Here is a 71,065-nt window from a genome sequence, read left to right on the forward strand (position 1 = left end):
ATTGTAGACGATTCTCATTTTGGAATGAGATATTTGACGAGCAGGTGTCTGCAAGGTAGGGATGGATGTATTTTCTGTTTGCAGAGATTGACATAGTCTATTTATTGTTGTGTTGGAAACACAAACCATGATATTGAAGTGCCCGAAGTCGGTATGCTTTGTTCATTGGTTGTGTGGTTTATTGGCACAGAAACCTGTTGGTGGAAAATTCGTTGCATATATTTTATATAATTATAAATATGGAATCAAAATGTTGAAATTCTGATTTACCCCTAGCTGATCATTGTCTGCAGCCGGCTCTGAATGTAGTGTAATGAAACAGTCAGGGAGAGTGAGCTCGTCTGTGGTGGTCGGCGAATGCTCAACCCTTGGCCCTGTGTGGCATGGTGTGTGCCACAAAAGCATACTGAAGAGGCAAAGCCAATATCCACGTTTATAAACACAGGGTTACTAAAGTTATTGTTATTTGTAGTCATAAATGTTATTTTTTAGCTAATTCTATGTGGGGGGAGGGTGTTCAATCTATTTCCTCCCAGTACATTTTGTTCTGGCCCTAATTGGTGCAATATCAGCTGATGCTAGAAGTTAGTCATAGGACTCACTGACAGTGTATTAAATCTATTTTCTATTTTTAATCTGTCTCGTGTGGACTGTCATGACAATGCCCTTTATGTCTGGAAAATTACATGTGGTGAAAATGAGTAAGATGGAACAGTTATACATTTGAACTAAAATTACATCAATGTTCACTGTTCAATAGCCTGTGAGTCCAGGCTATGCCTATGATACAATTAGTTCTTAATCCAAAATGTAAATATTATTAGGATGGATTCACAAATATAAAATCAAGAGGGTATTGACAATTGTCAAGGTTTTATATTTTTTAAAAGAGAGAAGAGGCCACTGCTGAAGAATGCAACATAAAATATCACATTTGAAAAGCTTTCCGCTTTAACACACAGAATCAATTGAAACCGTCACCCCATACAAAATGCATCACAATCAATTTGTTTTCAATGGGTGCGGTTCTTTTTAAACATCCAGAGGGGAAAGACAGACAGACAGACAGACAGACAGACAGACAGACCGTATGTGGTAGAGTTTAAGTAAGTCTTTCCCTAAGTGGCATTGACTTCCCCTTCTTGGCAAGGCCATGCTGTTCATTCAGGATTCTCACCCTACTAATCGCACATGCACTCCTATTTTTAGCCCCTCCTTTGGGTGTTGGTCGGTGCGGATCCTGAAATTCACGCTTTCCAGCCTCAACCAACCAGTAAGATAGATAAGATGCTTAAGTGTTTAACACTACACTGTGTCTGTCTCCATGGCTGCTGCCCAGCCCCCTCCCCTAGACTAGGAGTGGATGAGGGATTAACATCCAAACCAAGGGGTCTGGCAGATATTTGTTTTGGCTCACAGGGAAAGACAGTGTTACAGGCGTATTTCCGTTTTTCATGGATGCCTTTTGTCAATAATACATTTCATCACTAACCGTGCTTTTGCTGTTTTGTTTTATCAGTAATAGGAATTCTGATAACTGGTATATTTGGTATAACCAGAGTCCTTGATTAGCCCATATGGTGCTGCTAAATAGAAATAAATAGAAAAACAAAGGTAAGGCTACTGTACTATATTTAGACTGTACTCAAATGCACTGTGCAGATACAAATATTCTACTGTCACTCTCAGTTGCGTGAATACAATAAACCACATCCTTAAAGGATTAAATCTAATAGATTTGAACGAAGGGACATTTCGTCTTAAATATCGAATGAATGAAATGTGAGTGATTTTTACTGCCCCCAGTTGGATTATTGGATCGTATGAGGGATATATTTTGGGTTGCATTCTCACACTAACCCAACATTCACAACCGATCAACAAAGCACCGTTTTTTTATTCCACCTTCCCCTGTTTCTGTAAGGATGTGCAACTGTGTGAGGGGAGGACAGAGACTTACCTCATAGGACACAGTTACTGATTACTGATGAGGTGTGGTGGTCTTAGGCTCTTATAGCTGCCAAAGCATCACCCAGGTGGGTGCTACACTTTCGGTGTTGGATGTTCCAGCCTACCTACAGAGGAGGAGTAGCCGTGATCTTCCTAGACAGAGGTTCCCGATGAAAATCCTGTATGACTGATGTTCTCCCTCCTGGCTGTACCATCGACGCCACCACTCAATTGAATGATCAACTGCATTATCATCTAGGTGTGGAAGACCTTCTCCCATGAACTGTCAGCTCCCTGAATTCGCTATTTTTTGTTTTTCAAAGCGCTAAATAATTAATTTATTATTATTTATGGGCCAGATGCTAAACCTGAGAAGCTTAGCTCAGCTACTTCCTTAACATTAGGTTTACAGTCCTGAAATTGCCTCTTGCGTTATAGTATCAAAAATAGAAATATGCACATCCTATAATATGCTAATTAATCTACCCAATCAAAAGGCATTTAAAATGAATTCAAATTGTATTTGTCACATGCACCGAACACAGCAAGTGTAGATTTTAGCGTGAAGTGTTTACTTACGAGCCCTTTTCCAACAATGCAGTTAAAAAGTAAGAATTAACAAATAGATGAAAAGAAAATAGTAAGACAATTAAATAACACAAAAAATAACTTTAACGAGGATATATACAGTACAGGCTATTTACAAGGAGTACCGGTTCCGAGTCAGTGTACTTGGGTACGAGGTAGTTGGGGTGATTGACTGAGGCAATATGTACTTGTAGGTTTGGTTAGGTGATTGATTGATTGATTGATTGATTGATTGATTGATTGATTGAAGTACTATGTACATGTAGGTAGGGGGTGAAAAGCAGAAAGTCCGGCTAGCCATTTAATCAACTGTTCAGCACTCTTATGGCTTTGGGGTAGAGCCTTTTGGTCCCAGACTTGGCACTCTGGTACCACTTGCTGGGCGCATAGCAGAGAGAACAGACTGTGACTTGGGTGGCTGGAGTCTTTGACAATTTTTAGGGCCTTCCTCTTACACCACCTGGTATTGAGGTCCTGGATGGCATGGAGCTCGGCCCCAGTGATGTACTGGGCCGTACGCACTGCCCTCTGTAGCGCCTTGCGGTCGGATGCCGAGCAGTTGCCGTACTAAGTGGTGATGCAGTGAGTCAAGATGCTCTCAATGGTGCAGCTGTATAACCTTTTGAGGATCTGAGGGCCCATGCCAAATCTTTTCAGCCTTCTGAGGGGCAAGAGGCGTTGTCGTGCCCTCTTCAAGACTGTGGTGTTGTGTTTGGACCATGATAAGTCCTGAGTGATGTGGACACAGAGGAACTTGAAATTCTGTCTCCACTACATCCCCATTGATGTGAATAGGGGAGTGCTCCGCCCTCCATTTCCCATAGTCCACAATCAGCTCCTATATCTTGCTGATGTTGAGGGAGAAGTTGTTGTCCTGGCACCATACTTCCAAGTCTCTTACCACCTCCCTGTAGGCTGTCTCATCGTCGTCGGTGACCACGTCGTGTCATCAGCAAACTTAATGATGGTGTTGGAGTCATGTGTGGCCAAGCATTCGTGGGTGAACAGGGAGCACAGGAGGGGGCTAAGCACACACACCTGAGGGGCCCCGTGTTTGGATGTGTTGTTGTTGCCTACTCTCACCACCTGGGGGTGGCCCTCCAGAGTCCAGTATCCAATTGCAGAGGGAGGTGTTTAATCCCAGGATCCTTAGCTTAGTGATGAGATTGGAGGGCACTATGGTGTTGAACGCTGAGCTGTAGTCAATGAACAGCATTCTCAAGTAGGTGGTTGTTTTGTCCAGGTGGGAAAGGGCAGTGTGGAGTGCAATAGAGATTGCGTCATCTGTGGATCTGTTGGGGCAGTATGCAAATTGGAGTGGGTTCAGGGTGTCTGGGATGATGGTGTTGATGTGAGCCATGACCAGCCTTTCAAAGCATTTCATGGCTATAGATGTGAGTGCTACGGGGCGATAGTCATTTAGACAGGTTACTGTGGTGTTCTTGGGCATGGGGACTATGGTGGTCTGCTTTAAACATGTGGGTATTACAGACTGGGTCAGGGAGAGGTTGAAAATGTCAGTGAAGACACTTGCTAGCTGGTCAGCGCATGCTCTGTGTACACATCCTGGTAATCAATCTGGCCCTGCAGCCTTGTGAATATTAACCTGTTTAAAGGTCTTACTCACATCGGTTACGGCGAGCATAATCAGACAGTCGTCCGGAACAGCTGGTGCTCTCATGCATGGTTCAGTGTTGTTTGCCTCGAAGCAAGCATCGAAAGAATTTAGCTCGTCTGGTAGGCTCACATCACTGGGCAGGTTGCGGCTGGGTTTCCATTTGTAATCCGTGATAGTTTGCAAGCACTGCCACATCCGACGAGCATCAGAGTCGGTGTAGTAGGATTCGATCTTAGTCCTGTATTGTTGCTTTGCCTGTTTGATGGTTTGTCTGAGGGCTTAACAGGATTTTTATAAGCGTCCGGATTTGTATCCTGCTCCTTGAAAGTGGCGGCAGCTCAGTGCGGAGGTTACTTGTAATCTATGGCTTCTGGTTGGGATATGTACGTACGGTCACTGTGGGGACTACGTCGTCGATGCACTTATTAATGAAACCGGTGACTGATGTGGTAAACCCCTCAATGCCATCGGATGAATCCCGGAACATATTCCAATCTGTTCTTCCAAAACAGTCCTATAGATTACCGTTCGCTTCATCGGACCACTTTCCTTATTGAGCGCATTTCTGGTACTTCCAGTTCGAGTATTTGCTTGTAAACAGGAATTAAGTGGATGGAGGATGCCAAATCTGACCATAAGAGAGCTTTGTATGTGTCTCTGTGTGTAGAGTAGAGGTGATCTAGAGTTTTTTCGCCTCCAGTTGTACAGGAGACATGCTGGTAGAAATGAGGTAAAACGGATTTCAGTTTCCCTGCATTAAAATCCTTGTCCGCTAGGAGCACCGCGTCTGGGTGAGCATTTTCTTGTTTGCTTACGGCCTTATACAGCTAGTTGAGTGCCAGCATCGGTTTGTGGTGGTAAATAAACAGCTAAGAAAAATATACATGAAAACTCTCTTGGTAAATCGTGTGGTATATAGCTTATTATGAGGTATTCTAACTAAGGCGAGCAGGACCTCGAGACTTCCTTAATATTAGAGATTGCGCACCAACTGTTGTTGATAAAGAGTCACACCGCCCCTCCCCTCAGCTTACCGGGCGCATCTGTTCTGTCCTGCTAGATAGCTAGATTTACAGTTCCCATGTCCTTGTTCATCCACGACTCTGTGAAACATAGGATATTACAGTTCTTCAGATCACGTTGACAGGATCGTCTCGAACGGAGCGCTTCCACTTTATTTTTTAAATGATTGAACATTTGCCAATAGAACGGAAGGTAATGGCGACTTATCCACTCGCCGTCGAGGTCTCGATAGATATCCCGCACGCCGACCTCTGTAGCGTTTCCTCCTCCTCCTCCAGTGACAGGGATTTGGGCCTGGTCTGGGATGAGGATTATGTCCTTCAACTTCGATTTGTTGAAATAGAAGTCCTCACGCCAATCCTGGTTAGTAATCGCTGTTTTGATGTCGAGAAGCTCTTTTCGGTCATATGAAATAGTGGACAAAACATTATGTAGAAAGAAAGTTGGGATCAGCGAAAAAACACAAAATAGCAATTGGTCAGGGGCCCGTAAAACGGCGGCCATCCCCATCGGTGCCATTAGAGTTTTTGCAACAAACCCTATGAGTGTATCATGACATATCGGTCCTGCTCAGAAACAATCCCTAGCCCCTAAACCTAACATAAATGTACAGATCTGAAGAGATCGTATGGATAAACAATATGGTCATAGCTCCTCGCCCTCTGATAGGCTTGCCATACTGCTTGAACCTATCCAATCTTCTCAGATCTACACATATACCTGGGGGGACAGTCACTTTGAATCACGCCCTTGTGAGAATGTTTCACATGGTTCCCTATTTTGTGAGTTCCCCCTATCCATGAAGCAGATGCACAGTGGAAGTCACTGTCTTTTCTCTGATTAATCTCTACTGTCAGAGACCATGTCTTGATCGATGAACGTGGATCCACCTATCCTGACATTCACCAACACACACACATGCGAGCGTGAGTTCCTATGACAAAATGTTCAGGCAGGGAGTTGCTGAGTATGCATCACAGATATGCTATCGTGATAAACCTGCCTTAATGGAGGAGGTTACCTTTAGCTGCCTCCTCAAACATCACAGTAATGAGATTCCTGGATCAATAGCTGTTCAGTCACCCGTGAGAAAGAAAACCAGGGCACAAATTATATCCATTCAACTATGACCTTTATGTTTTTGATGCATCCTCTTCATGTGCATCTGTAGCACAAAATAATGTATTTCTCTGCAAGATAATGATAATTGTGAACCTCAAATATGTCAGGTAGCATATGGGCCTATAGTATGAAAAAGTAAACTAGAGAGAGGCCTGTGATGCTGGTGTAGAAATTACATCAAGGGTGAAGGGGCTTGGTGGGGGGAGGGGTTGCTCTGATGGCCTGCCTGCCTATGAGGAGAATGGGGATGTAGGGATGGAGGAAGGAGGTGGGACTCTGCACAATCTCTCTCTGACTCACACACTCAGCGTCACTCCCTTGCTGTCCTCTTGCTGTCCCTGGCTCTCTGAGCCTGCAGTTGCTGGGAGCGATATAGTGGGATTCTCAGCTCCCTCCCCCACCACACAATCTCTGACACTCACGCTCCACATGACTGCTGCATATCACAGCTTACTGTAAACGACCCTCTCCTGCATGTTATCCAGGTGCAAAATGAATAAATGAATTCACAACGGAATTGTACGTCTTGAATTTGTGTTATTGTATCATGTGCAAATCACTATCATGTGCAAATCACTAAGAAATGCATGATTTCAAATGCATTATGTCTGTTTTGGAATTTAGTCACTCAATATCTAGGCTATTCTTAATTAATCCAAAATGCATTGAGCCTCACTTCCAACAATGCAAGTAAGAAGCATATTGTTGTCGAGCAATAGTGAGATGTATTTCACTTAATTTTCAAGGAGAAAGGCATAACCCCTGAGCATCCACACCCTTTTTCCACTAATTTCATTCCTCATTCTGAAGGAGGGTGAATGCCTAGATAGCAAAGGGAAAGGGCGCGTTCCTCTGCCCAGGCGTTGCTGACGTATGCCAGATTTGACAACGCCTGGATAGGTATTTTACGCTTCAGCTAACCACATCATAGGCTATAGCAGTCTGTCAGTCGATGACACCAGTGATGACGTGCATGCAACCATTGGTTGATGCATGCAACTTCTGAGCATGGGAACGCGACGGTTGTCACTAGTTACCACAGCCACAAAGTCAACATTTCTATCACACTTTTGGTCGTCATTTAATGTTAAAGTTAGGCATAAGTTTAGCAGTGTTGCTAATGTAAGGTTATGTTGAAAATCAGATTTTCAGAAGGTAAATTGTAGAAATATGCGGGGTTTAGACATTTGTGGCTGTGGTAACTAGTGACGACCGAACGCCACCAAAGCCTGCAGCGGAGCACACCAAAAGAGACTAAAATAGGGGATGACCTTCAAAAAATTAAATACAGAATCTGGAGATAAACCATTTACTTTGCATGAGTTTAGTCGTAAATGTATACAATTGTTTTTTGTCATTTTAATTATGTTTGATTTTTTGTTGTTGTAATTGTAATTATGTTTGATTTGCTGCAGTAAATTATTATTAGAGTTACTTGTGAGCGCCTCCCCTACACACAGTTGATGATGGGTTTTATCCATATGACCAGTCAGGTGACATTTTTCGCTTCGCCATTTTGTGCTGCTGCTACGCCGGGTATTTATCTGAAGATTCGTGACTAGTCCATTTACATCGCTAGTTAGCTAGGTGTTCTTGTACCTTTCCCAGTTTACATCTAAAGACCGTTGCCTTCGATAGGTTTAGTACCTAAACCATTGGGAAACATAGCAATAGCCGTTTTGTATTATTTAGTTTACTGTGTGAGAAAGAATGTCGTCCGAAAGCCCCGAATACTCTCCGTTCTTCGCAGTGATGGGTGCCTCTGCGGCTATGGTTTTCAGCGGTAATTATCACACAATTCAAATACTATCTTTATTAGCTAGCTGCATTTAAATTATACATTGTATGTGTAATTTGTCAATTTTAACAGCATATTTGTCGTTATTGCTTTAAACCAGCTAACGTTAGAGGAGCCCAGGCAGAAACTGTCATTGACGTAACGTTATTTGACATTCATTTTAACGAACTTTAGTTAGGTAATATACTTGTCCTGTCATTACCAGTAACCACACCTTCAAATCAACGCATTTGAAGTGAGTTCATTCTTTCTCAATTTTAGGCGCTTTTAGTTTTAAGCTTTGCGACATGCGCCACACTACGACACCACCAGATTTGAGCGTAACGTTACTGGTATCTTCGGCGAGTTGGTCATTATGAAAGCAGGAGACCTATTGATGGTGAATATTGACCATCGGTGTCAGATGTTGAGTATATACAACTGATACTATGAAGAATACCAGCTCAAATTGGTTATAGATTTGTGAAATGTAACGTTAGGCATAACCAGCAGGGGAGCACGCTCATGGGATGACAACCAATTGAATGGAATGCCATCGTTTGTTCCACGTCATACGAACAATTCCATGTAAATTCGGGTGATTTAAAAGGCTACTGCATAGGGATTGGGCGCTTGTGGACCAATTCATGTGTATAGGCCTCAGATAATTGAAATGGAAATAAACTGCACGAGACACCTTAGATTCAAGGAAAATGGCATTTGCATCAATATCACATGACAATCACATGATTGGACTTGTGATTTGGAATATTAAAGTAGCAAAGGATTTAGGAAGTGCACTTGTGGTGTAGACCTATAAACAATCTACCACTAAAACACGATTAATATATAACATTTAATCAGATTTATGATACATTTGCATGTCTAAGAAGATAAATTGGCAACTAAGTGCAATAATTTGATCTCTGGCTCATGTTCTACATGGCCTCAGGTCCAAGTGAAGGTGTAGAAACGACTGTCTAGTGATCATTCTCATGACAAATGAGAACAGGGAGGACGTGATGTATTGTCTTTGGATTTTTTTTATTGTCCTGTTATGTCTGGTGCATTCACTCAAGCATTTCGCACAATATACTTCCTAACGGCATACAATTACCAACCAACTGTGCCATTGACTGCAAGATACATGGTTTGGACTATCACTAGGCCAAAATTAGGAATCTATGTTTAAACATGCACTCCAGCCATCTTTTTTACATTTTTTTCAGTGGAAAAACAATATGCCACTTAATACAGTAATGTACACACATTTAGACATGCTCCGGAACTTTATCTACTTCTGGTATGATCTGTATGTGTTAATGTGTAGCTCATACATGCAGAATTACTGTCTCACCTCAATTAGCCACAATCTCTAGTTTGAAAACAACAGTTTTTCTGGAAGCTGTGTCATGTCATTTTTTCCCCCCCAACGTGGGCCCAGCCCCCAAGCAATTCGAGTTCAACCAATGAGCTTCAACCTCTCGCCATATGAGTGACAGCTAGCAAGATGCACGTTGCACCCACAGCAGAGCGAGACAGATCAATGATGTAGTACAAAATATCAATTATGTAGTACAAAAGTATGTGGACACCCCTTCAAATTAGTGGCTTCGGCTAGTTCAGCCACACCCGTTGCTGAAGGGTGTATAAAATCGAGCACACGGCCATGCAATCTCCATAGACAAACATTGGCAATGGCCTTACTGAAGAGCTCAGTGACTTTCAATGAGGGACCGTCATAGGATGCCACCTTTCCAACAAGTCAGTTTGTCAATTTTTTGCCCTGCTAGAGCTGCCCCGGTCAAGTGCAGTTAATGTGAAGTGGAAACGTCTAGGAGCAACAACCTTACAGAACGGGACCGTTGAAGCGCGTAGCAAGTAAAGATTGTCTGTCCTCAGTTGCAACACTCAGTACCGAGTTCCAAACTGCCTCTGGAAGCAACGTCAGGACAAGAACTGTTCGTCGGGAGCTTCATGAAATGGGTTTCCATGGCCGAGCAGCCGCACACAAGCCTAAGATCACCATGCACAATGCAAAGCCTCGGCTGGAGTGGTGTAAAGCTCGCAACCATTGGACTCTGGAGCAATGGAAACACGTTCTCTTGAGTGATGAATCACGCCTCACTATCTGGCAGGCCGACGGACGAATCTTGGTTTGGCGGATGCCAGGAGAACGCTACCTGCCCCAATGCATAGTGCCAACTGTAAAGTTTGGTGGAATAGTGGTCTGGGGCTGTTTTTCGTGGTTCGGGCTAGGCCCTAGTTACAATGATATTCTAGACGATTCTGTGCTTCCAACTTTGTGGCATCAGTTTGGGAAAGCCCTTTCCTGTTTCAGCATGACAATGCCCCCGTGCCCAAAGCGAGGTCCATACTGACATGGTTTGTCAAGACTGGCCTGCACAGAGCTCTAACCCAACCCCATCGATCACCTTTGGGATGAATTGGAACCCAGTCTTTGAGCCAGGCCTAATAGCCCAAGATCAGTGCCCGACCTCTCAAATGAGCTTGTGGCTGAATGGAAGCAAGTCCCCGCAGCAATGTTCCAACATTTAGTGGAAAGCATTTGCGGGACAGTGGAGGCGGTTAAAGCAGCGAAGGGGGGACCAACTCCATATTAATGCCCATGATTTTTTGGAATGAGATGTTTGACAAGCAGGTGTCCACATACTTTTGGTCATGTAGTGTAGGTGATGTAGTACTCCATTTTCGGGGACCACTTAAGGCTCGTGAGCTTTTTCAGAACTACTGACGAAAGTATACAAAAGTACCAGAGAAATTTAAGGATAAAAACATGTTCTGAGCACTTGTATTTTTATTTAATTTCAAAGAGTAGGCCATTCAACTAGTTGGTCTGATGGTGCCTTCTGTTATCGGCCTTCCTCTTGTTTGCGGGAACAACAGAGAACCCCCCCCACACACACTTGTGCCATATCATGAGGATACCTGGACCACCTATTGAGATGTGCCTTTAGTAAATCCGGGGATGAATTAGGTGAAAAGGAGACACTAATTAGACTATTTCACAAAGTACTGTTTCTCCTTTTTATAATTAAGTTTCTGTGCCCTTTATCAAACGACAATGTGTTCTTTTAGCACGGCTTAGGCTGCATGTGGCAAAGCTGATTTTGGACTTATGCAGCATTTTCTAGAAAAAATTGACTTTCTGCTAAATTGTCATGTTATATAGGGCATGACCTAGTGGCGATTTTAAATCATGCAGTTTCTGCTAGTAGGGCTGGCACATGGTTATGGATGAAGACCGTTGTGAAAGTAATAAGTCTTAACCGTTAAAATAATATAGATAAGAGATATCTGAGTTTTTTTAATTTATTAACAGCTGACTGAAGACAGGACAGCCGGGCATTAGTGCGGTTGAGTCCATTTCTGCTGTATCATGGATTCTTCACAACGTGATAACTTTGTTGTGCCCTGCTGAAACAAGCAACAAATGAGTCTTCGGTTGCCTAAACAACCCCCCCCCCCCCAACACACACACACACAATGCATCTCACAGAAATGTAATGAATAGAACATGCTCGGGGCTCCCGAGTGGCGCAGCGGTCTAAGGCACTGCATCTCAGACCCTGGTTCGATTCCAGGCTGTATCACAACCGGCCGTGATTGGTAGTCCCATAGGGCGGCGCACAATTGGCCCAGCATCGTTAGGGTTTGGCCATCATTTTAAATAAGAATTTGTTCTTAACTGACTTTCCTAGTTAAATAAAACAAAATGGAATGTATTTTTTGTAAAGTTAGTTGAGTTGAATGAACAGCTGATGAAGTCACTGCACTGGCGATCGATGTTCTTGCAAGTCAGATAGCACAGTGACGCCATCTGACGTAAGACAATGACAAGTCACAGCACTTATTGACGTGTCCACTTCCTGCTTTTACTTCCTGCTTTAACTTCATTCTTTACGCCTTCTGGGTACACTCGCAATGGCAGCCTTCATTGACTTGAATGGGAATGCCCATTTATATTTCAATGGCAGCACATGTAGTGAAGAGAGGAGAAAATGGTTTGCTATTCAAATGGTTATTCCATAGACCATTTGGCTGGCCAATTACCTTCATCCAAAATTCAATTTCTGTCAAAGCCCTAACTGCTAGTGGCTGGAGGGTATTGCCTTCATCCAAAATTCAATTTCTGTCACCTTCCAGCTACTAGCAGTTAGGGCTGTATGTGGTACTATTGGCTCCTTTACTGTGTGGTGGGGTGGCATCATGCCACCTGTCTGTCAACCTGGGCAGTTGTATTGAGTAATAACCAGCATCTTAACCATTTAGGCCTAACTGCACAATTGAGAGCAGGCGTATGACAGCTCATATTTGGGGAAATGTTGTCCTTTTTCTCTCTTTCTTCTTCCCACAACCAAAGGGAATTGGTGACTCTAGCCTTATTGGCTGTATTGTAGTTCAGCTTTGGTATTGGAAATGGAGCCATGGCCTATAGAAAACATGGTTCCGTAATAACTTGTGAATAAAGGGTGGCCTCAGTTTTACTCCTGTTTAGTGCATTAAGTCTACTTGTACTCCTTTTTGCAGCCCTTGCCAATGTTCAGACAGGTGTATGACCCTCTCACCTAATGTTTCTGTCAACACTCCATACATGTGGAAACTGATTGCACTAAAATAGACCATCATAGCCAATATGTGTAGGTATGTAGGAAACACACTGGCTAGAGGCTAACCTAGCTGGAGTCGTATACATGTTTAGTGCTGACTCTGCGCTCCTATGGATAGTGACGGCACAGGGCAGCGCGGGTAGCCCCTGTAGCTGGCAGTGGGCGTGATCTGTGACGGGCTGGGTGGGAAGGAGTGACAGATGGGGAATTAGCCAGCTGAGAGGGCTGCTGGTGGGTGGCGCAGGCACCCAGTGGAGGGGGCTGATTAGGGACACCGGTGATGATGGCCCAGCAGCATTAAGCATCTTACAAGGTTTATATCCTACAGGAAATGTGAGCCTGCCATCTTGTGGTGTCTGCACCACCATACTTGAAATTGAGAAACAATATGTAAATAGCCATTTTTATCGATTTTAAATTATTTTTTGATCTAATGGTTTGTGTGTTTGTAAACCATTGCCTATATTGTGCTTCATGATCATTTCTAAATGCATGTAGCAGCCTCTGAAGACCGTCTCACACTTATTTCACTGTTGCCGTTCCCAGTTATATTCTTTCATGTCTTAACTGAAAGTGTGAAGGGTCTGCTTTGGCACGGTGGAAGCACCATGATGGAATCCAAAATATTGGTTAGAAGTCTCACTTGTAACAGAGGCATCATGAACAGCCTTAAAACATCACCTGAGTTGTACTGTAGAATTTTAACAATCGATAGCCTAATAATTTGATAACTGGTTGTTGTGGCTAGATTTCATTAAACGACGTGTTACTTTCTGGTGATAAACTGAGATCGCTGCATAGGGCTCTGACGATCATGGAATTTTGGATGACTATAATTGGCCAGCCAAATGACCGGTCCATAATAACCGTTCGAATAGCATATGCAGATTTTCTCCTTTCCATGTGCTGCCATAGAAGGAGATTGGGTGTCCCCGTTCAAGTCAATGATGACATAATGGGTGGACTGGCGGCCATTGCGAGTGTAACCATAGGCGCAAAGAAGGAATTGGAGTAATGGGTTTCCCAGTCGAATTGCCGGGGTTAGCGGTTCCAAGCCCATTCTATTCATCGTTTTCTACAGCACCTTGCTCGTTTCGGCAAGGGACAACAGTTTCATCACAGAAATTGACTAACTGCACTAATACCCGGCTGTCCCGTCTTCAGTCAGATGTTCGTTCCCCAAAAAATGTACTCTTATTTTATTTTCATGACGGTCAGTTGTACTGTTATTGTGCAAGCCCTAGTGGCGGTGGCTGTTCCAAGTTCCTCGTCCTCAGTTGAGCTTGCGTCATATCAACGGGTTAGTAGCGTTTTGGGCTGTTATGTCTGCAGCCTTCACTGCTTGAGGCCTCTGCTCTTGGTTGGTAGTCTGTACAGGCTGTGACGAGCATGGTAGCGATATCCTTCAATGGCACTGGCTGACCCAGTCTACCATAGTGAGCTGTACTGCACATTATATCAGTAGTGCACACCCTATCCCTCCTAACTACTAGCCTATTCATGGCACTGGAGGAGATGCTTGACTTCAGAACTTATAGTGCGTTATATAGCCCAAAGTAGGGGCATAAGCATAATTTTAAAATGTTTGACTATTGCAGACATCAAGGCTAAAAGGTAACACGTCATCTACTGGTGTATTTAAGACATCTCCTAAAAGCCTGGTGTTGTACAAAAGTCCTCATTTTTAACTGAGGTGGATTGTGTCGTCCCTACTCAAAGCTTATCTTTTTGATTATTTACTAGCATTTTTGTTGTCTAGTTTTGTTCTATTACTGCTCAAATGGCATATTTTCTGTCGGTTGGTTCAATAGATTTAGGAGTAGCTTTATTTTTCCATAACACCATGTAGAGAGTACATTATTCTAATGGTCTTATTAACTCCATTTGATCCCTCACATCACTACTAAACCCGGATTCAGCTCCACCACATTTGTTCAGTGTCTATAGACAATTTAGGGATTGTTCGCTCAAAATATTTAATTAGACGCACCAGTATATATTTTATTTTTTTGGCTAAATAAATGGGTGCTATATTGCATAGCAGATGTAGATGCTTGGCCAATATCCCTGGCTTCACTGCAATACTGTCCACTACGGTTTCATCAAGGTAGCTTACAGTTAATTTGCTGTTTAAGAGTTTGCTATATTATGCTTCATATTAAAGGCCTGTTTGGGTTTGAGCGTCTTTTTCACTGAACACCAGTTTGATTACTTCCGTCTCCACAGTATCTTTACGTTGCAGAGCAATCTGAGGCATCTGAGTGTAGTAACGTTAATGAGTGATCTGGGGGGGGGGGAGAAAAAAATGAAAGCTCTTTACCTCCGCAGAGGATTAAGCACAGGGGTTCTGCCTCTCATGCCACCCATTGCAGCAGTCCTCAAACTCAACATTTAATCTTCAGAGAATAAAGCCATGGGACCTTGTCTCCACTAACCTAAACACGCTCTGCATGTTTATTTACATTTTTTTTTTAAATTTTACCTTAACTGACTTGCCTAGTTAAATGAACACATTCTTCATTTCAATGACGGCCTAGGAACAGTGGGTTAACTGCCTTCAGGGGCAGAACGACAGATTTTTACCTCGTCAGCTTTGTGATTCGTTCTTGCAACCTTTCGGTCCAACGCTCTAACCACTAGGCTACCTGTAGATCTGGGTCGTGTTCAGTAAAGCACACCATGGCAAAAAAAAAAAATCCAATGCCCAATTGGAACACTGATTGTAGTTGACTAATTTTCTAATTTCACGCAACTATTTCTCTACTGAACACAACACTGGTGGGTATAGTCTCTCGAGCTACGGTTGTGTTGGTCTTCCTTTATCAAAGAGCGGGCATAAGGGACAGCTGTTTGGAGAGGGTAATTGTGCTTCAACACGGAAGTCATTACATTTACCATACACCACGTCAGAGTGGGAGCTGCAAGATGGTGCTTTAGTGGTTGTGGCATGAAATGATCTACTGTATAGAACCGTTCAGCGGTTGGAAGTGGTCTTGTCTTGGTCTCTGAGGTGCTGTTGTAACATAAAGCCCTTCTGTCGAAAGACTTCCCTCAAGTGAGATTGAGAAGTGCTTGGCTATTTCGTAAAACCAATCGCCAAGACACATTTGATGGGGAAACTCGAAACCAATATGCAGTAAATGCATTTGGGTATTGGTACTACTTTGTCTTAGAAATGGACTAGTGTGCGGCACTGCCTGACTTTTCAAATTTTGTAAATTGGTTCAATGGTTTGACAAATTCTGAACACGACTGAATGCCTCGCTCTGCTATCAGAGATGTACAGTGAGGGAAAAAAGTATTTGATCCCCTGCTGATTTTGTACGTTTGCCCACTGACAAAGAAATGATCAGTCTATAATTTTAATGGTAGGTTTATTTGAACAGTGAGAGACAGAATATCAACAAAAAAATCCAGAAAAACGCATGTCAAAAATGTTATGAATTGATTTGCATTTTAATGAGGGAAATAAGTATTTGACCCCTCTGCAAAACATGACTTAGTACTTGGTGGCAAAACCCTTGTTGGCAATCACAGAGGTCAGACGTTTCTTGTAGTTGGCCACCAGGTTTGCACACATCTCAGGAGGGATTTTGTCCCACTCCTCTTTGCAGATCTTCTTCAAGTCATTAAGGTTTCGAGGCTGACGTTTGGCAACTCGAACCTTCAGCTCCCTCCACAGATTTTCTATGGGATTTAGGTCTGGAGACTGGCTAGGCCACTCCAGGACCTTAATGTGCTTCTTCTTGAGCCACTCCTTTGTTGCCTTGGCCGTGTGTTTTGGGTCATTGTCATGCTGGAATACCCATCCACGACCCATTTTCAATACCCTGGCTGAGGGAAGGAGGTTTTCACCCAAGATTTGACGGTACATGGCCCCGTCCATCGTCCCTTTGATGCGGTGAAGTTGTCCTGTCCCTTTAGCAGAAAAACACCCCCAAAGCATAATGTTTCCACCTCCATGTTTGACGGTGGGGATGGTTTCTTGGGGTCATAGGCAGCATTCCTCCTCCTCCAAACACGGCAAGTTGGGTTGATGCCAAAGAACTCCATTTTGGTCTCATCTGACCACAACACGTTCACCCAGTTGTCCTCTGAATCATTCAGATGTTCATTGGCAAACTTCAGACGGGCATGTATATGTGCTTTCTTGAGCAGGGGGACCTTGCGGGCGCTGCAGGATTTCAGTCCTTCACGGCATAGTGTGTTACCAATTGTTTTCTTGATGACTATGGTCCCAGCTGCCTTGAGATCATTGACAAGATCCTCCTGTGTAGTTCTGGGCTGATTCCTCACCGTTCTCATGATCATTGCAACTCCACGAGGTGAGATCTTGCATGGAGCCCCAGGCTGAGGGAGATTGACAGTTCTTTTGTGTTTCTTCCATTTGCGAATAATCACAGAAACTGTTGTCACCTTCTCACCAAGCTGCTTGGCGATGGTCTTGTAGCCAATTCCAGCCTTGTGTAGGTCTACAATCTTGTCCCTGACATCCTTGGAGAGCTCTTTGGTCTTGGCCATGGTGGAGAGTTTGGAATCTGATTGATTGATTGCTTCTGTGGACAGGTATCTTTTATACAGGTAAGAAACTGAGATTAGGAGCACTCCCTTTAAGAGTGTGCTCCTAATCTCCGTTCGTTACCTGTATGAAAGACACCTGGGAGCCAGAAATCTTTTTTGATTGAGAAGGGGTCAAATACTTATTTCCCTCATTAAAATGCAAATCAATTTATAACATTTTTGACATGCATTTTTCTGGATATTTTTGTTGTTATTCTGTCTCTCACTGTTCAAATAAACCTACCATTAAAATTATAGACTGATAATTTCTTTGTCAGTGGGCAAACGTACAAAATCAGCAGGGGATCAAATACTTTTTTCCCTCACTGTAGGTCCAGACAGCATCCACTTTAAGTCACTCGTACTCAGGGGCTGAACAACTCTTCTCTATATGGCCTGAGTGATTAAACCTTGCATCGACGGCGTCAGTCTTGATGAATAAGTGAATGTAGAGGGAGTAGTGGCCTGACAGGTGGCTGACCGCCATGCGCACATTTTAAGGATTGGCCAGCCACTTCCTCCACTCTCTAGAGATTATATCCACTTCCTCGTTCTTTCCCGTTGTCGCATAGAGATGTATAGAGGTCACAATGTTGTCTGTCATATTATGGCGTCTGTGAGGGCACGGCCAGTGCCATTGAGATGGATGCGTTGTTGCGATCTCTATGCTACAAAGGGGAAAGAATGACGGAGTGGATAGAATCTTGTTTTTATGATTATCAGTGAAATTTATAAAATGTTGGTTGCTTTGTAAGACTAAATTACCAACCACCCAGCTTTTGAGGAGCTGGCTACTGCGCTGGCAGACTTCCAGCAATTGTGCTAAGCTAATGATATGCTAACGTCACTCAACAGCATGCAGAGACACATTGTATCCATGAGTTTGTCTTGACTCTGAGATTTAGGTAATTTATCTACTTTCCCAATCTTGCAGTATTTTTTTTAGATGCACCATTGTAGTAGTAGTGAAATGTCCATATGGCTCTCTGCCTCATGGTCTGTCGTCACGCGCCGCCTGTCTGTGCTGACTGCGTTCTGCTGGGACCCTACCGGTTAGTGCTGTCATAGAAATAGAATGAATAGACTCAATTTCTATGATTGCGGCTGGTGCTGGTTTGTGTCCCTTCTGTGCTGCTGCTGGTTGCCTCTGGAGGGATGTGGCATCCTGCTGTCCTCTGACGTCAGAAGCTTCCTGTGTGGAGAGCCTAATGAGTGTTTTTCAGGCAGGGAGGCGGAGTGATTTAGAACACTGCAGCTCTGGCACAGAGCCATGAAAGGGGTTAAACTGAGCTCCATTCCCTGTTGGGAGCTATGGGTTGAGGTGAGTAGAATTAGCCTGAACCGTAGCTGTAAAGGGGAATGGCTGGTTTGAGAACTGCAGTCGCACATCAGTGGCAAGGTGCTATTTTGGGGGGGGAAACATGATGCTGGTAATTTCCATAATACACAAGCAGAATTTCCCAGCTGTAGCCATGTTGACCTTGTTTGTAAAGGGAACAGAAACGGATTACATTATGATCTTCAATTTCAGTTCCTCATGTTGCTCAACCCTGTATTCTACTGTATTTGTACATTGATCTAATCACAGAATGAAGTAAAACACTATGTATTCTATCTCCTATGGATCTAATACGCTCTACCTCCTTTCCCCTCCACCAGCCTTAGGAGCAGCCTATGGGACGGCTAAGAGTGGCACAGGGATCGCTGCCATGTCCGTGATGAGGCCGGAGCTCATCATGAAGTCCATCATCCCCGTGGTCATGGCGGGTATCATAGCCATCTACGGCCTGGTAGTAGCGGTGCTCATTGCCAACAACATCTCCGAGAAGGTCACCCTCTACAAGTAAGCCTAACCCATCTCATGACATCTCTTACGTCTAGAAATGGGCTCGAGTTGCATTTCCTCTTTCCTAATACTACAATGTGAGGAACTTAGAACAGGCTGGGAGGCAACTAGTCCGTCAATCCATAACGCCTGACATTGACGTAAGATCAAATCTATAAACTGTGGAAATTTTTGCTTTTTGCCAAATGTCTTATTGAAAACATCTCTGCTTGCTTTTGTCATTGTTCATTCTGTATCACATAGTAACCCTGTCGATTGTATTGATCCTATTGTAATCTTCTCTCTGCTGTAGGAGTTTCCTCCACCTGGGTGCAGGCCTGAGTGTGGGCTTGAGCGGGCTGGCAGCTGGCTTTGCCATCGGCATCGTAGGTGACGCGGGCGTTAGGGGAACGGCCCAGCAGCCCCGGCTTTTTGTGGGCATGATCCTCATCTTGATCTTCGCCGAGGTCCTCGGACTCTACGGTCTCATTGTGGCCCTCATCCTGTCCACGAAATAAACCACCAACTTCTCCACCAAAATCTGTCCTATATGTTGCTGCTGGAGAAAAGAGTAAAACCAGAAATAAAATGTTAAAAAAATAAAAATAAAAAAAGGAAGAAAATGTATGAGAAAGTTTAAAAAAAGAGACGAACGTGGAAAATAATTACATCATTAAAAATGGCTCCGTAAATATGGTCTTATCTCTACAATGTGTACAGTCCAGATTTGATAGTCAAACTTCTTGTAAATGCGCAATGTAGTGATTTGTCAGTCCTGTGTGTGTGTGTAAATGTATGGAGATTCTCCCCCCCACTGGTTTAACGACGTTCAGGTGTGCCAGGTTTCTTGCTGGTTTCTGCCTCGTCTTAGAGCGCTCACCAAAGGGCCCCACTGCGTTTTTATTCTCCTGCATTAATTTGGGAGTTCACATGATTTCTGTGTTGTCTATGGGGATCTATTTGTAAAGAGAATTGTATGGACTTAGCTTTGTTTTTTGTTTTTCCACTGGCTTTATTTATAAAGAATTGTTCAATGAATCTGTTTTTAAATGGAGCAAAAATGTTAAATTCCCTAGAAGATATATACATGCATACAAATATCTATAGATTTAATGCACTGTGGGTTAATTGTGATAAGTGGTTGGAATTCCTCTGGATGTATTAACGTACTTGGTTTAAAGTTAAGATTGCCTTTAGTGTGTGGCTGGTGGAGTGGGAGTTGTGTGTAATTGTGTAGTTTAATCATTACAAACATTCTTGAAACACTTCAATGTTTTCCTGTAGTACCGCTGTTTTGATTGCATTAAAGGTGTGTGTGTGCCCCGTGTTGGGTCTCACGTGTAATTTCCAAAACTGTCATCTCCAGCTTCTTCATCCACCTCATCTGTAGATGTATGCATTCTCACCACAACTCTCCCATTAAACGTGCATGGAGCTATGGTTTTTGGTCAAATTCCTTGTACGTCGCCATACTCACTGTGCCATACTCACTGTGCCATCGTGTAATTCAAATAGGTAGCCATGTTTTAGTGTAGAAATGTCACTGAAGTATCACAGGTGATTTCCTTGATTTGGGTTATTTTAAAGGTGATGGTTAATTGTAACTCATAAGCTACACTGAACAAAAATATAGATGCAACATGCAATTAAAAATATTTTACTGAGTTAGTTCATATAAGAATTGGTCAATTGAAAGTCCATAGGCACTAATCTAAGGATTTCACATGACTGGGGAAACCGATTCCTCTAGTTAAAAAAATACAAACTCTCCTTTGCATAGTTCATTGTGCCCTGTGGAACGTTGTCCCACGCTTCAATGGCTGAGAAGTTGCTGGATATGGGTGGGAACTAGAACACGCTGTTGTACACATCAATCCAGAGCATCCCAAACATGTTCAATGGCTGACATGTCGGGTGAGTATGCAGGCCATGGAAGAACTAGGACATTTTCAGCATTCAGATCCTTGCGACATGGGGCCGTGCGGCAGATGAATGGCACGACAATGGGCCTCAGGATCTCGTCACGGTATTTCTGTGCATTCAAATTGCCATAGATCAAATGCAATTGTGTTTGTTGTCCATAGTTTATGCCTGCCCATACCATAACCCCACCACCATGGGACACTCCGTTCACAACGTTGACATCAGCAAACCGCTCGCCCACACGACGCCATACGCTGTCCGCCACCTGTCCAGTAGATTTGAAATCGGAATTCATCTGTGAAGCGCACACTGCTCCGGTGAGCATTTGCACACTGACGTCGGGTCAAGACGAAGGGCACGGAGATGAGCTTCCCTGAGCCGGTTTCAGACAGTTTGTGCAGAAATATTTCGGTTGTGCTAACCCAGTTTCATCAGCTGTCCAGGTGGCTGGTCTCAAATGAGGTCCTGGGCTGGTTACACGTGGTCTGCGGTTGTGAGGCCGGTTGAACCTTTTGCCAAATTCTTTAAAACAATGTTTGGAGGCAGGTTATGGTAAAGAAATGAACATTAAATTTTTTGGCAACAGTTCTGGTGGACACCTGCAGTCGCATGCCAATTGCATACTCCAAACTTGAGACAACTGGCATTGTGTTGTGTGACAAAACTGTACATTTCAAAGTGGCCTTTTATTATCCCCTGTGTAATGATCATGGCGTTTAGTCAGTTTCTTGATATGGATTATCTTGGCAAAGGAGAAATGCTCACTAACAGGGATGTAAACAAATGTGAAATAAATAACCTTTTTGTGCTTTTGGAACATTTCTGGTATTTATTTTTTTCAGCTAATGAAACATGGGACCAACACTTTACATGTTGCGCTTATATTTCTGTCCAGTGTAATTAGAAATCCTTTAATGGATTGTTTTGTCTCTTTCTGTGATAAATAGTATGTTTGAAATCATGCTAGTTGCTGTAAAGCATCATCAAATTTTGCCATACTTCCCAAAATGATCAAAGATTATTTTATTTAGAGGAAACACACCAGAGAAACTGACGGTGTACATAAACTAGCCTCTGACCCGAAGATCGGCTGTCAATTTCAGTTTACCGACAATCTTACATGTTGAATCGCTGCCGTTCGTCAAAACCCAGAAGTTTATCACTAACAGACCGCTGTCACCCGCAGTTTCCAGCCGTTCGTCTTTCTGGTGCGTTTCCTCATGAAGACAGAAACGCACTCATATGCTCAAACATAGCATTTGGGTAATTAATTGGTGACTTGGCTGCTTAGAACGGAAAAATCTAATCAAGTTAATTGAAGTTTGTCTATAGTGGAACAGAATTTAGTAATCGGATTTATGGCTGTCTAGACAGAGAATGTTCAGCTGTCCGTTTACCATAACCTAAATGTCTGCTGGCAGCCAGGTAGTGGTGAAGCAGATTGCACTCAGTTCTGTTCTCAATTAAACATCAGCACACTTTATTCAAATTGTGAAGTATTACATGTGGGTAGATTTCTGAAGCTTACATACCAGTAGTATATGACAAGATAGATACAATTGTGCGTGTGATAATATATATATCAACATGATTTAAAAAAAGGCTAAATACTACGATACTGTATTGCTATTGAATATGCAATGGGATTTGAATGCTCAGGGATTCTGTATGCTTGTTAGGAGGGTCTGTGCAATGCTGTTGATGGCACTGAAGGTGGCGCTGTCTGGGAATGTCTGGATGAAGTCTTTGCCCTCCTCTATACTGGTAGTGAGCAGAGGGTCCAGGGGCACAGAGCCTGAAATGGGAAACACACACACAATCTGAGGCCTTCGCAACCATTGAAAACAATATACACACACAACAAGCAGCTAACACACTGGCCTACTTCAGAAAACACACTACGGTGTCTTTTGAGGTCAAAACTTGAAAAGATCAAATGCTGTTAACATTACATGCAAAGGCTGTGTTCACGCAGGCAGCCCAATTCGGATCTTTTGCCAATAATTGGTCTTTTGACCAACTGGATCAAATCTTTTGCCAATAACCGCGAAATATCAGAATTGTCTGCCTGTGTAAACGCAGCCATAGTCTACTACATACGCCTGTCTACCCCAGGGCTCTCCAACCCTCCTCCTGGAGAGCTAGCCTCCTGTAGCTTTTCACTCCAACCCCAGTTGTAAGCAACCTGATTCAGCTTATCAAGCAGCTAATTATTAGATTCAGGTGTGCTAGATTAGGGTTGAAGCGAAAACGTACAGGACGGTAGCTCTCCAGAAACAGGGTTGGAGACCCCTGGTCTAACCAGTAGTCTTCACACGGTCTACATTAGCCCATCAATGGCACACAATTCTCTCAAAACCTCTCCATCCACAGCCATAGCAGTGCTGTAGTTGGCTGGGGACGGTGCTGTAGCCTTAAATATGGCTTCTCACCGCTCTGGGCATTTGATACATCAGCCGCTTCATTACTCACCGATTGGTTTCCACTCTTACAAAGCATATGGTCGTTGAGTGTTAATGGTGAAATGGCCATTAATATACCACTTAGATTGATCCCCTATCGCTTTGACTGAAATGTATCAGCTCTAACCCCCAAATCTTACAAGCACTCCACTGCAATGAAGACCAACCATTTTATCAGTGCAGCACTGCTGTAAAATGCCTGCTAAATGGCGACAAGCAGTTTCAGAAGGCTGGAGTCGGTTGGGTTAGAGTGACATCTAGTGGCTGTTCAATGAAATACACGTCATATCCCTAAAAGCCGATTCGGAGCCTCCGTACGGAGGGTGTGAAGAGCCACATTGTTTAACAATAGGGCTCCGTATAGCTCTGCATTGATATGATTGGTTGACGGTAGGTGAGGGCTGTACATCCTGTATAAACACAAACACACTTCCTTGACATAAGCTCTGCGAAGTGCAAGATGTACGAATGCCCAGACTTCTGCAGAGGCCGCATCGCAGGAAATGCTGTACGGCCAATGCAGACGCGGGAACGACATTTTTTTTTTTTATGTGGCTTTTACCCAAATATACTGATCCTGTCAACTTGGCCAGCTCCTCTCCTCCTCCCTTGGAGAAGATATTACTGCATTCCTGTAAGCAAACACATTATATTAGAATGGTCAGAACTGGCATATGCTGAGATTCTAATATGACAAAATAGTGACACTATACATTTTTAAATGACACCGCTTCAGACTGACGATTGTGTCCAGTGAAATAATGCACATGAAGCTAATCTAAAACTAACCGGAGACCTGTTTGCAACAAGCACTGTATTCCAGCACAAGATGGCGTGTGTGAGTGTCCATGCATATTGGAGTACTCACAGAGCAGTGTGGACACACGAATCCACTCATGTTCTCTACAATCCCCAGGATGCGCAAGCCTGTCTTCTTACAGAACGTGATCTCTCTCCTGACGTCCCCTGTCGATACTGCCTGCACAGAATAACAGCATATCTAAGTACAATATAATGTAATTAATACAATGGATCAACCAGGGGGAGTACAAGTGCGCACTTCAGGAGAAGGGTCGATATTTATCAGAACAAAAGGTTTCCTGTCAACATTTAAGACCAACCCCAGCGAAAGCTGCTTTGTTTCTCTCCTAGAGAGGAGGCTGATCACTGATAAAACGTAGAAAGCAGGAGTTGACACAACTTCCAATCTTTCCTTGTGCTGTACCTGCGGTGTAGTGATCAGAATGGCTCCGTCCACTTTGTGCTGCTTCTTCAGGTTTTCCAGGACGGCCAGGTGCTCGTCTGACGTCCCCGGGGGGGTGTCCACCAGGAGCACGTCCAGTTCCCCCCACGCCACGTCAGACACAAACTGGCCAATCAGAGCTGGGACGTGACCATACGGCAGGTGGTGGGGGGGAGAGAGCCAGAGAACGTGAGAGGATATTGATGAGAAACCACAGTCCCACCCAGTAAGCCCCTACACTCATGTTGATCAAGGGGCGGTTTACTTCAAGCGTCTCAAAGGAGGAGTGCTGATCCTGTGATCTAAATTGTTTTATTTACTGTAGAAGCTCCACCTTGGCTTCTAATAGTCCGATGTAGACTGAGCATACCCGTTTTCTTTGGGCCCCTCCAGACAACTGCTTCGTCTGGGTCCTCCAGCAGGAAGCCTATGGACATGAGCGCCAGGCTCTTCTGGGCATCTGTGTAGACGGGCACCCAGCCCGAGTCACACTGGTGCACCTCTGGCTTGCCCACACTCAGCATGCGGGGGATACTGGGACCACACAGGTCCACGTCCAGGATCCCAACCTGATACACAGACAGACAGACATGTAGGTACGTGTGAACATAGTTATGTGGGCTCAATATTCCACACAGGTCCACGTCCAGGATCCCAACCTAATAGACATAGACACAGACAGACATGTAGGTACGTGTGAACATAGTTATGTGGGCTAAATATTCCACACAGGTCCAAAATACCAACCTGAGAAAAAGATACTGTACAGTCTCACACACATACATGGTTGGGCAGATAACTAGGAAATGTGTAATCAGTAACCGATACATTTACATGACAATAAAAGTAATTAGTAACAAAATCCACTTGATTACTCAAAATGAACAGCATAATCTGGTATTGGTATTTTATTAGTATCCCCATTAGCTGTTGTGAAAGCAGCAGCCACTCTTCCAGGGGGTGGGTGGGGGGTAGCCCAAACTGTTCGGACGCTACAGACAGAAGTTGGGTAGACTGGCTGTACCGTCTTCAAACGGGTCCCAAGACGCTTGTGGGGTAGGTAGAGCAAAACAGAACACCATCGTGTCCATGAGTCTCATAATAGTTTGTAGGCTAAACCGTTCAGACGCTATAGACGATTTTATGAAAAGACCGATTTTCGGGATGTCTCATGGTCTGACAAACACCGCTCTAGCTCTGTCACCTTTCACTGCAGATGCAGAAGTGAAACATCGGCGGATGAGGTGGATTGAGACGCAGCCACTGCAAAATATATCTCTAGCTTAAACTGACACCTTTTTAAGGGGATTTTTGTATTATGCAAATTTGATTTCCGCTGGGGGCGCGGACATCGACTCTAGGGGGATAATACAGAACATTAATAAACAAGAACAGAACATACATTTATAACATCGCACATAGCCTACATATCAATACACACACACAAAATATCTAGGTCAAATAGGGGAGAGGTGTTGTGCCGTGAGATGTTGCTTTACATGTTATTTTTTTAACCAGGTCTGCCGTTCATTTGAGCAATATGAGATGGAAGGCTCTATATAATACTGTACGCTTTCTTGAATTTGTTCTGGGTTTGGGGACTGTGAAAAGACCCCCGGTGGCATGTCTGGTGGGGTAAGTGTGTGTTTTAGAGCAGTGTGTAAGTTGACTATGCAAACAATTTGGAATTTTCAACACGTTTTATAGAAAAATTAGAAGCAATGCAGTCACTCTCTCCTCAACTCTTAGCCAAGGGAGACTGGCATGCATAATATTTATATTAGCCCTCTGATTACAATGAAGAGCATGATGGCTTTGTTTAAATGCCAGGTCATTGGTAAAAATAGAAAAGAATAGAGGGCCTAGCAAGCTGCCCTGCGGTACACCACACCCTACATGTTTGACATTAGAGAGGCTTCCATTAAAGAAAACCCTCTGAGTTCTATTAGATAGATAACTCTGAATCAGCGATATGGCAGAGGCTGAAAAGCCATAAAACATAAGTTCTCAACAACAGGTTGTGGTCAATAATATGAAAGGCTGCACTTTAATCTAACAGTACAGCTCCCACAATCTTCTTATCAATTTCTTTCAACCAATCATCAGTCATTTGTGTAAGTGCAGTACATGTTGAGTGCCCTTTTCTATAAGCATGCTGAAAGTCTGTTGTCAATTTGTTTACAGAGAATTAGCATTGTATGTGGTCAAAAAACGTATTCTAACAGTTTGCTAAGAGCTGGCAGCAAGCGGATAGGTCTGCTGTTACCACCAGTAAAAGCCGCTTTATCACTCTTGGGTAGCGGAATGACTTTGGGTTCCCTTCAGGCCTGAGGACAAACACCTTCCTCTAAACACAGATTAAAGACATGATAGGAGTGACCATAGAGTCAGCTAGCATCCTTAGTAGCTTTCCATCTAAGTTGTCAATGCCAGAAGGTTTGTCATTATTGATCAATAAAAAAAAATCTGCCTCTCCCACACTAACTTTACAAAATTCAAACTTACAATGCTTTTATTTTATGCATGAATATGATGGCTCACTGACTGTTAATTGTTGGCATTTCCTGCCTAAGTTCGCCCACTTTGCCAATGAAGTAATCGTTAAAATAATTGGCAACATCAAATGGTTTTGTGATGAATAAGCCATCTGAGTTGAATTTGTCTTTCTGTCCATAATTTCATTTAAAGTATTTTTTTTTCTCTCATCATTCTTCATATAATTGATCTTGGCTTCATAATACTGTTTTCTTTTTGTTGAGTTTCTGCAGTAAGTCAGATGTGCAGCCAGACTTATTAGTCACTCCTTTTCCCCCCCATCTCTCTCAAACATAGTTTTTCAATTCCTCATCAATCGATGGAGCCTTAACAGTTCTAAGAGTCTGTTTCTTAAGAGGTGCATGTTTATCGACAACTGGAAGAAGCAATTTCTGATGGATATAGCCACTATACTATGATCACAGCATCCAATGGATACGGTTACAGCTTTAGAAGAAAGTTCAACAGTATTAGTAAAAATGTGATCAATACATGTGGATGATGTTGTTCCTGTAGTGTTTGTAAACACCCTGGTAGGTTGATTAATAAACTGAACCAGATTACAGGCACTAGTTACAGTGAGAAGCTTCCTCTTGAGCGGACAGCTTGACGAAAACCAGTCAATATTCAGGTCCCCAAGAAAGTAGACCTCTCTGTTTACATCCCATACCACATTAAGCCTTTCACACATATTATTAAGATACTGACGGTTAACACTTGGTGGCCTATAGCAACACCCCAAAATAATAGACTTTAGATGAGGCGGGTAAACCAGCAACTACAGCACTTCAATAACACTTGACATGAAATCTTCTCTAAGCATTACAGGGATATGGCTCTGAATATACAGTACCAGTCAAAAGTATGGACACACATACTCATTCAAGGGTTTTTCTTTATTTTGTACTATTTTCTACATTGTAGAATAATAGTGAAGACATCAAAACCATGAAATAACACATATGGAATCATGTAGTAACCAAAAAAGTATTAAACAAATCAAAATATATTTGATATTCTTCAAAGTAGCCACCCTTTGCCTTGATGACAGCTTTGCACAATCTTGGCATTCTCTCAACCAGCTTTAAGAGGACTGTTTTTTCAACAGTCTTGAAGGAGTTCCCACATATGCTGAGCACTTGTTGGCTGCTTTTCCTTCACTCTGCAGTCCAACTCATCCCAAACAATCTCAATTGGGTTGAGGTCGGGTGATTGTGGAGGCCACGTCATCTGATGGTCAAATAGTCCTTACACAGCCTGGAGGTGTGTTTTTGGTCATTGTCCTGTTGGAAAAACAAATGATAGCCCCGCTAAGCGCAAACCAGATGGGATGGCGTATCACTACAGAATGCTGTGGTAGCCATGCTGGTTAAGGGTGCCTTGAATTCTAAATAAATCACTGACTGTCACCAGCAAAGCACCATCACACCTCCTCCTCCATGCTTCACGGTGGGAACCACACATGCAGAGCTCATCCGTTCACCTACTCTGCGTCTAACAAAGACACGGCGGTTGGAACCAAAAATCTTACATTTTGACTCATTAGACCAAAGGACAGATTTCCACCGGTCTAATGTCCATTGCTTGTCTTTCTTGGCCCAAGCAAGTCTCTTCTTCTTATTGGTGTCCTTCAGTAGTGGTTTCTTTGCAGCAATTCAACCATGAAGGCCTGATTCACGCTTGATGGTTTTTGTGACTGGACTTGAAGAAACGTTCAAAGTTCTTGGAATTTTCCAGATTGACTGACCTTCATGTCTTAAAGTAATGATGGAATGTCATTTCTCTTTGCTTATTTGAGCTGTTCTTGCCATAATATGGACTTGGTCTTTTACCAAATAGGGCTATCTTCTGTATACCACCCCTACCTTGTCACAACAAAACTGATTGGCTCAAACGCATTATGAAGGAAAGAAATTCCACAAATTAACAAGGCACACCTGTTAATTGAAATGCATTCCAGGTCACTGCCCCATGAAGCTGGTTGAGAGAATGCCAAGAGTGTGCAAAGCTGTCATCAAGGCAAAGGGTGGCTACTTTGAAGAATCTCAAATATATTTTGATTTGTTTTAACACTTTCTTGGTTTGATGTCTTCAATATTATTCTACAAAACCCTGGAATGAGTAGGTGTGTCCAAACTTTTGACTCATACTGTGTCTATAACACCTCCCATAAGCATTTCTGTATCTTCTATAGCTGTAATGTCCTTTTATTGCTACTACTGTATCAAAGGAATTATCATTTACATTTACATTTACATTTAAGTCATTTAGCAGACGCTCTTATCCAGAGCGACTTACAAATTGGAAAGTTCATACATATTCATCCTGGTCCCCCCGTGGGGAATGAACCCACAACCCTGGCGTTGCAAGCGCCATGCTCTACCAACTGAGCCACACGGGACTTTAATAATTCAATGTTTTATTTAGGCCTACCCAAATATTAAAAATAAAAACAGGCCTTCAATTTATAAGCATTGCAATTTAGCCTATAATTTTGGGTACTGGTGTCTTGCGGAATAGTTTTAGAACTCGATTTGTGTTTTATAACTGTTCTTATTATATGCCTCCCCTTAAAGAGACCCTAGCTCACAGGGTTCTAAATATAGCCTCTAAATAAATTGTCAACAAAATAGTTGAATAAGCACATGCAGTGGCTTATAGGGAAAACATATCTGGCAATAAGAATAGGCTATAGATTGTCTTGACCATTTGGGACCCCATGGTTAATTCACACAGGTTATAGCCAAGACTTAGTCAATATTTTGTTTTGTCTCATTTATTTATATGGATATAGCCTCTGCGTGATGGGTGTTGTGCAACGCAAATGGCTATAACAAGCCTACATACAAAGTGGAATTTGCAAAAACAGTCAAAATGCTTAATATAAGGCTTACAGTCCATGTTCCCAAATACTGGAAAAAGTGAGATTCATTAGGTTACATGATACCCACAGGATCCCCACACCGCTGTAAAAATAAATAATGCAATTATATGGCAATTAAATAACACACAACAGAATGGCATATTTAGATAGTGAAATAGGCCTAGCCTAAATCATATTTACTTTCTATTTTGCAGCTCTGGCAGTTATTCTAGAAAAGGCTCTTCAAAGTCATTTGCTGGAGGCCCAACCCTATGTAGCATAGCGCCAACTATTGGTGTAACGTCGTTATTGAATGGCGTTCTAAAACAACCTCTAGGCTTTTATTTTGGAAATGAAACCGGAAGATGCAAAGCAACTAACGTCTGGGCTAGAGTTGCTTTATTGACAAGCTAACTTCGTCTAGCAACTTTCAGTTCATGTCCTTTGCAGATGCCACCTTTCTGACAATGTGTACATATAAAAAAATATCTGTAACCGAGGAATAGGAAACAAAGTAATAATTGAACGTGTAAATGTTAATTCATAGTCGTAACATAGGGTTTTGCACGTTTACAGACCTAATTTAACTGTTTCATGTCACGCATGGCTTTTCTTACGATCCAAACGATACATACATTAAACCTTTCGGCAGCTCGATGGCTCCATAAAAATCCATCTCGTTCCATCTTCTCACACTGGGCTTCCTCTCAAAACCAGTTTTGGTAGTGAGTGGAAAGGCCAAGCGGATGCTTCACATTTATACATCCAGTGAAATGTCGGTCTCATTGTTCTGTGACAACTACACACACTATCGGTCAAACGTTTTAGAACACCTCATTCAAGGGTTTTTCTTTATTTTTACTAATCTTCTACATTGTAGAACAATAGTGAAGACATCAAAACTAGGAAATAACACATGGAATCATGTAGAAACCAAAAAGGGTTAAACAAAATCTAAATATATTTTATATTTGAGATTCTTCAAATAGACACCCCCCGCCTTGACAGCTCTGCACACCCCTGGCACATTCCCAACCAGCTTTATGAGGTAGTCAACTGGAATGCATTTCAATTAACAGGTGTGCTTTGTTAAAAGTTCATTTGTGGAATTTCTTTCCTTCTTCGTGCGTTTGAGCCAATCAGTTGTGTTGTGACAAGGTAGGGGTGGTATACAGAAGATAGCCCTATTTGATAAAAGACCAAGTCCATATTATGGCAAGAACTGCTCAAATAAGCAAAGAGAAATGACAGTCCATCATTACTTTAAGACATGAAGGTCAGTCAACATGGAGAATTCAAGAACTTTGAACGTTTCTTCAATTGCTGTAACAAAAACCATCAAGCACTATGATGAAACTGGCTCTCATGAGTACCCCCTCAGGAATGGAAGACCCAGTTACCTCTGCTGCAGAGGACAAGTTCATTAGAGTTACCAGCCGCAGAAATTGCAACCCAAATAAATGCTTCACAGAGTTCAAGTAACAGACACATCTCAACATCAACTGTTCAGAGGAGACTGCGTGAATCAGGCCTTCATGGTCGAATTGCTGCAAAGAAACCACTACTAAAGGACACCAATAAGAAGAGACTTGCTTGGGCCAAAAAACACGAGCAATTGACATTAGACCGGTGGGAATTTGTCCTTTGGTATGTATGGAGTTCAAATTGGAGATTTTTGGTTCCAAACACCATGTCTTTGTGAGTCACAGGGTGGGTGAATGGATGATCTCCACATGTGCATTTCCCACCGTAAAGCATGGGGGAGGTGTTATGGTGTGGGGGTGCTTTGCTGGTGACACTGTCAGTGGTTTATTTAGAATTCAAGGCACACTTAACCAGCTTGGCTAACACAGTATTGTGCAGCAATATGCCATCTCATTTGGGTTTTTTTACTTAGTGGGACTATCATTTATTTTTCAACAGGACAATAACCCAACACACCTCCAGGCTCATAAGGGCTATTTGACCAAGAAAGGAGAGTAATGGAGTACTGCATCAGATGACCTGGCCTCCACAATCACCAAACCTCAACCCAATTGAGATGGTTTGGGATGAGTTGGACCACAGAGTGAAGGAAAAGCAGCCAACAAGTGCTCAGCATATGTGGTCACTCCTTATCCAAGTGAGTCTCAGAAATGGCTAATATATGCATGTCATTTGATGTTAGAAATAAGTTTCATGAAATCAATAACTTGCTACGGCTACATACAATATATATATACAAAAGTATGTGGACACCCCTTCAAAATTTGTGGATTTGTCTATTTCAGCCACACTCGTTGCTGACAGGTGTATAAAAATCGAGCACACAGCCACGCAATCTCCATAAACAACATTTGCAGTAGAATGGCCTTACTGAAGAGCTCAGTGACTTTCAACGTGGCACCGTCATTGGATGCCACCTTCCAACAAGTCAGCAAATTTCTGCCCTGGTAGAGCTGCCCCAGCGGTTGGCCACACAAGCTCACAGAACAGCACCACCGAGTGCTGAAGAACGGAGAAATCATCTGTCCTCAGTTGCAACACTCGCTACCGAGGTCCATACTGCCTCTGGAAGCAACGTCAGCACAAGAACTGTTCGTTGGGAGCTTCATGAAATGAGTTTCCATGGCAGAGCAGCCGCATACAGGCCTAAGATCACCATGCGCAATGCCAAGCGTCGGCTGGAGTGATGTAAAGCTCGCCGCCATTGGACTCTGGAGCAGTGGAAACGCGTTCTCTTGAGTGATGAATCACGCCTCACCATCTGGCAGTCCGCAGACAAATCTGGGTTTGCCGGATGCCAGGAGAACACTACCTGCCCCAATGCATAGTGCCAACTGTAAAGTTTGGTGGAGGAGGAATAATGGTCTGGGGATGTTTTTCATGGTTCGGAGTAGGCCCCTTAATTCCAGTGAAGCGAAATATTAATGCTACAACATTAAATGACATTCTAGACGATTCTGTGCTTCCAATTTTGTGGCAACAGTTTGGGGAAGGTCCTTTCCTGTTTCAGCATGACAATGCCCCAGTGCACAAAGCGAGGTCCATAAAGAAATGGTTTGTCGAGATCAATGTGGAGAAATTTGACTGGCCTGCACAGAGCCCTGACTTCAACCCCATCAAACACTTTTGGGATGAATTGGAACGCCGACTGCGAGCCAGGCCTAATCGCCTAACATCAGTGCCTGACCTCACTAATGCTCTTGTGGCTGAATGGAAGCAAGTCCCCGCCGCAATGTTCCAACATCTAGTGGAAAGCCTTCCCAGAGAAGTGAAGGCTGCTATAGCAGCAAAGGGAGAACCAACGGCATAGTAATGCCCATGATTTTGGAATGAGATGTTCGACGAGCAGGTCATGTACTGTATATTAATATGGGCTATTTTCAGCCCTTTCCTTCTCAGAGATAGACATAATATCAAAAAGAACAAAGCAAGATAAAAATATATATAATTCAGCAGTCCATTAATCAGTTGGTGTGTGTGTGTGTGTCCTTCCAATCTCATTACATTTAGCCAGCAACTGCTTCCTCAGTTTATGCTGCAGACCGATCAGTTCCCTCTCTAACTCTGCCCACCGAACTCACCAGCATCCTTGGGCTGGCTGCATCGTCTTGATACATTATTTTTTAAACATTAGTCATTTAGCAGGTGTTCTTATCCAGAGGGACTTACAGGAGCAATTAGGGTTAAGAGGGTTAACTTTCGGTTACTGGCGCAACGCTCTTAACCGCTAGTCTACAGTACCCGCCCCCTTAATGGCATCACTGCTAAAAAGTAAGATTCACTGTCAAGTTCCAGGAAAAGCTTTTCCAGCCCTCATTCTTGACTATGCAATTATAGGCCAACTATACACCCAGCTACCAAGCAGACTGAGGCCAGTAAAAGAGGAAATTGTCATTTGAATGTTTGACCCACCCTTAAAGCCCGGATCTGCGTTTGCTTTTCACAACAGAAGCCGCCCACTGCTTGTATTGAGAGAGTTATGCTTTTTTTGGAATGAAAACATGGGGGTTTTCTGAGTAATCTTTCAAATTATTAGGACATGTAAACAGCTTATAAATCAGCATTCCAGCGGTGTAATTGATCTGCGCATATGCCAGAACCGGGTAGCGCGAGTGAAGTGATTTCGAAAAAACTGCAAGTATGCATCTTAGTTTTCACACATTTTGATTGACGATTTTCTGCATTTATCAAAGTCCCATCAGTAGTCTGATTTCAGATGTGTCCATGTAAACACGATAATTAGGGAAATCGTTCTTCTTGCAAAGCATGTAAACATTTTAAACAAACTATTATATTAACCTGACTATCCACAATAACTGCATTATTGTGTGTATGTAACAGTACTCATTGTAGATGTGGGATGATTTTGAAAGTCCTGAGACATGGATTGTGTATGTGTGCCATTCAGAGGGTGAATGGGCAAGACAAAAATTGTAAGTGCCTTTGAACAGGGTATGGTAGTAGGTGCAAGGCGCACCCGTTTGAGTGTCAAGAACTGCAACGTTGCAGTGTTTTTCATGCTCAACAGTTTCCCATGTGTATCAAGAATGGTCCACCACCCAAAAGAATCCAGCCAACTTGACAACTGTGAGAAGCTTTGGAGCCAACATGGGCCAGCAACCCTGTGGAACGCTTTCGACACCTTGTAGAATCCATGTCCCGACAAATTGAGGCTGTTCTGAAGGCAAAAGGAGGTGCAACTCAATATTAGGAAGATGTTCCTAATGTTTTGTACACTCAGTTTAAATACCTCATGAGCTTAGTTCAACGGTTATACACTAGTTGGTGGTTGAAGATATCCCTCTGGTGGTGTGGGGGCTGTGCCTTGGCAAAGTGAGTGGGGTTATATCCTGCCTGTTTGGATCGGATGGGGCCACAGTGTCTCCTGACCCCACCTGTCTCAGCCTCCAGTATTTATGCTGCAGTAGTTTATGTGTCGGGGGGCTAGGGTCAGTCTGTTATATCTGGAGTATTTCAACAGTGTCCTGTGTGAAATTAAGTATGCTCTCTCTAATTCTCTCTTTCTTTCTCTCTCAGGACTACCTGGCATGATGACTCCTTGCTGTTCCCAGTCCACCTGGCCGTGCTGCTGCTCCAGTTTCAACTGTTCTGCCTGCGGCTATGGAACCCTGACCTGTTCACCGGATGTGCTACCTGTCCCAGACCTGCTGTTTTCAACTCTCTAGAGACTGCAGGAGCGGTAGAGATACTCTTAATGATCGGCTATGAAAAGCCAACTGACATTTACTCCTGAGGTGCTGACCTGTTGCACCCTCGACAACTACTGTGATTATTATTATTTGACCATGCTGGTCATTTATGAACATTTGAACATCTTGGCCATGTTCTGTTATAATCTCCACCCGGCACAGCCAGAAGAGGACTGGCCACCCCTCATAGCCTGGTTCCTCTCTAGGTTTCTTCCTAGGTTTTGGCCTTTCTAGGGAGTTTTTCCTAGCCACCGTGCTTCTACACCTGCATTGCTTGCTGTTTGGGGTTTTAGGCTGGGTTTCTGTACAGCACTTTGAGATATCAGCTGATGTAAGAAGGGCTATATAAATACATTTCATTTGGCTATCAGAATTGAAAGTGAGCTTGTTTTACTACAATGTTTAAACAACGTAAATGTAAACAAACACTGTATAGTGTCAAAACATGGTTAAAACTATAATTTTGATATCGTGGATGGTCAGTCCTTGCATCCATAGCTCTGTCTATGAATTTGAGAGCGGTTACATTTCTTCATCCCCATCCCTTAGCATTTCAGCAAAACGGGGGTGGGGAGAATGCTTTATTATTGTTTAAATTAAGGATTCTAGCTATTATCCATTTTTATGATATAGCCAATTTTGACTTTGTGGCTGTGGTAACTAGTGACAATCCTCTAGCTGCTACTACTGCCGGCAGACTCAGCAGACAGACAGCAGACCCAGCCAACACGACCCAGCAGACCCAGACAAAGTCACAAATAAAATGGCAAACGTTCTCCTGTTCAGAGCCGTGTTGACATTGTTGTCTTTATAATAAAATTAGCCTGCTAGCTACTTGCTATCTAACGTTAGCTGATAACATTTGTGTGATGTCCCGTGTGGCTCAGTTGGTAGAGCATGGCGCTTGCAACGCCAGGGTTGTGGGTTCATTCCCCACGGGGGGACCAGGATGAATATGTATGAACTTTCCAATTTGTAAGTCGCTCTGGATAAGAGCGTCTGCTAAATGACTTAAAATGTAAAATGTAAATGATGGACAATGTAGCTATAAGCAAACCTCTGCTAGCTAGCTTGCTCTTGTATTCAGACTGTTTTGTACTTACTATTAAAGGAGTCTACTCTAGCTAGCTACAAGGCATAAACCTCACGAGATGCCCTAATGCTTTGTTTCAACTAATGTTAGCTAGCCAGCTAAATCTAGATGTACAGATTGTTGACATGACAGTATGTATGGTTTGTTGTACCCCATTCATTGGTACAAATTGCTTTAGCGCCTATTGACAATAGGATCTTCTGACCGGGGGAGTTTTGTTAATAGCCCTGATGCTTGCTCTAAATATTAAAACACACATCGCTTGCAGTTCAGTTTTGGAAACAAAAGGAACGTATCTTTCATATCAGCGATAAATAATAATAGAAAAGGTTAAACTACTACACACCTTTAAAGGGTTAGGGTTCCCACATGGCCATATTACTGTGCTTCTTTACAGAAAACAGATGGAAGACTACCTGTGCTAATTAGCTATCTGCGTCTCCGAACACCTGTGTGTAAACAGAAGATGGACGCCACAAACGTGTTATCACTGAAAAATCCTGTTGGCTGCAACTGTGTTAAAACCGGTCAGTCTGTACCTTAAGTGTGTATTTTGCGTTTGTGCAATTATTTTGATGTAATATGAAAGTAGAGGGATTTATGTTCCTAGAACCGTACCGCATTGAGAATCGATTCACGTTTAGATGAAGTATTTGGAGTGTTTTGGAACATGTAAGCTCCTTGGACTATAAGGAGTAATGTTAGGCTCCTTTAGTCCATTATTGGGTAGGTTTGTTGATGATAATGCTAGCTGGCTAGGTGGTTGCCAGGTAATGTTAGATAGCAAGTAGCTAGCAGGCTAACTTGATTATAAAGGCAACAATGTCAACACTGACCTGAACAGTTGGCCATTTATTTGTGACTTTGTCACTTGTCAGTGTGTGTTGGCTGTGTCTGCTATGTTTGAGTTTGGCAGCAGTAGTAGCAGCTAGAGACCTTCCACTTCCTCTCACTCCACTGGCTTCCAGAGCGAGGCACAACAAACGTTGTTCGAGTGGGTGGGATTTAGCGCAAAGACACATCTTTCCCCAGCACAGCGGCTATGGCTGGGCCAAATCCCCATGTTTTCGTTCAAACAATTTCTTCTCTCTCAAAACACAAGCGTCTTCCGTTGTGAAAAGCAACTGCGGATCTGGGCTTTAGCATAACAGAATGGAGCTGTGTTGATCCATCAAAAATGTCCATTTGATACAAAGACCCTGATGACATGTGTGATGATACACACACACACACACACACACACACACACACACACACACACACACACACACACAGAGAGAGAGAGAGAGATATGAATGTTTTGTCTCCCACCTTCTTGCCTGCGTGTCTTAGGGCCAGGGCTAGCTCTGTGGTGAGGGTGCTCTTGCCCACCCCTCCTTTTCCAGACAGGATCAACACCACATGTTGGACCTGGGCCAAGTTCCCACCTTCTGTGGAGAAACAAGTTAGTAAGTTAGTGAAATATATGGACATGAATGCATGAACAAATACACAGAGAGGGTGTGTTCAAGTCCTATTACTGTGAAAGCAGGTTATCACTCCATTTAGATATGGACATTTATGACATTTACTAATTAACGTTATATCCATTAAATCTCTAATTACTGTGTGTTCACTGACACTGAAAGATTCTAAGGACCAAGTCACGTTTTATCACTTGTTTCACACTGTTTAACTAGTCAACTGAAAGTATTGCTTTGCCAGATAACGAATTGCACCATTAGCCTAACTTAGCAAAAATTCGACTTGAATGTAACTAGCTAGCTAACAGTAGCTACTGAACTTCAAGTCGAGTTTTGGCTAAGCACTGCCACCAGCCTTGCACATGACAGCTTCTCGAGCACATTAACCCACTTCCTATGAAGTCAAAAAGACAAAATTATAATTAAGTAATATGTATAAATATTACGGTATCTAGCTAGCTATCGAACAGATTAGAGCTAGTTGTTAGCTAATTATCTAGACAGAAGCTAACGTTAGCAATGTGAAAACAACGTGACAGTTTCTCGTTCTGACAAAGGACAAGCTCATAATAGAAATATGCCTTATTTACAAAGAAGGAAGCTATTTACACATGCATATAAACTGGCAGCGTAATATTGTTTTCATACCATTGTTTTGTTCCATATTTGCTTTATATATCACTTTTTTGTTGTTGGAGTGTTCCGTATACTTCCGCACTTCGTCACAAGAGCACCAAATATCCAATAGAACGAATGGGATTGCGTGTTGCTCTCGCCTCCAAAAATAAACAACCAATCAGTTGCCTTTGCGTCTAATCTGTTATATGCGCAAGCGTACCGCAAGCGATGCGTTTTAAAGTTCAGGGCTCTTAAACAAAACCCCTGGATCGAAGATACCTTTTCGTGAATAGATGCTAGAGTTAGCTAGCGTCTATGAATAGGCTAGTCCTTGATCATGACTCTCAGTTCCATTACATTATGCAGTGCATTCGGAAAGTATTCAGACCCCTTCCCTTGTTCCACATTTTGTTACGTTACAGCCTTATTCTAAAATTGACTAAATAAAACATGTTCCTTATCAATCTACACACAATACCCCATAATGACAAAGCAAAAAAACAGTTTATTAGATTTTTTTGCTAATAAAAAAATAAAAAAACAGATACCTTATTTACATAAGTATTCAGACTCTTTGCTATGATACTCGAAATTGAGTTCAGGTAGTTCCTGTTTCCATTGATTATGCTTGAAACGTTTTTACAACTTGATTAGAGTCCACCTGTGGTAAATTCAATTGATTGGACATGATTTGGAAAGGCACACACCTGTCTATATAAGGTCCCACAGTTGACAGTACATGTCACAGCAAAAACTAAGCCATGAGGTCGAAGGAATTGTCCGTAGTGCGCCGAGACAGGATTGTATCGAGGCACAAATCTGGGGAAGGGTACTGAATTATGTCTGCAGCAATGAAGGCGCCCAAGAACACAGTGGCCTCCATCATTCTTCAATGGAGGAAGTTTGGAACCACCAAGACTCTTCCTAGTGCTGGCCGCCTGGCCAAACTGAGCAGGGCCCTAGTCAGGGAGGTGACCAAGAACCCGATGGTCACTCTGACAGAGTTCCAGAGTTCTTCTGTGGACATTGGAGAACCTTCCAGAAGGACAACGATTTCTGCAGCACTCCACCAATCAGGCTTTAATTATAGAGTGGCCAGACGGAAGCCACTCCTCACTAAAATGCACATGACAGCCCGCTTGGTGTTTGCCAAAAGGCACCTAAAGGACTCTGACCATGAGAAAAAAGATTCTCTGGTCTGATGAAACCAAGATTGAACTCTATGGCCTGAATGCCAAGCGTCAACTCTGGAGAAATCTTGGCACCATCCCTACAGTGAAGCATGGTGGTGGCAGCATCATGAAGTGGGGATGTTTTTCAGCGGCAGGGACTGGGAGACTAGTCGAGGGAAAGATAAACGGAGCAAAGTACAGAGATCCTTGATGAAAACCTGCTTCAGAGCACTCAGGACCTCAGACTGGGGAAAATGTTTACTTTCCAACAGGACAACGATCCTAAGCACACAGCCAAGACAAGTCTCTGAATGTTCTTGAGTGGCCCGGACTTGAACCCGATCGAACATCGCTGGAGAGACCTTAAAATAGCTGTGCAGCGACGCTCCCCATCCAACCTGACAGAGCTTGAAAGGGTCTGCAGAGAAGAATAGGAAGAATTGCCCAAATACAGGTTTGCGAAGCTATAACATCACACCCAGACTTGAGGCTGTCATCACTGCCAAAGGTGCTTCAACAAAGTCCTGAGTAAAGGGTCTGAATACATATGTAAATGTGATTTTTCCGGGGTATTGTGTGTAGATTGATGAGGGGAAAAATGTAATACATTTTAGAATGAGGCTGTAATGTAACAAAATGTTGAAAAAGTCTAGGTCTGAATACTTTCCGAATGCACTATACAGTTGAAGTCGGAAGTTTACATACACCTTAGTCAAATACATTTCAACTCAGTTTTTCACACTTCCTGACATTTAATCCTAGTATCAATTTCCTGTCTTAGGTCAGTAAGGATCACCACTTTATTTTAAGAATGTGAAATGTCAGAATAATAGTAGAGAGAATGATTTATATCAGCTTTTATTTCTTTCATCACATTCCCAGTGGATCAGAAGTTTACATACACTCAATTAGTATTTGGTAGCATTGCCTTTAAATTGTTTAACTTGGGTCAAACGTTTTGGGTAGCTTTCCACAAGCTTCCCACAATAAGTTGGGTGAATTTTGGCCCATTCCTCCTGACAGAGGTGGTGTAACTGGGTCAGGTTTGTAGGCCTCCTTACTCGCAGACACTTTTTCAGTTCTGCCCACAAATTTTCTATGGGATTGAGGTTAGGGCTTTGTGATGGCCACTCCAATACCTTGACTTTGTTGTCCTTAAGTCATTTTGCCACAGCTTTGGAAGTATGCTTGGGGTCATTGTCCATTTGGAAGACCCATTTGCGACCAAGCTTCAACTTCCTGACTGATGTCTTGAGATGTAGCTTCAATATATCCACAATCTTCCTACCTCATGATGCCATCTATTCTTGAAGTGCACCAGTCCCTCCTGCAGCAAAGCACCCCACAACATGATGCTGCCACCCCGGTGCTTCACGGTTGGGATGGTGTTCTTCGGCTTGCAAGCCTCCCCCTTTTCCTCCGAACATAACGATGGTCATTATGGCAAAACAGTTCTATTTGTGTTTCATCAGACCAGGGGACAAAAAGTACGATATTTGTCCCCATGTGCAGTTGCAAACCTTAGTCTGGCTTTTTTATGGTGGTTTTGGAGCAGTGGCTTCTTCCTTGGTGAGCTGTCTTTCAGGTTATGTCGATATAGGACTCATTTTACTGTGGATATAGATACTTTTGTATCTGTTTCCTCCAGCATCTTCACAGGGTCCTTTGCTGTTGTTCTGGGATTGATTTGCACTTTTCACACCAAAGTACGTTCATCTCTAGGAGACAGAACGCGTCTCCTTCCTGAGCAATATGACGGCTGTGTGGTCCCGTGGTGTTTATACTTGCGTACTATTGTTTGTACAGATGAACGTGGTACCTTCAGGCGTTTGGAAATTGCTCCCAATGATGAACCAGACTTGGGAAGGTCTACAAATTTTTTCTGAGGTCTTGGCTGATTTCTTTTGATTTTCCCATGATCTCAAGAAAAGAGGCACTGATTTTGAAGGTAGGCCTTGAAATACATCCACAGGTACACCTCCAATTGACTCAAATTATGTCGATTAGCCTATCAGAAGCTTCTATAGCCATGACATAATTTTCTGGAATTTTCCAAGCTGTTTAAAGGCACTGTCAACTTAGTGTATGTAAACTTCTGACCCACTGGAATTGTGATACAGTGAATTATAAGTGAAATAATCTGTCTGTTAACAATTGTTGGAAAAATGACTTGTCATGCACAAAGTATCCGAACACCTGTGTGTAAGCGTAACAGAGGAAATTTTTCAGGTTTTTGCCGTTGGGTCACAGGGTGTATGCGCATAGCATGGAAACTACTTGATGCTGTTAAGGAAGCTTTGAGGCCACATACTACAAGTGCGGTCATGCAGCCTTGGCCTCTATTGAATTTCGCGATTATGATTTCTGTACCTACCCTAGAACCCTTTCCCCCACTCGCATGTGAATTTTAATGACTGCAGACGTTGCATTTGCTTTAAAACAAATGTTTAAATGTTGCTTATGCTTTGGCCCTTGACGTTCAAGAATGCAACCTTTCTCATTTTGGCTATAAAGGTAATTAATTTCCCTTGCATATTTCCTGATGTTCATTAAGGTAAACTTAAAAATATATATTTTTGTAATAGTATGAAATTTTGACAATATTATCAAATAAATATTTACTGTCTGTTTCCGAATTCTCATGCTTTATCTAACCAGGGTAATGAGAACATGCATAAATAAGTTAATACTGCCACAAATGACACCTACATAAAGCCACAATACAATCTCTACCAGAATGTTATATCTACCCTATTTAGATAGGCAAGTTAGCATAGACTCCTCCCTTTTAGCACACTTATCCAATCAGTGCTCGGTGTGGGCGTGTAAGGGTATTGTTGATGTCTGACATGCAGGGAACTAGGTCATAGAGCAAGTTGCACCTGTCACACTCAGGAGTCTGGTATAGAAGACCTAACATGCAAGATAGTTCATAAGAAGACAACTATAAGGTAGGAACCTTTTCCTGGTTTAATGAAAGTAGGGGGGCAGGTAGCCTAGCGGTTAAGAGCGTTGGACAAGGCACTTAACTATAATTGCTCCTGTAAATTGCTCTGGATAAGTCCGTCTGCTAAATTACTGAAATTTAAATGGCTATTGTGTTATATATTTGACAGTCCTTAGATATCAGTTAAGTATAGCCAGCCTATGGCTTTTATGTGAATCAAACATGTCAACTTTAACAGTGTACAATGACAAATTACACTTTTGGTTCAACTAACTGTATTACTATGTAATGAATATATAGGAAATCATTAGGGACTTATGGGTTGGAAAACCAATATTTACTTAAATTCAGGGGGAAACTACTTACATATAAATGTTTACTAAATAACCCATTGCATCTTGGACATAAGGAAGTAAGCAAAGAGCAATTCAAACTTGGCTCTGAATAAAAATGTATTTAGAAAATGAACAAACTATGTGTTTGGTGCTCATGCATGAAAAGAAATGGGTTGAACTTGTATCCAGATAACATACATTCGATTTTGATTGACGTGGAGCCATGGATGCAGCCTGCGTTACTCAGATGACGGTGATAGAATATATAGGCTAAGCACTGTTAAAGTGAGGCGCGTCAGACTCCCTTATCTAAACCATTGGCAATGATCTGGTGCACCTGTTTGGACAGCAGTCTACCCAGCTGCTACCTGCTTTCTGTGGAAACATTAGGCCTAAGCAAGGCGTGCCATCAGTTGCAGATTCCATGTCAGCTCAACTCCTCTGAGCATACATTATTTGACCCCAAATCAAATCCTTATCATCGGGACATAAGTGGGCCTCCACCCCCAAACCCCCATCCCTTTCCCCCAACCCCACCCAGGGGCTTAATCATTTATGATCACATCACTCAATGCAGTCAGTGGGTCAAAAAACATTATCACTGTTGACCTCGTGAACCGGCTCACAGACTGCAGACTCGCTGCCAAAGTGGCACACTAGAAGGCATGTTGGATTTAAAGGTCAAACTTACATGTGGAAACAGTCCACATGGAGCAACAGTACTTCAACCTCAGACAAGGGAGAATATAGGTTAGCAACTCCAGAGTTCAGTTTGTGTGTTTTTCTGTGGAGCCTATATGTTTCAAGCAGGCTAGGGGTCAGTTATATTTAAATTCAGGAAGCTAACTGAAATTCCATTTCAATTCAGATAAATTCCAATTTCAGACATTTTAAACTTCCCATCGTTAAATCAACGTTGACTTCTCTGTAAAAACGGACTTTTGCACAAATCAGCTATTTTGACCACTTCCCCAAAAAGTTAAACAAAAACTTAGAGCACATGACATCTTTACCTATTTTTCTGCTATTCAAATCTGGAATCAGATTATAAAAATATAATACCAATCCAGAGATACAGCTATTTAAGTAACCATATCAACTACTTTTTCTCACAACTTTTAGATAAAACTGAAATTTTTACCACTTTCCCAACAAGGTAGACAAATATCTTCTATCAAGCAAGAGATACAGCTGTTTTAGTAACCACATCAGGCCCCCCCCCCGAAACATGACCTGCGAAACCACGCTTCTTTAACACCAACTCGCTTAATCCGGAAGCCAGCCGCACCAATGTGTCGGGGGAAACACCATTCAACTGATGACCATTGTCAGCTTGCAGGCGCCCGGCCCGCCACAAGGAGTCGCTAGAGTGCGATGAGACAAGTAAAGCCCCCCCCCCCCCCCGGCCAAACCCTCCCCTAACCCGGACGACGCTGGGCCAATTGTGCGCCGCCCTATGGGACTCCCGGTCACGGCCGGTAATGACACAGCCTGGATCGAACCCAAGTTATAGTGACGCTGCAACACTGCGATGCAGTGCCTTAGACTGCTGCGCCACTCGGGAGGCCATTATTTCTTCCTTTTTAAAGAACAAAACAATAACAATAACAAATGCGTCTGGGGCGACCAGTAGCGCTGTTTCGCCTGTCACGATTTCAACTGGGGAAGCACATAAGACTGATTATAATCTGGGTAGTTTGGGTCATGGATGCTGAATGGCTTAAACAGTATTAAACAATATATATAAGTATGATACAAAAAAACTCTTACTATTGTTGGTAACCAGTTAATAATAGCAGTAACACACCTCGGGGGTTTGTGGTATACTCTGCTTCGCGTCGCGCATAAGAACAGCCCTTAGCCGTGGTATATTTAAGCAATAAGGCCCAAGGGTTGTGGTATATGGCCAATATACCACGGCTAAGTGCTGTTCTTAGGCAGGATGCAAAGCAGAATTATTATTAAGCAATAAGGGATGGGGGGGTGTGGTATATGGCCAATATACCACAGCTAAGGGCTGTTCTTAGGCAGGACACGAAACTGAGTTATAATTAAGCAATAAGGCACGAGGAGGTGTGGTATATGGCAATTATACCAAGGCTAAGTGCTGTTCTTACGCACGACGCAACGTGGAGTGCCTGGATACAGCCCCTAGTCATGGTATATTTGTAAGGATCGACGCTGGTAGACGAGAAACAAGTACAGGGAGTGAACATTTTAATTAGCAACGGACATGGAACAGGACAGGACTGCGTCTGGACATGAACACATAACGACATTAATGCTGACACATGGAACAAACTGAGGAGCAGACAGAAAAAGAGAAGGCAATCAACAAAGTGAAAGAGTCCAGGTGAGTCCAGTGATCGCTGATGCGCATAATGATGGTGACAGGTGTGCGTAATGAAGGGCAGCCTGGCGCCCTCGAGCACCAGAAAGGGAGAGCGGAAGCAGACGTGACAATATTGGCCATATACCACAAACCCCTGAGGTGCCTTATTGTTATTATAAACTGGTTACCAACGTAATTATAATATTTTGGGGGTCATATCCGTGGTATGGTATGGTTTGACATACCACGGCTTTCAGCCAATCAGCATTCAGGGTTTGAACCACGCGGTTTATAATGACCATTAGCCTACCATTTAGCCAACCTATCTACAACAGTAATTATTACTGCTGCAGTGTACTGCTACAACTACTAGGCCTACTACTACCACTGTCAATACTAGCCTACTTCTACTACTGGCCTACAGTCACTATTGCAACAGTTACTATTTCCACCACTACTGCAGCAGTGCTGTAAAGTACTTTAGTAAAAAACTTTAAAGTACTACTTTGCGGTATCTGTACTTTACTTTACTATTTATAGTTTGACTACTATAGACTACTTTTACTTCACTACATTCCTAAAGAAAATAATGTACTTTTTACTCCATACAATTTCCCTGACACGCTAAATAATTAATTACATTTTGAATGCTTAGAAGGACAGGAAAATGGTCCAATTCATGCACTTATCAAGAGAACATCCCTGGTCATCCCTACTGCCTCTGATCTGGCGGACTCACTAAACACACGTGATTCATTGGTAAATGATGTCGGAGTGTTGTAGTGTGCCCCTGGCTATCCGTAAAAAAAAAAGATGGTGCTGTCTGGTTTGCTTAGTATAAGGAATTAGAAATTATTTATACTTTTAGTTTTGATACATAAGTATATTTAAAACCAAATAATTTTTGAATTTTACTCAAGTAGTATTTTACTGGGTGACTTTCACCTTGAGTCATTTTCTATCAGGGTAGGTTTATTTTACTAAAGTGGTATAGTAAAATAAGTGGTGTGTGTATATATACAGTGGGGAGAACAAGTATTTGATACACTGCCGATTTTGCAGGTTTTCCTACTTACAAAGCATGTAGAGGTCTGTAATTTTTATCATAGGTACACTTATACATAGGTCTTTTATACAGGTAACGAGTTCAAACAGGTGCAGTTAATACAGGTAATGAGTGGAGAACAGGAGGGCTTCTTAAAGAAAAACTAACAGGTCTGTGAGAGACGGAATTCTTACTGGTTGGCAGGTGATCAAATACTTATGTCATGCAATAAAATGCAAATTAATTACTTAAAAATCATACAATGTGATTTTCTGGATTTTTGTTTTAGATTCCGTCTCTCACAGTTGAAGTGTACCTATGATAAAAATTACAGACCTCTACATGCTTTGTAAGTAGGAAAACCTGCAAAATCGGCAGTGTATCCAATACTTGTTCTCCCCACTGTATATATATATATATATATATAGGGTACTTTTTCCACCTCTGTACTGCAGTCACTACTTCTGCTGTTACTTCCCACCACACTAGACTCCAACAACTTCTACTAAAAATACTTTTGGACAGCTGAAGCAAATCCCACAATTTTTCTTGAAAAATTACCCTTTCTAGTTTCAGTTTAATTCCTGAATCGACTGAATTGAAATGGCATTGACCCCAAACCTTTGTTTCAGTGCTGTCTCAAGGACTAGTTTTGGGCTCCCGTGTGGCGCAGCGGTCTAAGGCACTGCATCTCAGTGCAAGAGGCGTCACAATAGTACCTGGTTCGATTCAAAGCTGTATCACATCTGGCCGTGATTGGGAGTCCCATAGGGCGGCGCACAATTGGTCCAGCGTCGTCTGGGTTTGGCCGGAGTAGGCCGTCATTGTAAATTAGAATCTGTTCTTAAACTGACTTGCTTAGTTAAATAAAAATAGTTGGCATCTTGTATTGCCCGTAGGGGTGAAAGAGGATACAATCGACCTAGTTTGCCTGTTTGTATAATGTTTGAAGTGAGATATTTGAAATGAACACTTGCTCAGTGCTGTCTCCCTTTCAGTATTTGAAAAACAATCTTGTGTCATTTCTTATGCCAAATGACATCCCTATCTGGATCATGTGACCCAAATAATCCAATAAAATCAATGTTGTTTCCAAATATAATATATGCTACGTCACTGCCATTGATATTTCAACTTCACCACTACATGTGACTGAGTATTTTAACTGATCATATCGTTCCCACCAGCAGGGCATATAAATGATTCAAGTTCAAGTAGCTTTGTCAAGTTGAACGTGTGTAGTGTGATCTTCGAAACATATTTAGCCTAGTTTCAAGTAGGGCAATGGGATGCACATGTCTGCCAACATAAGTTCACCATGCTGAAATTGTGGGATATAGGTTATAAAATTATATTACTAGTGTTTTATGACAATCCTTTGTATTGTATATTATGTATGTTAAATGAAATATATTTGTGATTTTTCCTTCCTGTCTCTTTAGAGCGGCCATGCTACGGAGAAGCAGGAACAGCCAAGCTCCGCGCTACGTGTGGAGCGACATCCGACGAGACATTGACACCGTGGTACTGGTGAATGACAGAGAGGAGTGGGGCGACGAACACACACAGGTGAGAACCTGGGAGAAGGGGAATGGATGGAAATGGGGGAGAGAGAGTAGGTTATATTTACCATTGTAAACTTATATTTATGTTTATTTATTTTCCCATTGGTACTTTAACTATTTGCACATCATTACAACACTGTATATAGACATAATATGACATTTGAAATGTCTTTATTCTTTTGGAAATTTTGTAAGTGTAATGTTTACTGTTCATTTTTTATTGTTTATTTCACTTTTGTTTATTATCTATTTCACTTGCTTTGGCAATGTAAACATATGTTTCCCATGCCAATAAAGCCCTTATATTGAATTGAGAAGGAGTGGGGGAATGAGAGGGAGTGGGGTAGTGAGAAAGATGGAGTGGGGTAGTGAGAAAGATGGAGTGGGGGAGTAAGAGAGATGGAGTGATAGAGATGGAATGAGAGAAAGAGACAGAGGGAGGAGTGGGGGATGGAGAAAGGAGGAGTGCAGTGGTGAGATGTAAAAGGAGGGAGGAGTGGCGCGAGGACTACAGATGGTTCGAAAAAATAAAGAATAGAAAGGGTGGAGTGATGAAAGGTAAGAGTGTGGAAGTGTGTGTGTGTTTGGGGCAGACCCAGAGAGGAGTTAGGGTAGAGAGGGGGTGATAAGAGTTGAAAGAGCAATGGGAGAATGCTGAGACTGAGAGAGAACACGAGGCCGCGGCATGATCGAAAATATGACCTCGTTAGAGCCAGTAGTTTTCCATGATGGATTCAACTGTCTCAAAATGGCTGTGTCTACTGAATGGGGACTCCTAAGGCATGGATGGTCTGTATTTTTGGCACAGGTCTATTTTTAAATGTTGGCATACCCTGCTTGCGCTCCAATGGGAATGCAAGGGCCTCTCTTTAGGGAAAGGGTCAACCTATAGAAGCTTTAAAGAACCTGAACGAGCTCGGTGCTTAAGTTGAGGTAACCGACTGAGGAAAGGTTGCAGTGCACGGTATTTCCAGACGTTTCTCAAACAGGACCTACTAAGCTAGTTTTTGGTTTTGTCTTAATTTAAGCCAAGCTAGTCGGTTTTTGTTTTTTGTATTCTTTTTTTTCTTTCTGAAAGCGATCCGATTGCGAATTCCTCAGATTCTCACAAATTAGTCTTCTCAAATGTGGTTCAGTCTACCTGTTCTCTCAGTTAAAACTAGGGACATTCTCAAATGTCCAACTCAGTAGCCTTAACCATCTCTGTCTATCCCATGTGCGTCAATCAGATCAGTGACTCGGACTCAGAAGTGGATTACCTGGCCGTCACCCCGGAGGTGACAGACATTGTGTCCGACACGGTGCCTGTGACAGGGGAGTCCTACTGTCACTGTGACGCCCAGGAGGAAACAAGCCCTGGGGCTCTGCGGCAGGGTTTCCAGCCCCTCAACGACTGCCTGTGTGGAGAGGAGGACCAGGGTGTGTAGTGGGAAGGATAGGAACTATGGATCTGTGTTTGTCTCTCACTTAGTCTGGTCTGTGTTTACTGTATAGGTGAATGAATAATTGTATGTTCTTTGTACTGTCAAGCAATGCATTTGTATGTCCACGTTTTGAATGGATGTGGAGCTATTATGTATAGGAGCATGCACAGTATAGCTTAAACAGTGTACCTGGAAAATGTAGCAGGTGTTATCAATGGATGGGTCATGAATTAGTGTGGATAACCATCATATTGTCTCTCTGCAGGTTTTGACTGGGTGTGGGATGAGGGCGTTAAGTCCAATGCAGCAATCCTGAGCTGTGACAACCGCAAGGTGAGCTTCCACTCTGAGTACAGCTGTGGCACAGCCGCCATCCGTGGCACCAAGGAGCTGACAGATGGACAGCACTTCTGGGAGATCAAGATGACGTCACCCGTCTATGGCACAGACATGGTACGTACGCAAAAAACATCCAGGTCAGGAATTACCCTAAGTGGGTTAACCTTTAACCCTTACATGTTTACAGATACTGTAGGCCCATAGTGTAGCTACAGTATAGACAGGGGTCGAATTGTTAAAAGTTAACAAGTGTCGTGGAAATTCAACGAAAGTCTGTAGGAATGTTGAACATGTAGAGACTTGTCAACTAAACTTAAGGCTACACGTTATTGTACTCCCGATGGCGTTTTCATTGATATCCCAAATGATGAAGTTCTAAACCGAAAATTCAACCACCCCCCGAGACTGAGTCGGAAACTGGCTCTGTTTCCCAGTCTATCCTGTCTCACATGAGACTTTATTATGGACAGAGTACTCCATCTACAGTGGACTGATAGACAGTGCCAGCCCAGTTATAATACATGTTGATACCAGAAAGTTTCTCTCTTCCCTTCTGAATTGGCCGATGTGTTTTATAAATTTGGCGCATTACATGTTAATCTTAAAATAATAGGCATTTAATAAGTGTGAAGCAGAAAGTGCATATCTGACAAAAATGTGTAATAAATATATAGAGTAAAACAATGCCTTCCAATATGGAGAAAGTTATCATGTTTGTTTTTAAACCTTACAATAGGGGTAAAAGCAGAACATTGTTTGAGAGTGATCCGTGTGTATTAGCAGTAGTGAATGAGGGCTGTCAGTGGGGCTTTCCCATGGTACTGTTACTTGCCCTCACTGTTGTACCCAGGGAGGAGGAAGCTAGGGGGTCCTGGGGCATGACCCCCGTGGGAGATTTGTTTTGTAAAAGCAGCTGTTAGTTGGTCAATTCTGAGCATTCCTGGGAGGCTTAGGCCTATGACCGGGGTGGAATTAAAATAAAATCACAGGTTATTGGCGGATGCGATGGATTGCGACGCAGCCCATAAAAAAAAAAAACATATCTCCAGTTTAAACTGACGTATTTTGATGGGATTTTTTTAAATTAAGCCAACTACATTTCTGCAGGGGCACGGACATCGACTCTAGGGGGTTAAAACAGTTGCAGAGTTTAATGGCGGTGATAGGAGCAAACTGAGGATGGATCAACAACATTGTAGATATTCCACAATACTAACCTAATTGACAGAGTAAAAAGAAGGAAGCCTGTACAGAACTTTGTCTTGAATACAAAGTGTTATGTTTGGGGCAAATCCAACACAACACATCACTGAGCACCAAATCAAATCAAATCAATTTATATAGCCCTTCTTACATCAGCTGATATCTCAAAGTGCTGTACAGAAACCCAGCCTAAAACCCCAAACAGCAAGCAATGCAGGTGTAGAAGCACCACTCTTCATATTTTCAAGCGTGGTGGTGGTTGCATCATGTTATGGTTCTGCTTGTCATCGGCAAGGACTAGGGAGTTTTTTTTTTATGAAAAGAAATGGAATAGAGCTAAGCACAGGCAAAATCCTAGAGGAAAACTTGGTTCAGTCTGCTTTCCAATAGACACTGGGAGGCCAAATATACACTAGAGTTGCTTACCAAGATGACATTGAATGTTCCCAAGTGACCTAGTTACAATTTTGACTTCTAGCAATGATCAACAACCAACTTGTCAGAGCTTGAACATGATTATTTTTAAAAATGTGTAAATATTGTATAATCCAGGTGTGCAAATCTCTTAGACTTACCCAATAAATATTCACAGCTGTAATCACTACCAAAGGTGATTCTTGTTAGAGTTTTTCTTCCACTTTGACAAAGCAGACTAGATCTAGATCGTTGACAGAAAATGACAATTAAATCTCTGATTTAGAGCGGTTGGGTTAAATGCGGAATACACATGTCGGTTGAATGCATTCAGTTGTGCAACTGACTAGGTATCCCCTTTCCCTATTTTAATCCCACTTTGTAACTTTGTTTCCTGAAATTCATGACATCTTTAAGGTAGGCTATTTCATGATACAGAATTAAATAGGGGGGAAATAAAGTGGACTATTTTCACAAATGTTATTCCCCTAATAAATATGTTATAATATGGTAATTTATTTGAACTATCAAGTATCAATTTAGTTAAACATCTTATTTTTTCAGAAAGTGATTAGCTCAATTGATAGCGAGAGTCACAGAGATTACTTCCCAAGCAGTGTTCTTCATTTTTTTTACTCCTCGACAATAGAAGAACGTAGCTCAGCCTGTGAATATTATAGAGACGACCCAAAGATATCCCCATGTGCATCAGAAGCATATCTTCCTTGTGAAAGCTTGATTCTAGCCTAAAGCATTGCAGACTTAAGCGTCATTATAGATCCCTGTATATAATCAGGATACATTTTCCCCCTTCAAAATCTTAAGCTAACAAGAGGTATGGCATTTCTTTCACAAGGTGTGTAATTCGAACCCTGAGCATAGATCATTTGATAAACAGACACAGACAAGGCCAGCCAACCAGGCAGACAAACAAGGCCAGCCAACCAGCCAGACAGTATTTAACATTGTTACCTATTATTGTATGTTTTGTCTTCTATGTAGATGGTGGGCATCGGGACCGCTGAGGTCAACCTGGACAAGTTCCAACACAGTTTTTGCAGTATGCTGGGGATGGACGAGGACAGCTGGGGACTTTCCTACACAGGTGAGGAAGTGACCCATAAATGTTATGAATAGGCATGCCTTATGGATATGACAGGTAGGATATGGATATGACAGATATGATAGGTTCACCTTTATACATAGTAATTCACTAATTTGCCTCCGGTTTTTATTCATTTCCTATTCAAGGTATGCTTCAGCACAAAGGGGACAAGGTGAATTTCTCGTCCCGTTTTGGCCAAGGCTCCATCATAGGGCTGCACTTTGACACGTGGCATGGAACCCTTACCTTCTATAAGAACCGCCGCTGTATAGGTGAGTGACACCTTGATTCAAACTATACTGAACAAAAATATAAACACAACATATAAATGGTTGGCCCCATGTTTCATGATTTTAAAATAAAAGATCCCTGAAATTTTCCATACGCACAAATTTGTTTACATCCCAGTTAGTGAGCATTTCTCCTTTGCCAAGATAATCCATCCACCAGACAGGTGTGGCATATCAAGAAGCTGACTAAACAGCATGATCATTACACAGGTGCATCTTGTGCTGTGGAGAATAAAAGGCCACTCTAAAATGTGCAGTTTTGTCACACGACACATTGCCACAGATGTCTCAAGTTGAGGGAGCGTGCAATTGGACTGCTGACTGCGGGAATTTCCACCAGAGCTGTTGCCAGAGAATTGAATGTTCATTTCTCTCCTCGTTTTAGAGAAATTGGTAGTACGTCCAACCGGCCTCACAACCGCAGACCACATGTAAACACGCCAGCTCAGGACCTCCACATCCTGTTTCTTTACCTGCGGGATGGTCTGAGACCAGCCACGCAGACAGCTGAGGAAACTGTGGGTTTGCACAACCAAAGAATTTCTGCACAAACTGTCAGAAACCGTCTCAGGGAAGCTCATCTGAGTGCTTGTCGTTCTCACCAGGGTGAGAACAGAGTGCCCCATGGTGGCGGTGGGGTTATGGTATAGGCAGGCATAAGCTATGGACAATGAACACAACCTAATTTTATCGAGGGCAATTTGAATGCACAGAGATACCATGACGAGATCCCGAGGCCCATTGTCGTGCCATTCTTCCGCCACCATCACCTCAAGTTTCATGGCCTGCATACTCACCAGACATGTCACCCATTGAACAGGTTTGGGATGCTCTGGATCTTCGTGTACGACAGCGTGTTCCAGTTCCCGCAAACATCCAGCAACTTCGCACAGCCATTGAAGAGGAGTGGGACAACATTCCACAGGCCACAATCAACAGCCTGATCAACTCTATGCGAAGGAGATGTCATGCTGCATGAGGCAAATGGTGGTCACACCAGATGCTGACTGGTTTTCTGATTCACGCTCCTACTTATTCCCAATCATGTGATATCCATAGATTAAGGCCTAATGAATTCATTTCAATTGACTGATTTCCTTTTATGAACAGTATAGTTTTGTTCAGTTTAGATTGTTCAGAGTGCTGACGTATCCTACCTCAACTGTAAGGGTAACATTTGCTCTAGATTTACATGTGACCATGTGCCTAATGTCTCGGTCTCTTCCCTTCTTCCTGTTCCTCAGGTGTGGCCACCACCAGGCTGCAGAATAAGAAGTTCTACCCTATGGTGTGCTCCACTGCAGCCAAGAGCAGTATGAAGGTGATCCGGGCCTGCTACACGCCCACCTCCCTGCAGTACCTCTCTTGCTCTCGCTTGCGCCAGCAGCGGCCCGACTGCCCTGACATCCTGAACGTGCTGCCCCTGCCCCCGGGCCTGCGCCACCTCCTCCACAACCAGCTGGGCTGGGTGTTCACACTCAACAACGACGCCCCCGAGCAGTCTGAGGACTTGATGGAGGACTTGAATGAAGACTTCGTTGATGACTTTTCAGTGGAGTTGCATGATGACTTGCCTGAGGAGCCTAGTCCATGCCCGAGCCCCTGTCTCAGCCAGGTGTCCACCCTAAGTGCCTGCTCCTTCCCTAGCCCTGTACCCAACCATGCCAATGCCCCTGCCTCCTCTCACTCAGTTCCCAGCCCTGCCTCTCCCTGTGCCCCTGCCTGCCCACCCTTCCAGGGAGCAACTCAGACAGTGAGGACATGACTTTTCTTTTTCAAATATCCACTCAGAAATGTTAGATCAAGTTGGCACTTTATCTATTCTGAACCTTTCTACAAATGCCATTACCATCTACTGGTGGAAAAGTCCACAAGAGTGAAAGAGTTTTATCTTAGCTCAGATTTCTAAGCACTTTAAGACTTTCTGAGTGGAATGCTCTCTCACCCTCGAGACAGTCCTTCCAAACTCTCCCCAGTTTGCCTGGCTGAAGGGAAGGGGAAGACAGCCACCCCGGATATCCACCACCCCGCTCGAGTCAGATGACTTAGTTCTAAATCTAATGTTATCTACTGTATGTACACTCCCTATACTGAATGATTGGATCCCTTGATAAAGATGAGCAAAAAAGACACTAAAATATAATACAAATACTGTGCTATATTGTATGCAACATTTATTTATTTTTTACAATATTATTTTATACTAATACTTTTGCTCAGAGAAAGAGATTTTATTTAACAAGTATTAAAAAAAATCTCTAAACGATAGCGGTCAAAATGATTGGATCCCGTTTTCCATGCAGAATCTTTCCAGATCCTTGATATCCTTCGTCTGCGCTTATGGACTGCCCTCTTCAATTCAAACCACAGGTTTTCAAAGAGGTTCAATTCCGGAGACTGAGATGGCCATTGAAAAATGCGTGCTTGGGGTTATTGTCTTGCTGGAAGACCCACTTGCAGCCAAGTTTCAGCCTCCTGGCATAGGGAGACAGTTTTTTTTCACTAAAATGTCCTGGTACTTGGTCAAGTTCATGATGCTGTTGACCTTAACAAGAACTCCAGGACCAGTGGATGCAAAATGGCTCCATAACAAAGATCCACCACCATATTTTACAGTAGGGATGAGGTATTTTCTGCATATGCATTGTTCTTTTGAAAATCAAACCCACTGCTATTGTGCGTGGCCAAAGACCTCTATTTTTGTGTCAGCTGACCATATAGCACCGGTTCCAATCCAAGTGCCAATGCCATTTAGCTAAATCCAGGAGGTGTTATGGTCAGATGACATGGAAATAGGTATTTGGCCACACACACCAATGGTGGGTTTGGCCTTCGGAAGAACAATGCATAGGATTAAATTTCCTACGTGCAATTAACATTATCTAAATGTTTTTAGAATACGCCATGGTGGTCATGTTCTTGTGTTCTCTAATAGGGCTTTGCTCTCCATGTTTCTGATATTTTGCAGTTTATCAATTTATCTGATTCATGCTTTACTTATAGTAGCTAGATTTGAATGTATTTTTCTGTGATAGTCACCATGTGACGTGTCCTGCAGTAAGATGTTTTTCTTTTCTTGCCAATTTGTATAACCTTTCTTGCTGAACGCAAATGAATAGTAAAAAATAAATGTAAAACAAACATCTTGTGTATTAAACATTTAATCATAATTTATTAATTTTTCATCTACAGTTATCTATTGCCATTCTCTCTTAAATATACAAAGTGCTACAGTACTATACTTCACTCATTTTGATGATCACCCCATGTGCAACCAATGCCATAACTTTAACTTATGTAAACGTAAATGTTCTCCATGTATCCAAGTGCTTAGAAAAGTTGTACACCCAAACCCAAACTGACCCCAGGCCTGAGGCACATAGAATGATCAATTCTCTCAGGTCTACCTAAGGTTACAGATGGAGTTCCACAGGGTTTGGTCCTTGGGCCATTATTGTTCTGATATGCTCCATCCAGCCCATCAAATCGCAAGAGATATTACTAATATGCTGATACCTAGACCTACACAACATGCCAAAGGGACAATTAGGAATTCATTAGGTATCAATTAGTTAGTGACGCCAGAATGGTCAACTAGTCCAGGACCAGCTGGGGGTTTTGAGCTGTGAGGGAACGGTAGACTCTGGCTGAGATTTCAGGTCCGATGCGTCTCTCCTTCCCTCCAGTCTTCACTAGTAGGCCTGCCAACAGCCCCCTCTTCTCTTCCTCAGACTCTAAGCAACTGTAGGCCTGAAGGTACAACATTAAACAAGTAAACTATCCACATCAGACCTGTGTCAAATATAGATTGACATACAGTATAAAAGTGTGTATTTAATCTATGCAGTTTGTTGAAATCATGTCAGTGATGTGGCCATGTCATACGCCAAACAAATTTCAACCTGACCACAAAGAAAACCCATAACTTCTGGTCATCTACTGTACCAACCTCCTATATATATATTTTTGCCCTTATATGCAATGAAAGTCAACCCATTACATAAGAGTCATATAAATGATTGGTAACGCTAAACAAAGCCTGCAGGTATAGGCCATTGTGGTACATTTATAATGAATTGGAGGACTTAACGTAAGCATTTATGACCACCACACAATGTCTTATTATATGTCATAATGATCCTGACTAAACAGACACGTAGATCGACTCCTACCTGCAGTAGTATCTGCGGTGAGGGGTAGGCTGTGGTCAAAGTGGAGGCCACTGCAGGGCTGACCCTGTTGAGCTGTGTGATCTGCCTGCTCCACACCTCGCCCAGCCCAGCCCCATCCCGCTCCACACGCACCCCACTGGCCCATGAGCCATCCACACAGAACGGCAACTCGCACCGCTCCGTCAGCAGCCTGCAGTGGCGTGGACAGGCGTGACCACAGTTTAAAGATTGTGCTCTACAGCAATGGACTGCTCACCAAGCCTCGTCAACCCTGGACAGCTACAGGGTTTGCAGGATTAAGTTTCAGCCTAGCTCAAACACACATTAGAATCTAAATCATGAAGTCGATCGGTATCTCAGGTTTGGTACTGCTGGGCAGGAGAAAAAGCCTGCATGCTTTGTAGTTTCCCACTGTATCCAGCACAAAAGTTGGTTACCAGACTTAGTGTTTAATCACAGTAAAGAAAGTAAGCTAGCGGTGCTCAAAGCCTATCCTCATGGCATGGCAGTAAATTAATTCCAACTGATAAGATTCCTAAGTTGAATAATTCTTAATGATGTGGAATATTAAGAGTTCACTGGGTTCATACTTGTAGGGCCGTTTGGACAGGGCCTTGGTGACGGCACACACGTGGTCTGTGACATCCTGCCAGCTGTCCAGGAACACCACGGTAATGTTCCGGTACAGTTGCAGAAAAACCAATACCTGAGGACAGATGAAGACAAGTTAGGAAAACCATCGCGCTCCATGACACGATGGGTAGGAACCGTTCGAGGAGCTTAGTTCAAAAAGCAGCTTGAAATGGTTCATTTTTGCACTACACTGGAAATGGAAAAACCAGCCGCTGCAGATGTATGTATTGAGGAGAGAAGAGAGATTGTATAGTATATCAGAAAGAGACCTTACCTCCTCAATGTCCAGATCCTCCATTCCCAACTGAGATCTTTGGCTCAACTCATGTACATCCCATGTCCCAGTCCTGGTGACAGACCAACATATACATCCAGCCTCTTCTCATACAGGGTGTCTCAAAGGACCAAGGTTCAGAGACACATTCTTAAAACAGATCTTATACTAACCAGCTATTTGCGTTGGATCCCATCACTAAAACAGTAACCACCATCTTGGCATCTCGGTTGAGGCACTCTGACAAAAGCTTGAAGAAAGACTCCACTTCCGATTCCTCCCCATTGCCATGCAGTGTCTGGGTGAACAGAAAAATATGAACGTTCGCTTTGCACACTGGTGGAGACACCAGGGAATTTGTTGAGGTTTAAAGGGCTCTCACCTGTTTGACTGAGACCACCATGCCCATGAAGTCAGTCAGACCCAACACCAGCAGAACCTGCTCCTCCTCCAGTGGTCCACTGCTGTCTTTCTCCTGACAACACCAAGACATTATCTAGTCAACCTGAGGGGCCGAGAGGGTCATGCAGTCGGGACCGACACAACAAGCCCAGTGTTGTGGTGCTAGCATTGTCTGTGGTGATGGTACGTTACCGGCGGAAGATCTCTGGTCCAAGTGATGCTGTGAGGGAGCTGCTGTGTCTCAATGCTACTCCTCCACTCAACTGCAGACAGAGTTCCCAGCAACACATCCGATCCATCATCCTGCAGTAGAGCTGGGGAGTGGAAACACACATTAAAAATGTCCACCATAGTTGTGTTGGTGGTCCTCTGATGTCACATCTTATTTACAGTGTGCCTTTGACACGGAGGAGGCTGGTGGGAGCAGCTATAGGAGGACAGGCTCATTGTAATGGCTGGAATTACATACATGGATCGGTATCAAACATATGGAAACCACGTTTGACTCAATTCCACTCGTTCCATTCCAGCCGTTACATGACCTGTCCTCCTATAGCGCCGCCCACCAGCCGCCTCTGCTTCAACACCATCTGAACCCCTTCCATCTACATTCACAAAGAACCAATTACCTGGATCAATACAGACAGTCAGACACTTCAAACAGTTCTCAGGTCTGAGGCTCTTTTGACGTTCTGCAGCTTCTTTTCTCCTCTGTTGATCTTCTCGTCTCTCCTCTTTCTCTTCAGCCCTCACCCTCTTGAGTTTCTCTCTGGCCTCCTTCCTCTCCTCAACTCTCTGTCTGTCTGTCTGTATCTCCTCTTTTGTTCGGCGTTTTTTCCCCGGACTTGCGGTACCGGACCTAGCGGGTCGTGGAGCCACCAATGTGTCACTTGGTTCGGTTATGGCTGTTGACTTGCAATCTGTGTTGTAGTCTTTGTTGCCCTGTTCGAGACTGTCAGTAGGACTATTGGCCGTCGCTGTTGCATTGTTATCGTCACCCTGATCGGTAAATGCAACGCATTTGATTGAAGGTTTAGTTTCAGCATCGCTTTCGCCCTCAGATTCAGATATCTCCCATGTTTTGGCTCTTTTCAATACAGACATATTTCTACCCAAGACAAAATAATGGAATGCCTTTTCATAACGGAATGCAATATTACACAAACCAAACCTAAGACAGCAGAAGAAACCTAGCAATAACGGAATTACACCAGCCGCAGTTTGAACTTCACCGTTTTCAAACTGGTTATATTTATAATGCGGGTTGCAGCTTCTGGCAACGATGTATCACCTTCTGGACGGAGTGATACGAGGGACAAACATCAAATCGTTCTTCGTAATTCAATGCCCTCATTTGTAGTCAGCCGTAATATCTCAAATCATGATGGCCAACTGACTGTCAGTCAGAGGAGGCTGGTGGGCAGAGCTACAGGAGGACGGGCTCATTGTAACGGCTAGAATGGAATAATGGAAGGGTTGGAGTCAAACATGTGTTTTCCATATGTTTGATGTATTTGATACCATTTATTTATTCCATCCTAACCATTACAATGAACCCGTCCTCCTATAGCTCTTCCAACCAGCCTCCTCTGCTGTCAGTATTTAACATTCTATTTCTAATGGTTAATCCTACAGCTATACTGCACGTGTGTGTAGGTGTGCGTGTGTGAGACCTGAACCATCATTGGATTAGAATTCTTTAACTGGAACAGCAGATGGTGGACAGGCTGGCAGAGACACGTCAACTGTCATGATCCTTGCCTTAGCTTGTACAGAACAGTACACTTGAGGCATGTTGTTCATAGACCAACTGTCTCTCACAGGTATTTCCTGATTGGATTGTATGAATGATGTCTCAAAACCACATCTCTCTCACACACACACACTGTATAAATAGCATTATAAACTGGGTGGTTCGAGCCCTGAATGCTGATTGGCTGAAAGTCGTGTTATATCAGACCGTCTACCACAGGTATGACAAAACATTTATTTGTACTGCTCTAATTACTTTGGTTACCAGTTTATAATAGCAATAAAGCACTTCGGGTGTTTGTGGTATATCCTCCTGAAAAGTGTTTGGGTTGAAAAAAAACATGTTACCAAGATGTTTTATTATTGTTATTTATCTGTAAGTGCAAAATTGCCCTCTGTAGTGGTCATTAGGAAGTAAATATGAAAAGATTTACATTACAGTAGGTGAAAAACATAGTTGTGGCATCCGGGTGTCCACTACAGAGGATATTTCTTGATAAGCTCTACTTTTGCCTATTATTTAATGTGAACAAATTATTACACCGTTCTGATAACTCACTTAACTATTCCTGAGCTATTCACTTTCTAGAAACAATTTGAATATCAAACTTACAAAAATTATAATGAATAATTACACACACATTTTTTAAAGAATGTGATATCATTGAAAAGCCCAGAATGTCCTCTCAGAAGGACAACAGGACTTAATACAGTGGCTTGTATGACCTCGGCGTTAATGGACCAAGAACTGATGTCCACTAGGCACTCTGCGTTGCGTCATGCTAAGAACAGCCCTTGGTCGTGGTATATTAGCCATATATCACACCTCCGCGGGCCTTATTGCTTAAATACAACATTATAATAACACAAAACTATATAACCTCTTGATTGGGCATTATTGCTTAAATACAACATTAGAATAACACAATTATAAAAACCCCAAACTTGGGAACTTGGCCATCTTTCTAGAGCTCCGACTTTCCGATCTGAAATTCACCGACGCCATGATTTTACCTCGTATTTTTCCGAGTTCCCAGTTGTTTTGAACGCGGCATAAGATACTATCCCTACTTATTTGACAGGAGCTGGGGATCCAATCCAGACGAGGAACTGTGTCAGCAAGGAAGTGACGATAGCGCACGAGGGCAGTGGAAGTTCTTGCCATTACACCTCGAGCCCTTGCGAGCGTTCAGCGACTTGTAAAGCATCCGTGTATTCGAAAAGTGTCTCATAATCTATCCATATACTTTAAAGAGCGCGCAATCGGCGTAGTTGCAGCTTGGAATACGGCGATTTATTGAATAACCGTTCGGTTCTCCCGACCGACATAAACAGAAAACAAATGGGTATTTACGTTTAGGCTACTTTAGTATTGTGGACCTCGTTTTAGCTTACTATGGCGCAGCCGGCAGAGAAAGGTATGGGGCCCAAGGTATTCTGTTAAATGTTTTTATGTGGATAAAGAGAGATCATCAAATTCAGAGATCCATTGCCAAGAAACCCCTCTTGAATTGTGCAAGATCACAAATTCTTCTTGTAATTGCTTAGTTGGCAAACCTGGCTCACTGCAAACTCCACAAATGTCTTCTGTTTATATTTATTATGGTTATTTATAACATTTAATTAGTTATTGAATATTCACTATGTTGGCCAAATCTATAAAGTGCAGTGGTCGTGTTGTTGGTCCTATAGCTCACACGTTGTGCAAGCTTTTGTTTCCAGCCCAGCATTAACTCAAATGATTCAACAAATTAACTGCTCATCAAAACCCTCATTAACTGACTGAAGTGTGATAGTGCTGGGCTGGAACAAAAGCCTACACACCCTGTAGGTTTCCAGGACCAGGGTTGCTGACCACTGGCATTTAGCAGCAACGTTTTGTGACATGGCTGTTAGTCACATGTCATGCATCACACTGTCTCCTCACAGCATACTACCGCTTTCTGGTATTGTTCTTCAACTGTCTGCTCACGTTTGGCTCCTACTTCTGCTTCGACATCCCTAGTGTCCTCCAGGACCAGTTCCAAGGGGTGAGTCGCAGGAGTAGCCTATATATAGGCCTTTACACAATGAGAGTAAAGTAGCCTTGTCACTCACACTGAATGCACTCATTTCACCACAGAGCTTAACTAATAATTCTACACATTGACCCTCCTTAATTACACGCTTTGTGATGGAATCATGAATTACACCGTGTCTAACGCACGAGGCAGAATCGGGTTGATAACAAATCACTGTTCATTTTCCCCCTGCACAAAGAATTTGACGTGTGCCAATACAACAGTGATCAATGGGACAGTGGACTGTGTGGAGGGACTGGGGATGACGCCTCAGGAGTATAATCTGCTCTATGCCATCTATGCCTGGACGTAAGTGTAAACAACCCCTATATATTCATGAAATGATTAACTATAGGCCCTATATCTAACTCTTTTCTCTCTGTCAACAGTAATGCAGTGGTGGTTATAATGGCTGGGTTCCTTATTGACAAACTAGGCAACCGCTGTAAGTTGATATTGTCTGCTCTACTGCACTAAACTGAGATTCAAAACTCTGACATTTTTAATCATTGAACTCACATTGATTGATATACTGGATCGACCCATGTTTTTATTCTCTGGTGTATGGTGCGGAATGTTCTGTTGGTTCTCCTAATGCTCTCTCTGTCTCTGTCTCTCTGTGTGTGTAGTTGGTGTCTTCCTCTTCTCCTTCCTGTGTGTGCTGGGGTCAGCCATCTTTGCTCTGGGTTCTCACTTCAAAGGAACAGCCTACCTGCTCCCTCTCATGCTCACCGGCCGTTTGCTGTTTGGCTCTGGCAATGGATCACTCACCAGTAAGGCCACCTTTAATATCTGATTCACACGATAGGCTGTCCTGGTTACGCATCCACCATAGTTTCTGGAACCGTGCTGGAAAGAACAATGTGAAAAGAAAATGTACGACCCAGGCCAAGCACAGTACGGAATGAGGCAATATACTGCTACGGGCCGAGTTCCAATACTTTCAAAGTCATCCTTCCTGCATTTGAGAACTAAGCACCCTATCCCTCCCCCTCAGTTGTCCAGAACCGGATTACAGCGTTCTGGTTCCGGGGGAAGGAACTGGCCCTGGCTTTTGGCCTGACCCTGGCCTTCTCCCGCCTGGGCTCCGTCCTCAACTTCTTCCTCACCCAGAGGTTCCAGGCCCAGTACGGCATGCAGTGGACCCTATGGGGAGGTAGGACATACAGCGGCTGCACTATATTTTACGGCACATAAATTACCTGGTAGTTATGTCGAAATGACATGGTAAAACGGTAATGGCACAATAATAACCTATGAGACTTTTGATTCCTAAGGATCCATTAAACAAGCAACGCAAGGCACTTTTTGGTATAAAGTATTTGGAAATTGTGTTGAAATGGGTATGAGAGAGTACCCATTGATACCACAATTTCTTAGTAAATACTAGTGGAAACAGTAGTACTACTGGAATACCAGGTAAATATACTCGTGGGAAAAGTACAGTAAATGAAAAGTGCTCAAATATAACTGTATAATAAAGCAGTAAAGCAAGACGAGGCTGTGATCAATCCTGAATTGTTCACAGCTAAGGTGTGTGTGTGTGTGTGTGTGTGTGTGTGTGTGTGTGTGTGTGCGCAGGTGCCTTCCTGTGTGTGCTGGGCTTCATGTCTGCCATCACGGTCAGTGCCCTGGACAAGGTGGGCATGAAGCAGCTGGGACTGGATGGGGCCATTCAGGAAGAGTCACGCAAAGTGGTGAGTTGAATGGGCTTGGGTGGTATTCATAAGACGCCAAACGGGAAGAAAACAGACTGAAACAGGGAGGGACTACCTGAACTTGTTTAATAAGAAATGCTAAAGATATCCTTCGGGGTTGCAAAACATTTAAAAACATTTTCCATTGTATGCTCAAATGAATTTTACAATCCTGTTGACTTGCCTTTGTACCTATTGACAGGATAGATATGTCTATGTGTCTGTGTAGAGGTTTCAGGATGTGAAGCTGCTCTCTCTCAGATACTGGCTGTTGGTTCTCACCATCATGTTCTTCTACAACGGCATCTTTCCCTTCATAGCTGACGCCAGGTATTGATTTACATATGCACACAGATTTACATATGCACGCACACACACACAGGCATGCACACACACAGCCTACATTTTCACACTTTACTCTCAGAGACTAGGGTTACAAAATTCCAGTAACTTTCCTAAAATTCCCAGTTTTTTCCAGAAATCCTGGTTGGACTATTCTGGATCTTATTCCTTCCTGACTCCAGGAATCTTTCAACCGGGACATCTGGACAACCTGAGATTTTTGGGAAAGTTAGCAGCATTTTGCAACCCTATAACTCCCACAGTTGAATATTTAAACAGTATGTGATTCCTCTCGTCTCCCTTTCCAGTAAGTTCATACAAGACAAGTACAGTGACTACAGCCAGAAAGAGGCAGCCTACATCGCTGGTGCAGTATATGACAGCTCCCTAGTCCTCTCTGCCACCGTCGGAATTCTCATCGTAAGCCACCATTGCTATACCTTATGCTGCGTACAACAGCTGTATTATGGCAACCTTACCTGAACCAGTGAGAACCTCATTCATAAATCCTGCTTTCTGGTATCTGAGGTAGTCACAACAACCGTCAAATTCTAAACTGTGACAAAGTGCTTTTCAGTAATTAGCTTAGACCCCAAACAGCAAGCAGAAGTTAGAAGCAGCACAGTGGCCAGGAAAAACGAACCTTTGACCACCAGATCTGATGTACTGTATATATCTGACTCTCTCATTGGTGTGCCTTTTTCTCTGTTGTTGTAATTGTTGACACTTGTGTGTTTGTGTTGCAGGACAACGTGGGGTTGCGTGGGGTCTTTGCTCTGGCCTGTGCTGTCCTCACGCTGCCTGTCTTTGGCCTCCTGGCCTTCACTTTCGTCCCCCCTCTGGTATCCACCATTTGGCTGGGGGTCACCTACTCCTTCGCTGCTGTGAGTAGCCCTATCAAAGAGTTAAATTGAATATTGTAATGTACTGTCCGGTGTGGCAGTTGGTTGAGTATTGTGCTTGCGACGGCAGGATTGTGGGTTCGATTCCCACAGGGGGACCGGTATGAAAATGTTTAAACTCACTACTGTAAGTCTCTCTGGATAAGAGTGTCTGCTAAATGACAAAAATGTAAATATATACATGTGTGAGCCCTATACTTTCACTATACTAAGCCTGCTCTCAAGTAGCTCTGTAACCCATTGCAGATTCCACCTATTTTTGTACACTTCAGCTAGTATCCTTCTGATTTAGGGTAAACACCCTGGGAAGATCTCAGTTGCATACTCCTCGCGTCCTCTCTCCTCGTCTCCGTCTCAAAACCCATTGGAGGAGAAGGTCAGTGGGGAGGGACCTCTGGCTTTCTTATTCAATGGGAATTTGGGAAGGAGACGAGGGGATGGGAGGAGTATGCAATTGATCTTCCCCTGTTCTGTTTGGTAGTGTATAAAACTGCTCTTTCGAGTGCACATTTACTGTTAAGTTGCATATTGTATACAGGTTGGAGAGGATTCACATACAGTAGGTGACTCAATTGGTCTATTGGCAGTCCCCATTGAAGTGTAGGAAAGGGATTGTCTTGTGCATTTTCATTGAAGAACATTGAAAATACACTTGCAATGACACACGTGCTCTTTCTTAGATGTATGTGTGTTGTTTTTCAGGCAAGCATGTGGCCCTCTATTCCCCTGGTGGTCCCTCAGGCAACTCTGGGGACAGCTATGGGTCTTGCCACCTCAGTACAGATGGTAGGAATTGGCATATCCAACCTTGTCGTTGGCCAGATCTTGGGAACCAAGACAAGGTAGAGCTCACTGCAGCACAATGATGATGTGATGTCAACAAATTGCCGTATTCTTTTTTCTTTTATTTTCGGTGTAGTGTTATGGCATGTCTGTATGTAAACTGTGCGCGTCTCCTGTGCGGGTAGTGACGCTAAGATCCCACTGTGGCGCTGGCAACAGATGATGATCTTCATGTTGGCCAACACCATCGCCTGCATCGTCACCTCTGTGGTGCTCAACATCGTGGACCACCGCCAGGTCAGACCAGACTCACTTTCTTTCTGTCTCCCTCCTCCATTTCCCGTGTCACTGCCACGACACGTGTCCGTTCTATAATGAAACTCGACCCATCTAAAATAATGTGTTCCGATTGTCCGAAGTAACTCTAGCACTTGAAATCAGCTCATTGAGCTGAAATGGTTTGCTTTCATGTCAAATGATTAGATACCTAGAGCAACATCAACTGTTTGTGTGTGTGTGTGTGTCACCTCTGAGGAGATCCTTTAGTCAATGTAACAATGAAGTTGTATCATTTTCTACAGTTGTTATATTGTGTTACATCAGTAAATCTTCTCTTGTCTTGTATCCTCAGGGTGGTATTCTGAATAAGACAACCAAGAGATCTGGCTCCCCGCCCCCCAGCGGACCTTCAGACAGAGAACCTCTCGTGGAGGGAGAGGAGGGGCAGAATGAGGAAGGGGCTGTTCGCTCTCCCTCCAACAGTTCCTAATCACCTCACTCTTCTCTTAGAAGAGTCTGCCTCCAGATAGTTGAACTGAAATTTGTACACAATCAGATGGAATTGTTTTCTTTCTCTATCTATATCTCTTGAGCCTTTTTGGGGGGATTTTTTAAACAGGATTTGTCAAGGGAAAACACCTCAAGACTCTGCCTATAATCTGAAAATGGAGGTGGTCGGATTCCCTCCCCTCATGGTTCACTAATCTTGTAGATTATACTACACTTATCAGACAGACACTAAATATTGCCTTTTTTTAAATCATGGTTTGTGTCAATGGAGCCTTTGCCCAAGTACAAGGCTCATGTTATTGAGTGCTACGGCAACAAACAGTGAACAGTATTGAAGTCAGCAAAATCATGTCTTCACACTAAAACAATCGGAAGCTAACTAATGCATGTTTTTGGTTTTGGTCCTTATTTCAGTGATCCAAAAGTTCTCCTTTTATAAGGTTAAACATGTAAGTTGGTTACTAATTTAACCACTATTAATAATGAGTCAACAATAACCTGTTGTATAACTGTTTATATAATTGTTTCAGTGATATTTCTGCATATGTTTCTGTGATGCCAATAATGACATCTTTTAATTTCAGATGGCAACAACATCGCTTCGGTTTACATGAGCTCTCTTTTTTAATGTTTTTTTAATATGATTGTGACGTTTGTTGTTAGCAGTGGTCCAAAATGCTCAAGTTGATGTAACATGCAGCAATTTGTTCTGGCAATTACTGCCTTTTTAATCAAACACACTATTGAAAATAGTGAGTTTGAGCTGCTTTTACTACAGGTTTCAGTCAATAGTGACTATGCATGCAGCGGTTCAAGGTTCGCCAGTGTGAACCTTCTATAAGGGAATGGGATTGATTTGCTTTATACTGACAAGCTAGCACAAATAAAAAGGTGTTGCTACAGTAACGACTGGTGTTGTCATAGCTGTATTTTCGCAAATTTCAAAGGCTTTTTGTACAACTGGCTGACGAAAAGAAACATTCAGCTGTTGCATAGTGGTTTCTGTCATTTACTGTACACCAAATTAGCACATCTCGCATAATGATTAGTGGAAGAACAATAAAACTATTCTAGTAGGCCTTCAGCAGATTAACTGAGGGTTATATGATGGCATTAAAGATGTTGACACGAGACATATTTAAATCACATATGCGACCGTTCAAAAGTTTGGGGTCACTTAAATGTCCTTGTTTTATTTTTTTGTCCATTTAAAATAACGTCAAATTGATCAGAATTACAGTGTAGACATTGTTATTGTTGTAAATGACTATCGTAGCTGGAAACGGCAGATTTTTTATGGAATGTCTACATAGGCGTACAGAGGCCCATTATCAGCAACCATCACTCTGTGTTCCAATGGCACATTGTGTTAGCTAATCCAAGTTTATCATTTTAAAAGGCTAATTGATCATTAGAAAACCCTTTTGCAATTATGTTAGCACAGCTGAAAAGTGTTCTGATTAAAGAAGCAATACAACTGCCCTTCTTTAGACTAGTTGAGTATCTGGAGCATCAGCATTTGTGGGTTCGATTACAGGCTCAAAATGGCAAGAAACAAAGACTTTCTTCTGAAACTCGTCAGTCTATTCTTGTTCTGAGAAATGAAGGCTATGCCATGTGAGAAATTGACAAGAAACTGAATATGGTTGCTGATAATGGGCCTCTGAACGCCTGTGTAGATATTCCATTCAAAATCAGCCATTTCCAGCTACAAGTCATTTACAAAATTAACAATGTCTACACTGTATTTCTGATCAATTTGATGTTATTTTAATGGACAAAATGTTTTGCTTTTCTTCAAAAAACAAGGACAGTTCTAAGTGATCCCAAACTTTTGAACGGTAGTGTACATTTAAAATGAATTAAGAAAATAAATGATCAATTTACAGTGTACAGTAGTTATTCTCTGTATAGCCTACCATGCTGGAGCAGTCTCAAGCATTGGCCAGGGAGCCAGAGGAACATGATGCTGAACGAAACCTTGATGGACATTCTGAAGGAGGACTACACAGTGGTCCAGGTGGTGTCTGACCACAGCGCACACAGAGATGAACTGCAGGCCTGCATCTGGACCAAAGAGCAACACATCTAAGTACATACATTTATATACATATTATTTTTTTTGGAGGGGGGGGGGGTAGTTTGCATCAGAGTTTGGGTTTATTATGGAAGATATGAGGTGTGTTGGGACATTTGTTGGTAGTTTATGTGACCTGTTTTTACAAAACCACTGACTTTTCAGCTAATATTGAGAGTTTCCATTTTTCTACCTACACAGGACATGGCCAATGCCATGCAGCAGACTCAGGGAGTGCTCAAGGAGCTAGAGGAGCAGAAACAGCACAACACAACCATGGAGGACACCCTGGCTGAATACACTAGGAAAATAGAGAACCTGAACCATCAGCTGAAAGGCTGAGAAGGATCTGTCTACAGCAGAGGAGCAGATCTCCAAAGAGAAGCTAAACTCTTCTAAGCTCCAAGTGGCACTGACGGATCCATGAGGGGAAAAAGTAATCAACATGTTGCCCAGGGCAATGTAGATAGCTCTACCAGCCAGGCCACTGCTAGTGAAAATCCCTGGGCAGACCTCTACTCTGTGGGACTGGCTGAAGACCACAGCGCACTCTGTGGGCAGATAACAGATGCTGCACCTGCAGACACAGCGATGTTCTGCAGCAGCGAGATTCAGACACCAGTGTGTATTATTGTTAATTATGTCATTTAACCTATATCTATACTGGTTTGTCTCATTAAGATAAACATCTATTTTATATCAGGGATCTTATGTTTGGCTGGGAATGGTTCTCTATGTTGTGTGAACACAAACTCAATGGTTCACTGTCACTATCAGGTTAGAGTCACAGTTGTTCTGTGGAGTGTAAAGTGCGTTTATATTTTAGGTCCAGGCAGACGAGTTCCTCATGACACTGTCATTGACCATCATAAATGTCATCGACCATCAGCAGAAGAAGCTGGATGGAGCACTTGCTGAAGCTCTCGTTGAGGGTCTCTCCACCAAACCAGGGATGCTCAGAAGTCATACAGCAGTCAAAAGGAGGTCAGGTGCAAAGATAGTTGACAGCCAAATTACATTTGACCAATCACAATCAATGATTTCATGTTCCATGACCAATAACTTGACACTATTGTATTTTCTCAATTGTTATGTTGTAGTTGGGTAATTTTAGTGACCTGGTAGAATGCACTGACCAAACACATGGAGGCGCTGTCTGGGAAAGTGGAGCATCGCCGCAAAGCCAAACAGAGGGAGAACCTCAAAAAGGGGTACTTTTTTTTTTTTAACTAGGCAGGTCAGTTAAGAGCAAACTCTTATTTACAATGACGACCTATCAAGGAACAGTGGGTTTACTGCCTTGTTCAAGGGCAGAATTATAGATTTTTACCTTGTCCGCTTGGGGATTCTATCCAGTAACCTTTTGGTTACTGGCTCAACGCTCTAACCACTAGGCTACCTTCCTTCAGTGGTGGTAAAGTCACTAAAAATGCTTTTCTAAGCTATTGTCACTTGAAAATATGACAATGTTAAAGAGAATTTGTTTAAGCAGATGTAGGCAGGAGAAGGTCTCAGGTGGACACAGTGTGATTTCCAGAGGTCATACCTAGAGCTGTTAACGATGAAAATGTATGCAAACAATGCACTATATATTTCTCAATAAAGATGAATTCCATAGAATTAGAATACAATTACATCTATATGATGAATAATACCATGTATTCTCAAGCTCCTTTTGATTGTGATACACTTTTATTTAACTCATTTAATACCACAGGAGGGCGTTACATAGCTACATATGATTGCACATTCCAGGTAAATTCAGTCTTAATTGATACAAAGTGGAATACAGTGCCTGCTTTCATTTAATTCCCAACTCAGAAAATGTAGGGTAATGTGTAATATCCAAAACGGACAATTTCCTGCTACAGAACACTGTTAAAAAAAACACAATACTACAAACTTAGAATACTCCAACTGAAGCCAAAGACCTTGAGAGCCCACCTATCTTGATCCGTGTTGTTCCATAAAATTGGCAAGTGTTCCTAATATTTTCTATTGGACACACATCAATTGTAGTCTTAGTAGTGGGCGTGTTTCTTTTTCTCATTGGTACGTATTGCTGACAGTCAACAGTTCATTCGTTTTCAGCACCTCCTCTTCTCTCCGCTGACTGGCTCCTGGTGACTTTGCTCGAGAGTGCGTTTACAGTTTTCAGCGCAAGCTACGTTTCTATGTTGCTACCACGACCACAGACCAAAATGCGTTGGACATGGCTACAAACTACAATTCCTGACGAAAGTTGGATAATTTTGATCATGGAGAATCAATTTGAGGGAAACAACAAGCGTTAGTCACATGGATATAGCTGCAATGCATTCCGTTGGCTACTTATTTGAGAAATAGGAAAAACTGCAACTCCTGTTGTGGTGTTTATGGAGGCTCACGGGACCATTTCAGTGAGCGAGAGGACCGGCGAAATGTTACCTGTGTAGTAGTGTTGTATACCTTGTAGTAAAGTATTTACCAAGACGAGAGTGCGGAGTACAAAAGCCTGGATCCCCATATTCTGCGTCGTTGTC

The 71,065-nt window shown here is 42.7% G+C and overlaps 6 protein-coding genes across 12 annotated transcripts in view; 4 read left to right on the forward strand and 2 right to left on the reverse strand.

The window, feature by feature from the left end:
• Positions 1–7,734: 7,734 nt before the first annotated feature.
• On the forward strand, positions 7,735–20,534 carry atp6v0cb (ATPase H+ transporting V0 subunit cb). Its single transcript, XM_071392251.1, has 3 exons — positions 7,735–8,084; positions 18,929–19,112; positions 19,408–20,534. The coding sequence occupies exons 1-3, from the start codon at positions 8,012–8,014 to the stop codon at positions 19,610–19,612; spliced, it is 462 nt and encodes a 153-aa protein (XP_071248352.1). The 5' UTR covers positions 7,735–8,011; the 3' UTR covers positions 19,613–20,534.
• Positions 20,535–22,476: 1,942 nt separating this feature from the next.
• Positions 22,477–38,699, reverse strand: nubp2 (nucleotide binding protein 2 (MinD homolog, E. coli)). 2 transcript variants are annotated; one of them, XM_071392249.1, is made up of 7 exons: positions 38,520–38,699; positions 37,720–37,838; positions 25,093–25,291; positions 24,705–24,862; positions 24,348–24,458; positions 24,042–24,111; positions 22,477–22,812 (listed from the first exon to the last, which is right to left on the reverse strand). In XM_071392249.1, the coding sequence occupies exons 1-7, from the start codon at positions 38,533–38,535 to the stop codon at positions 22,673–22,675; spliced, it is 813 nt and encodes a 270-aa protein (XP_071248350.1). In that variant the 5' UTR covers positions 38,536–38,699; the 3' UTR covers positions 22,477–22,672. The 2 variants fall into 2 exon arrangements, with proteins under 2 accessions (XP_071248350.1, XP_071248351.1); XM_071392250.1 differs by having other exon boundaries at positions 37,720–37,835; positions 38,520–38,607.
• A 3,843-nt stretch (positions 38,700–42,542) lies between these two features.
• spsb3b (splA/ryanodine receptor domain and SOCS box containing 3b) lies at positions 42,543–54,580 on the forward strand. The gene is given in 8 exon segments (XM_071392248.1): positions 42,543–42,612; positions 47,763–47,889; positions 49,115–49,304; positions 49,575–49,762; positions 52,268–52,370; positions 52,517–52,642; positions 53,905–54,315; positions 54,318–54,580. Coding segments are annotated over 7 exon segments (1,281 nt in total). The 5' UTR covers positions 42,543–42,612; positions 47,763–47,769; the 3' UTR covers positions 54,461–54,580.
• Positions 54,581–55,805: 1,225 nt separating this feature from the next.
• LOC139570405 (probable crossover junction endonuclease EME2) lies at positions 55,806–59,485 on the reverse strand. The gene is made up of 8 exons (XM_071392247.1): positions 58,771–59,485; positions 58,334–58,455; positions 58,122–58,214; positions 57,913–58,037; positions 57,740–57,812; positions 57,423–57,538; positions 56,833–57,022; positions 55,806–56,410 (listed from the first exon to the last, which is right to left on the reverse strand). Exons 1-8 carry the CDS (start codon positions 59,243–59,245, stop codon positions 56,255–56,257), a joined length of 1,350 nt encoding a protein of 449 aa, XP_071248348.1. The 5' UTR covers positions 59,246–59,485; the 3' UTR covers positions 55,806–56,254.
• Positions 59,486–60,991: 1,506 nt separating this feature from the next.
• Positions 60,992–67,372, forward strand: mfsd1l (major facilitator superfamily domain containing 1-like). Its single transcript, XM_071392245.1, has 13 exons — positions 60,992–61,311; positions 61,823–61,923; positions 62,153–62,262; positions 62,343–62,398; positions 62,583–62,726; positions 62,951–63,109; positions 63,535–63,650; positions 63,880–63,980; positions 64,301–64,412; positions 64,739–64,876; positions 65,597–65,736; positions 65,863–65,974; positions 66,309–67,372. Exons 1-13 carry the CDS (start codon positions 61,290–61,292, stop codon positions 66,444–66,446), a joined length of 1,449 nt encoding a protein of 482 aa, XP_071248346.1. The 5' UTR covers positions 60,992–61,289; the 3' UTR covers positions 66,447–67,372.
• A 3,274-nt stretch (positions 67,373–70,646) lies between these two features.
• The window catches only part of LOC139570409 (trichohyalin), a 104,308-nt gene continuing 103,889 nt past the window's right edge, over positions 70,647–71,065 (forward strand). For 5 of the 6 annotated variants that reach the window (XM_071392255.1, XM_071392252.1, XM_071392254.1 and 2 more), the window contains exon 1: positions 70,647–71,065. This exon is cut by the window's right edge and continues 622 nt beyond it. The gene's annotated coding sequence lies outside the window, so the exon portion shown is untranslated. The other variant, XM_071392257.1, reaches the window with a different exon arrangement.

Source organism: Salvelinus alpinus, chromosome 3 (assembly GCF_045679555.1).
Source record: "Salvelinus alpinus chromosome 3, SLU_Salpinus.1, whole genome shotgun sequence".
NCBI lineage: Eukaryota > Metazoa > Chordata > Actinopteri > Salmoniformes > Salmonidae > Salvelinus > Salvelinus alpinus.

Excerpts from the sequence above, each read along its gene's own strand:
- mfsd1l (XM_071392245.1), top strand. The coding sequence starts at position 61,290 with ATGGCGCAGCCGGCAGAGAAAG. Across the intron at positions 61,312-61,822 it reads GGCGCAGCCGGCAGAGAAAG|CATACTACCGCTTTCTGGTA; the intron begins GTATGGGGCCCA and ends GTCTCCTCACAG. Across the intron at positions 61,924-62,152 it reads TCCAGGACCAGTTCCAAGGG|AATTTGACGTGTGCCAATAC; the intron begins GTGAGTCGCAGG and ends CCCTGCACAAAG.
- nubp2 (XM_071392249.1), bottom strand. Across the intron at positions 24,112-24,347 it reads TCGTGTGTCCACACTGCTCT|GAATGCAGTAATATCTTCTC; the intron begins GTGAGTACTCCA and ends GTTTGCTTACAG. Across the intron at positions 22,813-24,041 it reads GACAGGATCAGTATATTTGG|GCTCTGTGCCCCTGGACCCT; the intron begins GTAAAAGCCACA and ends TTCCCATTTCAG.
- LOC139570405 (XM_071392247.1), bottom strand. The coding sequence starts at position 59,245 with ATGTCTGTATTGAAAAGAGCCAAAACATGGGAGATATCTGAATCTGAG. Across the intron at positions 58,215-58,333 it reads GGACCAGAGATCTTCCGCCG|GAGAAAGACAGCAGTGGACC; the intron begins GTAACGTACCAT and ends TGGTGTTGTCAG. Across the intron at positions 57,023-57,422 it reads CTGTCCAAACGGCCCTACAA|GCTGCTGACGGAGCGGTGCG; the intron begins GTATGAACCCAG and ends ACGCCACTGCAG.
- atp6v0cb (XM_071392251.1), top strand. The coding sequence starts at position 8,012 with ATGTCGTCCGAAAGCCCCGAATACTCTCCGTTCTTCGCAGTGATGGGT. Across the intron at positions 8,085-18,928 it reads TGCGGCTATGGTTTTCAGCG|CCTTAGGAGCAGCCTATGGG; the intron begins GTAATTATCACA and ends CCCCTCCACCAG. Across the intron at positions 19,113-19,407 it reads GAGAAGGTCACCCTCTACAA|GAGTTTCCTCCACCTGGGTG; the intron begins GTAAGCCTAACC and ends TCTCTGCTGTAG.